Consider the following 68576-nt stretch of genomic DNA (forward strand, 5'->3'; position numbering starts at 1 on the left):
TTATTTTTTTGTTTAGCATTTAGTTTTAACGTTAACGAATATCCTTTCATATAAACTTATAGGGTCATTGCGCTAGTTTTCGTCCAGCTCTAGTTTACGTCCACTTGACGAAATTTGAATATATACACATTCCTGCACAAAGGGTATAGCCGGGTAAGCAAGGCCAAACTGCCCTTAGCAGAAAAAACAATTTCCTTTTACTGGATAATTAACCTATATATAAATAGTGCTTTCACCAAATATTAAGCCTCAAATGCTTCAGATTTAAAAAAAAAAATGCAAAAAAAGAAAAATCATTTTTATTTTTTTACAGCCAAAGTACTAATCCGATTTCTTTGTAATTTGGGTATGTTGTATATACAATTAAGGTCGCTTTCTGAAAAAAAATATATTGAATTATCTCTTAAAATAATAGTAAAAAATTGAGATGAAAATTATCAAAAAAAATAAAAAAAATACGTGCGAGATAGCGACAGTGATCAAATTTACATATTTTATGTAGAATTTAATAATGTTTAACATATATTTTTTTCAAAAATTAAAATCGGGATTAACAGTGTGAAAAACTCGAATTTGTAACATCCCATAATACTCTCTCTTCATACAAGCAAAGCTAAGTAGTCATAAACGAATGAAGTATATTGTGAACGCAGTTTTTACGAATTAGAATTTAGAATGTGACGTATTTTATTCATCAAAGGAACAGACATTTTTCAATCGTTAACGCTGTGTATAAAATTCGTGCCTATTTTCCTGTTCCCGCGCTTTTTAGGGTTCCGTACTCAAAGGGTAAAAACGGGACCATAGGGTAGTAATAGTACTAAGACTCCGCTGTCCGTCCGTCCGTCCGTCCGTCCGTCTGTCCGACCGTCCGTCCGTCCGTCTGTCACCAGGCTGTATTTCACGAACCGTGATAGCTAGACAGTTGAAATTTTCACAGATGATGTATTTCTTTTGCCGCTTTAACAACAAATACTAAAAACAGGATAAAATAAAGATTTAAGTGGGGCTCCCATACAACAAACGTGATTTTTGACCGAAGTTAAGCAACGTCGGGCGGGGTCAGTACTTGGATGGGTGACCGTTTTTTTGCTTGTTTTGCTCTATTTTTTGTTGATGGTGCGGAACCCTCCGTGCGCGAGTCCGACTCGCACTTGTTTTTTAAATCTCTGAATGCCGTTCGCCCTAGCCGCATACAGCCACGGAGTTTGAGGTCCGCGCTCAGCAAAATAAGTCGCGTTCTAAATTCAAATTGCGTTGGGAATATAACTTTCTAGTATAACGTACAAGTTATTTTGTATGAAGAGAAGGTATTATGGGACGTTACAAATTCGAGTTTTTAACACTGTTAATCCCGATTTTAATTTTTGAAAAAAATATATGTTAAACATTATTAAATTCTACATGAAATATGTAAATTTGATAACTGTCGCCATCTCGCATGTATTTTTTTTATTTTTCTGAAAATTTTCATCTCAATTTTTTACTATTATTTTAAGAGTTAATTCAATATTATTTTTTTCAGAAAGCGACCTTAATTGTATATACAACATACCCAAATTACAAAGAAATCGCATTAGTACTTTGGCTGTAATAAAATAAAAATGATTTTTCTTTTTTTGCATTTTTTTTTAAATCTGAAGCATTTGAGGTTTAATATTTGGTGAAAGCACTACTTATATATAGGTTAATAATCCAGTAAAAGGAAATTGTTTTTTTCGCTAAGGGCAGTTTGGCCATGCTTACCTGGCTATACCCTTTGGACTGATTTCAATCCTTATGTCTAAGGCGTCTAAGCAATATATCTGTCTACATATAACAATGATATTTCGCAAAAAGGAAGCGCTGGTGGCCTAGCGGTAAGAGCGTGCGACTTGCAATCCGGAGGTCGCGAGTTCGAACCCCGGCTCGAACCAATGAGTTTTTCGGAACTATTTACGAAATATCATTTGATATTTACCAATCGCTTTTCGGTGAAGGAAAACATCGTGAGGAAACCGGACTAATTCCAATTACGGCCCTAGTTTACCCTCTGGGTTGGAAGGTCAGATGGCAGTCGCTATCGTAAAAACTAGTGCCAACGCCAATTACTGGGATTAGTTTCCAAGCGGACCCCAGGCTCCCATGAGCCGTGGCAAAATGCCGGGACAACGCGAGGAAGATGAAGATTTCGCAAAAAGTAGTAAATTAAAAATGAAATATATATTTGATAATCCGTCAAGTCGTCGAAAACTAGTGCATGGACGGAAACTACTGCAATGACCCTATCCCCTAGATTTAAACGAAAAGTTCCACGCAGAAGTTGACCTAATATAGATCCAGTATCCAGCCAATGAAAATTGTATCTCGGCTGGATCGGAGGTTCGCGGTCGGCTCACAGCTTGTGCGAGAGATTAGACATTTTAGGATTATACAATTTAATAAAATGTATTTATAGAAATGTATTTTGAAGCTTGAAGTATTTGAAATACAAAATACTAAATACATGTGAGTGCAGTATTTGAAATACCAAATACAAAATACTTTTGAGGTAGTATTTGAAATACAAATACAAAATACTAATTTGTATTTCAAATACGTATTTCAAATACATGTAATTGAAATACTGCCCAACCCTGGATATAGAAAGTAAATTACGTTCTCGACGGCGTTTACGTCAGTGCCAAACTGATGGTAGCCGTACTGATGACCATTCTGGCCTAGTGGGTAATGACCCTGCCTATGAAACCGATGGTTCTGGGTTCAAATCCCGGTAATGTTTTATGTCGACTGCCAGTGTATTTCCGATCGGCTTGACTCCTTGGCGCTGCGTAGAGATGTGGTCTCGCTCTGCATTTTCTATCGCATGTATAACGGTGAGTTCTCCGAAGAATTGTTCGGATTAATCCCTGCCGCTTCTTTTTGCGATTGCCCTACGGGACAACATTACCATCTTCACCACTTAGATGATTGGCAGTCCTCAGCTGTGCGTTTCTCCAAAAACTTAATTCCTGCCTCGCACAGCTAAACTGTGGAATGAACTGTCGCCTGCGGTATTTCCGGACCGATACGACCTTCAAACCTTCAAGAAAAGAGCGTACTCCCATCTTAACTTCCTACTTACAACCCCTCTGATGTTGCGCTGTCCATGGGCAGCGGTAATCGCTTATCCGGTGATCCGTCTGCTCGTTTGCCTTCGTCTGCTGTTTGATTATAAAAAAGTAAGATATTCTAGTATTTTCCAACATCTGTGTAATGTGTAACAATAAGAGGAAACCACCCATTTGATAAGATAAACATTATTATGTTACTGACTTCTTGATCTAATAATAGAATGTTTGTCTTCGGAATCCAAAAACATATTTCTTTACAAAACGACGGTGGTAAATAAGCGCGCGGTCCGCCTGTAAAGCGGCCACCGCAGCCTATGGCCGCTTGTAACTCTAGTGGAGTTACATGCGCGTTGCCGAACCTTTAAACATAAGAGGATTAAGAGGATAGCGGACGACCGCTTCTCCATACAAAAACAATCCCCATTTTCCTCTCTGGATATTAGAATGGACGGAAGAGGGTCGACCCATTTAATAGATGGCGCTGACTATTGAAAGAGCGCGATTTTGAATTTAGACATCAGCCCCTCGTGGCTGAAAAGTTCGCGGCCTTAGATATTTTTTTTCACCTCAGCAGCTCGAACAAGGGTACTTTGCTACTTAAAAACAGTGAGCAAAATGCGATTTTGCTCACTGTTTTTAAGTAGCTAAGTACCCTTGTTTGAGCTGCTGAGGTGAAAACTTAATTGTTGGTATATCTTAAGAAAACATGAGTGAATAGGTAAGTGATGAAGAAGGAATACATTTTTCGGGTTCTCTAATATGTTCTCACTGCTGAGGTGAAAAGTTTTGTGAACTACACGAGATCAAAGTTATTTACATCTCGTGCGCTTTTGAGTCCCTTACTACGCTCAAGATTCGAAATTAGATCTACTATAGAATCTTTCGCTTGCACGGGACTCAAAATAAGCACTCGAAGAAATATCAAACTTTGATCTCTTGTTGTACAAATAACTATTGTAGGTACCTATTAAAGCAAATGTTAATTATTAATCGTTAATAGTCGTTAGTAATGGCGGCAATATTTAAACTGCCGAATAGGCGGAGAAAAAAGAGCATAGTTTTTTTTTAATTTCTAGCTTAGCTTAAGAGCCAACAGGAGTGGTCATTTCTCCATACAAACGTACTCGACTGTTTCCTCCGTGGGTTTTGAAGCTAGAGCAATGATTTTTTTTAACACAGATTAATATTGTCAATATCTGTGTCGGACCGTTTTGCTTTTTTTGATATTTTTGTTTTTTAAGTCGCTAGAGCCCTTCAAAAATGGCCAAAATGAACTAATTCACTATGCCGCAATGAGAGGCGTGGTATTTAATACTGATATCAATTAGCCAAAAAAGCAAAACGGTCCGACACAGATAATTTAATAATCTTTTAGATTTCCAAATTTGGTTACGAGTGGTTAAGTTTTGGAGGAGGAAACAGTCGAGTACGAAACCTCGATTTTTGAGATTTTTACGCAGGATTTTTCGCCTTGTCCTTATCGCACTAGTTTTAGGAGCCGCTTCCGTTAGCGAGACGGGTATATTTACCTAAAATATTTAAATCTCAGCTCCTGTTTCGTTTTAAGCCGCGAATATTTCAGCCTCCCCTCGTACAGTTTATAGCTGGTCAACCAAATCTTGTCAGTAAAAAAGGCGCGAAATTCAAATTTTCTATGGGACGATATCCCTTCGCGCCTACATTTTCAAATTTGCCGCCTTTTTCTACTGATAAGATCTGGTTGACCAAGTATATACTTGTTTTATTCGTCCATGGTAACAGGTAAACCCCAGTGTTTTTTCCTGCTATTTTCAGAATTAACCTTTGTCGTTATCTCTGCATGACATACTTAGGTAACTAAAAATACGAGTAACCTACCCTTCAATTGTGATGACATAGATCGGACGCAAAAACGGTCATTGAACTTGGAAATTTAAATTATAACGACCTTGTGTACGCAATATTGTATCACACACGTTGACTAATTATTTACTTTGATATCAATTGCCACCGCTGCGATACTTAATAGGTATATTATAAAATAAAGGTGTTTTCGTTTTTACGTGTTTTTATTAAAAAAATAAATAAATGTAAAGCTAACTTGTTACCACCTTAAGTTTGTAAAATGTCGGCGTTTCCGCTCCCCTCGATAGTTGGAGAAATACTTTGAACTTTACAATTTGCGCGGGAACAGGGTAAATTGAATGAGTTCGAATGTCACTTTGTGAAGTATCTAACTGTCGTACTGTCAAAGTAAGTAAGTAAAAGAACTGACAAACTTTATCGGATATGGGCTTGATAACTGGCTTGATATACGGCACAGGAGCGCTGCAATCCATATGGTCGTATGGCCGTAACCAAACTGACAATCGATAAACGATTGTAATTTTGCCTACGGCCTAAAATGGATGTGTCTATCAGATGAAGAACCAAGCACAGATGTGTCTGCCGAAGATCTGATCATGGACACCAATGCCAACGCCAAAATTATATCTAAAACTATTAATATTTTAATATACCTATTTCAAAATATGTCTTTTAGTTTGAACTATTGCCTGTGGTATTCCCGGATCGTTACGAGCGTCAAACCTTCAAAGAGCGTACTCCCATCTTAAATTCCGGTATCGCGCTTGCGACCCCTTTGGTATTGCAGGTCCATGGACAGTGGTGATTGCTTACCCTAAGACGATTTACTTGCCCGTTTGCCTCCTATATCATTAAAAAAGCGGCCAAGTGCGAGTCGGACTCGCCCATGAAGGGTTCCGTATTTAGGCGATTTATGACGTATAAAAAAAAACTACTTACTAGATCTCGTTCAAACCAATTTTCGGTGGAAGTTTACATGGTAATGTACATCATATATTTTTTTAGTTTTATCATTCTCTTATTTTAGAAGTTACAGGGGGGGGGGGGACACACATTTTACCACTTTGGAAGTGTCTCTCGCGCAAACTATTCAGTTTAGAAAAAAATGATATTAGGAACCTCAATATCATTTTTGAAGACCTATCCATAGATACCCCACACGTATGGGTTTGATAAAAAAAAATTTTTGAGAGTTTCAGTTCGAAGTATGGGGAACCCCAAAAATTTATTGTTTTTTTTCTATTTTTGTGTGAAAATCTTAATGCGGTTCACAGAATACATCTACTTACCAAGTTTCAACAGTATAGTTCTTATAGTTTTGGAGAAAAGTGGCTGTGACATACGGACGGACAGACAGACGGACAGACGGACAGACGGACAGACGGACAGACAGACAGACAGACATGACGAATCTATAAGGGTTCCGTTTTTTGCCATTTGGCTACGGAACCCTAAAAATGACGTTTTCATTCAATAAGTAACGCCAAATGCTAAACATAGCTCAATTCGACCAAGAACACTATTTGTCTGTTGATATACAGTTGATTGATTAAACCGTGTGATAGTTCTGTTTGCTGAGACAACACGTGTCTAACTACAGAATAATATAAATGAAACATCGACCTGATTGTGTTTATTTGTGAGTTGGATACCGGAGTGTTGTGTTCAGGATGAGCAAGAATTGTGAGGATTTAGAATGTGACTCGAGGCCTCGGGTAAGGACCTAAGGACTTATCTAAGGATCTCTACAAGGGGCCCACAGATTATTACCAGTTCGCCGGACGATCTCATCAGCCTGTCGGTTGTTTGGAACAGTTCCCTTTTGCGTTTAACTGACAGGCTGATGATATCGTTCGGCGAACTGGTAATCTGTGGGCCCCTTAAAACGACCGTTCTTGCGCTGACCTCATTGCCAAATCGTCAGTCCAACTTAAGTATTAGAGGCAAAACTGTTCTATCCTAGCTGCTATCGGTGCTTGTTTCGCTTGTGTATCGGGGTCGGCAAACTTATGAAGAAAAAAGCAAACCACAGTAGAAATTGTCAGTTTTAGGAATGTCGAAGTTTACAAAAGTCATTGAGTTATTAATACTATAAAAGCCATACCTACTAAACAACGAAATTGTGGCAATCACAACACAACCTGTACATATATACCACGCGACCAAAACGTCGTAAGCGTAAGTCGTCGTTATGTCCCCGTAGCGACGCCAGGCGAAGTCGTGCGACTTCGTGAAACTTCGCCTGACATAGGTATTTGGCGACATCGCACGATTTATGACACACACTGTCGACATCCAGCAATGTTGCCGAAGTCCAGCAACGTCACACCACTTCTCTCGACGTCGCAGGCGAGCTGGCGATACGTGTCGCAGGACGCAGGACATTTGTCCCTTAGTGTATCCCTGACTTTATTATCTTGTCCTGCTATCTCGTAAGTACTTATTGTTATGTGTGTAAACTTATGTAATAAGTGTATATTAATTGTGGTCTTAATCTAAAAATACCAGACTTGACCTTAGACACGTGTAGAAAATGAATAAAGGGTTTATTCATCTTTGTCATATACATAGTTCTACTGTAATCGGTTCAAAGTAACAAGGCTATTTTCTTATATGTATAATATTTATATGTTACCTAGCTACTTTCGGGATACGATAGGTGGGCCGATTTGGATTTTTATTTCATCTGTAGTCGTTTTTTTTCATCTCTACTGCGTCTCCTGTGTTAATGATGAACAAAGATCGGACATATCGTAAATTTCGTCGGTTTTGGCATGTATTATAGGTATGTACTCGTATACTGCCTCTATACCTAGGTACTATTATTTTAGAGTGATTATTTGAGATGTTTAATTTATACCTACTAACAAATAGTTTGAGGCGGAGTTTTCAGGAAGTGTACGATGATAATAAGATACATTAAGATTTTTGCCACAACCCAGTAAGGTAGTAAGATCGGCATCCTAAGAATTGGCACAAGCACTAGTTTTAATAAATGTGAGTGTCATCTGATTCAAGATCTGATCAAGATTATAATATAACTTGTTTCAGGTGAAGGACCGGTTTCCTCGAATAGTGATAATTATAGTAGTGGCTGAGTTTTGTGAAAGATTCTCTTATTCTGGTATGCGAGGTAAGCATCAAGTAGGTATACATACAGTGTGGGCCATTAATTAGAAAATTAATTACTCCTATACTTTAGAAAATTAATAGGAGTCTAATACATTTTTTTTTCTAAAATTTTATACTTTTTGGCGTTCAAGCTTGTCAAATCTAACAAACATTTGATAATGATTTGTCCCTGTCCCTCATTCTGACAGATCTGTTTGTTAGAAAGAGACTAACGGGGGTATTTTAGTTTTAATGATAGGTTATAGGTCGATTCAAATTAATCTAATCCTATCCAGATCGAATTCATCCTATAATTAAAATTAGAATACGCCTGAAATTTTTACAGAGATTTGTAACTTTGTAAGAGGTTGCTAACTTTTACGAATAAGGGGCTAAGTCTTGTTTCACTCCTGAAAAAAACAGAAGGATATTTGCCAGAGCGTGAAAATGTGAATGTATGCTACGTTGTGTACCTACTGTAAACTTGCTCAAGATTGCCAAAAAAAAAGTTATTTTCTAGTACCTAACCAGATATTGAATTGCAAAAAAAAACATAATTATATAAGCGTAGTTATAAGAAGCAGTGATAGCCTAAAGTTAATTGATTCATTTGTTTTACAAAAATTAACCATGTACATATAAGCTGGTCAAGCAAATCTTGTCAGTAAAAAAAGGCGCGAAATTCAAATTTTCTATCGATATCCCTTCGCGCCTACATTTTTCAAATTTACCGCCTTTTTCTACTGACAAGATCTGCTTGACCAGCTATACCTAAATTGTATTGTATTTATGGTACTTAATTCATACAAGTATAACTCTATAGCATACGCTAACACACTTTCGTAATATATGGCTTTAATTGCCGTAACACAATTGAATCAATTAACCTTTGACTAATTAGGTACTTACAGGTTCTTAAATATGTCCATTTTTTTGCAATTCACTCATACATCTACATTTCTAATTCATTATCATGAATGATATGAATCTAAACCTCTGTTTAGTAGAGTCACTGTTTTATCAAACCAATTTGTGGCCAATTTGGGAAAGTACGAGTAAACAACCTTTTGTATTAGAGTGACTACAAGACGGTGTTTTTTTCAGCATTCTTGACGTTATATTTACGAAGCAAATTAGGATATTCCGACGACGAAGCTACTGAACTGTACCATGTCTTCGCAACATTCGTATATTTGTTCCCTATTTTCGGAGGAATTATGGCCGACAATTACCTCGGGAAGTTCAGGTAAAAATTGCTCAAATTTTTTTATTTTTTTATTTTAGGGATGTCAAACAACTTATACAATGTAATGTTAACATTTCGTTGGTGGTTGTACATTTACCCAACGACGTTATATCCACGAACTATTGTATAATTATGATGTTAATGGTTGTGATAATTTTTTAACGTTGGGAAAATGCGTTTAGTCATATATAAATAATTCATGAAATGATTGTTTCAGGACGATCTTGTACATGATGTTCGTTTACGCTGCTGGGAATTTGCTGGTCGCCATCACCGCCATCCCGCTATTTGCTTTACCAGGAAGGTATGTTATAAAAAAACGGCCAAGTGCGAGTCGGACTCGCGCACGAAGGGTTCCGTAGCATTACGCAAAAAAGGCAAAAAAATCACGTTTGTTGTATTAAATAATTATTTTCAACTTAAATATTTATTTTATTTTGTTTTTAGTATTTATATATTGTTATGTTATTTCCAGGTTATGCACTCTTCTCGGTCTATTCCTCATAACAGTGGGCACGGGTGGCATAAAACCATGTGTCACCGCGTTCGGGGGCGACCAGTTCCGCTTGCCGCAGCAGGAAAAATACTTGGCTGTGTACTTTAGTGTGCTGTACCTTAATACTTGCGCGGGTACGTATTAAAATAGAAATATCTACTACATTCAAATGTTAATGTCGCTTTAATGTCATTTTGTCTCACGCTCGCAGCAAAATTGAGTTTTTGCAAATTTTTTTTGTGAATTACGAATGTAGTTTTCGAACGAACACGAGATCAAAGTTATTTACTCTCAAGATTCTAAATTAGATTCACGAGTGTAGCGCAAAGAGTAGTATAATATATAGGCCAATGTAGCGAGAGCTGAGGAAGACAGTGAAGAGATTATGGCATTACCTACTATGTAGTGAAGTCGGTTATTTTTTGTTAAGGTTATTTTAGTCCGAATTTTGATCTCTTGTACGTCTTAACTAAAAAAAATCAGTCCTAACTAAAACTCAGCTATTTAATAATTTAGAATAGTAAGAATATATTTAATTATTTGAACATTAGACAAACTGTGTGTCCATTAAAATAATCTTTGTTGCAGGTAGTCTAATAGCCAAGTCCGTGTCACCTATACTGCGGTCTGAAGTCCACTGCTTCGGCGATAAAGACTGCTATTCACTGGCGTTCGGCGCTCCCGGCATCGTCGTGCTGTGCTCCATAGGTGAGTGAATAATCTTTGTTGCTGGTAGTTAAACAGCCAACCAGAAAGGTAAACAACACGAGTCATTTACTTTCAATGTATTATGATGCTAGGTAAATAGTTAAATACTGTATCTTGCCATTTAACTCTAGACAGGCCTGACCTTACAATTTATCTTTTATCAAGGTGATCTCTATTTTCAACGAGATATTATTCTTATCTGACTATATTTAGCACAAATTGATACTTCCTGTCTAGAATATCTATTAACTTAGTTACTTTAAACGGAAACGTTGCAAACCACTGACAATCCAACCTCTAGACTGAGCTTAGGCCAATTCTTTCATGACCCCGATGCTGCCAAAAATACGGGGGTGCGGGGGGACGAAGTGAGCGAATCCCGTGTCGTGATTGGTCCGTTCAAAAACACGGACCAATCACGGCACGGGATTGACTCGAAGATGGAGTAACGCTACCGTATGTGTGGCAGAGGGGGTAGCGCGAGTATGCTATGTCTAGAGGTTGGATTGTCTGTGTTGCAAACTCCGCGAAGGCTTGAATGAATAGAAAATTAACAAAGAGAAGTAGATACTGTTGCTGCAACAGTATCTACTTTTCTACGGTACTCAAAGTAGGTAGATCTTTAAAGTTTTAGTCTCTCTACTCTTTAAATTACCTAATTATAATTATAACTATTATAATTATAACTATAAATGAAGATATTTTCGTTGTTGTTGTACACTAAAAAACTACGGTTTTGATACATCGTGAATTAATACAAAAGCAAATTGTACATATGTAGGTAGTGGTAGTGGCAGTAAGTAGTCTTTAGGGGTTTCAAAGGGATACTTTATTTATCAATTGTAATGTACAATAAAATTAGAATATTGCATTATTTCCAATTCTGATGTGATAGTAGCTAAATTTAATTAGGTGAAAATAATTTTCTTCTTCGATATTTAATTCCAAATGGCATTCTCTAACCATTAAAACAGATACATAATATACAATTGATGCGGATACAAAAGTGTATTGAATTAAACAGAGGGCCTACCGCGAACCACGTTCGACGTGTTGCATCACTGTCGCACTTGTAATTCCGTACGTAAGTGTGACAGGGAGGCAACACGTCGAACGTGGTTCGCGGTAGGCCTTCAGATACCGTAAAATGGGGTGAGTAGGGTCAAAACTGAAATTCAAACCTCGATAACATTTTATTTTTACATATGAAAACTGAATGTTCCGGACGTTTGTATTTTAATTTTATTTTTATTTTGAGTAGTTCCATTTCATAACTTTGACGATAAAGAGGAAAACCCCGTAGTGCCTCGTATTTGGGGTGAGAGGGGTTTTCATACAAATGTGATTTTGGAAGATTGTTGGATCGATGTTTTTTTATTATTCGTATTAGGTACTATATATAGCTCCATTTTAAATTGGAATACATTATTTTTGTAGCAGTAGCCTTAAAATCCCTTCTCACCCCCCTCTCAAACCTTCTCTCCCCATTCATAACCCACCTCTCCTCGCGAAACCTACTCACCCCGTTTTACGGTATTTGATTAGTTTTTAATTTTTTATTTCGACTTCTTTTCAGTGATTTTCGTGAGCGCCCGAAATCGATACCTGATTAAGAAGCCTCAGGGGAACGTGGTAGTGGACTTCGTCAAATGTGTCACTGTGAGTAATAATAATAATCATATTGTATAGGCCCGTGAAATCCAAAATGGAGATACTAATAAAAGTCATATCTTTTGCCGTATATTAGCTAAACGATATTCATTCACTGTTGGATAAAGTCCCAAGGGTCTCAAAGGACATGCCGTGTGGCCAGCCGTCATCCAACGGTTTTTTTGGTCATAACCATCGGAATATGGTCCATCTTGTTGGCAGCCTACTGCCTCCTTCATTGCGCGGTCGCTTCTCAAGCCCCTGTGGCAACTAGCGTTGTAATTTTAGTTTACTTACATTACAAAATATATAGAAATAAGACTTGGCCAAGGAGCGTCATCAATTACTACAATTTTGGTATAAAAATTGACTGTCTTTATTATCTACTTGTCTTTGTCGGAATAAAACATGCGGAATACCCACGAAATTCCATTGTTTTGTTTATGTTTCTAGAATTTTTTGAAAGGAGTTTTGGTTATTTTAGCTAGGGAAATAATAAACTAAATGGTTAAAAACATATTCTTAGGGGTTATTTTACTCACCAGAAATAATAGAATAAAATGAATTCTTGGTGTTGAGGTGGATATTAATCAGCATACGTTAATATTTTAGTCGAGTAGCGAGTATATTAGTTATACTGAACGTGTGTTCAGTATAACTAATATACTCGCTACTCGACTAAAATATTAACGTATGCTGATTAATATTTGGGTCTAAAATCACGTGGCATTTGATATCATTTTGTTACCATTTGGCTCCTTGGTAACATTATATTGCTGCGAGCTTATCTAGCAGCTGAGAGTAAAATAACATATACTCTGGCCAGCTAGCTTTGAGCCTTGTTAGTAGAAAATGGCGGCAAATTTGAAAAATGTAGGCGCGAGGGATCGATCACCCGTACAAATTTTTAATATCGCGCCTTTTTCTACTGACAAAGTTGGCTTGCCAGAGTATATCAATAGCAGATTTTTAATTTTCAAATGCCGATGTCGATGCCGAGTCAGTTAACAATGTGGGCGATGGTACAACCTGTTTTCGCATTCAGCAAGCGAACTGAACGCTAACTATATTGATCTTGTAGTTTGCGGTAAACAATCGTGTTTGCTCCCATTACTGCGCAAACTTGAACTTAATCTTGATGAAGTTAGGCTATGAGAAGGGTTAAATTGCGGTGAAACTTTAAATGGGTTGATATTTGAATAATTAGTACAGGGTTTACTAGCCACTAATTTATCTAATCTAATAGGGGGCCCATCCACAGAACATATTATAGAGGTTAGAATGGCTATCGCGCGCAGTTAGTATCGGAACCGGTGTCGCCGCTCGTTCCTCTCCACATTTACTAACACTCGCGCAACGGTAGTAAAAACTTGTGTGCGTGGTGAATGGATACGCCTCCTTTAGACAGATTTGATGTCTGGCTTCTTAATCTGAAGGTTATTGTGGCGCAAAAGGCATGTTTACTTCGTTTTTCGGTCAGCGTGGGCGAGTAGCATGCGAGCGTTTGCTCAAAACCGGCGGCGACACGTACCCCGCTCGCATCGCCATTCTAACTTGTTCTGTGGGCCCACCCATAAGAACCCAATATCATGGCGCAAAGTGATAATGCCAAGTTTTAGTTTTAGATTTAGCACCCCTTGCGTGTTCGTCGTGCCTGCTGTAGGGGGCAGCACTCGTAAAATATCAGTCAAAGAGGTTGATTCTGATTTAACAATTGCATATGGTTTGAACAGATTTTGATTGACGCGCTTTTCACGCACGATTTTCACTTCATTTCGCAGTGTGGGCTGTAAGCAACCTTTTTTATTTTGCTAGGTATTTTTATTAATATTGAAAGTTAAAAAGATTCTGGTGGTAATGTGGTAACTGGGAAATAAATATCCTAGTGATTAGGTAAGTACTTAAATACTCTCCACCAATTTAATTTCAGAGTTGTTTCCAGTGGTAACAGATGAGAAAAATATTATCTACGGTTACCAGTGGTACTCCTAAACTTTATTCGACTCCAGCTTATAAATATAATAATCAAACTTAAATAACTTAATTGAATTATGAACCCTTGAACCCTTAAGTTCTTGATGCTTTTTCAAGCCGTAACTCGTATTCGTAAAATAATTTATAGCGACATAAAACTTCGTCGTAAAAGCCGCCATGATGGATGTTCGACGCATTTCCCTGTGGGTGGGTAGAAATTTAATTTGGAATGTCGTTTTCATTAAAATTTACTTTTCATTTTACGGTAATAAAATATTAGGTAGGTACGTTTAGAATAGTTTACATACGACTTTTACTTTATATAATTGTGTACCTTATACAATATTTGTTATAATACCAACTATTGAAAAAGTCAGACTTCTTACATCTTATGTATTATTTATTATTTTATTTATTTTATAAGAAATACATAAGTAAGCATTTGACCACAATCTCACCTGATGGTAAGTGCCGATGCAGTCTAGGATGGAACATGCTTACCTAAAAGATTCACTCTCGATTTAAAAAGATCCAAATTATAGTGGACTGTAGATTTGCAGGAAGTGAATTCCATTCCTTAGCCGTTCGCATGATAAAGCTGGATGCGTTTAGTACGAATCAGTGGCAGAGCAACGACGTAAGTGTGAAACGCAAGTCCGCGTCTAGTCCCACGGTGCCAGAACGGAGATAGGGGGATTTGATTATGATACAATGAAGATACAATGCACGTAAGATACAAAATTATCACTTATGTTTATGCATACCTACCAGCTCTTGTTCACAGGAGTGTCCATTTATTCTAGTGTGACCCAAACTTGTATCTCAAATAATTATAACATTTATTTCTCCTTCCAGTTGGGTCTCAAAAACCTAATCCTGCGTCGGAAGAAGGACGCCAACTCCCATTGGCTGGACAGCACTCAGCACCAGTACGACCAGCGCTTCATCAGGGATATCAAGAAGACGCTCTCTATCCTGATGCTGTTCACTGTTATACCTGTGTTCTGGGCCTTGCTGGATCAGATGGTAAGTGTGCTTGTACAGTTGAATAACTCCCATTGGCTGGACAGCACCATCAGACCAGTGCCTCATCAGGGTGGATTCGTACACCGGGAGTCATATTCAACCACAGACAAGACATCCTCTAGACTGAGCATAGTAACGCTACCCCCTCTGCCACTTATACGGTAGTTTTACTCCATCTTCGAGTCAATCCCGTGCCGTGATTGGTCCGTGTCTTTGAACGGACCAATCACAGCACAGGATTCGCTCACCTCGTCCCCCCGCACCCCCGTATTTTTGGCAGCATCGGTTTTATGAAATAATTGCTCTAAACTCAGTCTAGAGAATTCCTAGTCTATGTATTCAACATGCTGAAGCGTTCTTATTTGTATACGAGATTGCTGCTCACATTCATAGAGGCTACCCTCCAAAAATGATGGTAGTGCTGTAGCCGATTTTCGACCTGTACTTTCCACTTATAAGGTTTATTTTCGCGTACAGGGCTCTCGCTGGACATTACAAGCGACGAAGGTCTCCGGAAATCTGGGCTTCGTCACGATCAAGCCTGACCAGCTGCAAGTGATCAACCCCATTTCCATTATCATACTGATACCGCTGCTACAGAAGGTAAGACTTTTTACTAGCCCAATTTAGTGTCCCACGTCCCACTGTTGGGCAAAGGCCTCCCCTCGTTTCCTCCAGTCGACCCTGTCATTAGTACTGTCCCACCAATTCGAGTAGGGCTAAGTCATCCCGCCATCTTCTTTTCGGTCTGCCTGCACCATGGCTTACACCATCTATGATGTTCCGTGGGTATCTCTCGGTAACGACGGTAACTATTTAGGCCCACCTATACATATGCTAGGATTAAAGGTCTACACACTAGTAGAGCGAGTAGAGCGTGTGCGGAGGCAGGGCCTGCCTTGCCTGTTGTAATGTATGGAATTATATGATATACCCGACCCGCCCCGGCTTCGCACGGGTTAATAAATTATGTATAAACCTTCCTCTTGAATCACTCTATCTGCAGTAAAAAAGAACCGCATCAAAATCCGTTGCGTAGTTTTAAAGATCTAAGCATACATAGGGACGGACAGCGGTAAACGACTTTGTTTTATACTATGTAGTGATGTATGTCACAACGCCTTCGGTCCTGTTTTTCATTCTTAATGGTTGTGCCCAGTGGGACGTATATAGGCTGAACTATTTATAATTTATTTATTAATATGAGTAAAATTCGTATTTATTCATTTTAATTTATTTATTTATTCAAATCATTAATCGTATTTCAGTACGTTTACCCATTTTTCGAGCGACGCAACATGCTAGTGAATCCTCTACATAAGCTGACGCTCGGCGGCGTGCTGGCCGGCATCGCGTTCATAGTGTCCGCCGTCATGGAGATATATCTAAAGGTACGTGCATGATTATAAACAGAAATAGATACCATACACCAAAGAAAATGTGACCAAATCCACCGGTGGCCCAGGCGGGACACAACAACCCTAACAAACAAAGGTACAAAGGTCAAGGTACGAGCCCAAACAGTGGGCCAATATACACGGTAATTGCTTACGTACAGTTTATTTACTACACAATAGACTAAAATTAATTGCCAACAATAAATAATTCGAATATAATAGCAACAGCATTCAACAGTTCGGTTTGTAATAATTTGACAGATTTTCTCACAATACATCTTTAAAAAATACCTAGGTACCTACGCGCGTTTTGCGCGGTGGTACGCAATGACTTTTCAGCCAGTGCATGCACCAATGAGATTGGTGTTGAGCACGTCACTTACGGCGCGATTCGGGAAATGATTTAGAGATTCACTAGATATGAAATAGTAAAGATATGTGACGTTCCACGGCAAAAGGTACCTTATGGCGGCTGGCGCTTACGCTATTATTAACGCCGCTCCAATATTCAGCCGGGGTAATGGTCCTACCTAACCTACTACTACTACCTAACCTAACCTTTTGCCGTGGAACGTCACATATTTTTACTATTTCATATCTAGTGAATCTCTAAATCATTTCCCGAATCGCGCCGATACAGTCTATTCTGGACACTTTTTAGTTTATCTGATTTTACTTTTTAAGATATTTTTAAATCTGCACGGTAAAAACGACCTCACACGATTTAGCGACTATGCAAGAAACTTAAACGTGCTCGATGTTTTATTAAGAAATATCCCGAGAAACAGAAATTTTCGTATTCAGATTTCAGCTTCAATTTGGCGCGTGATGTTGCTAAAACTTGAGAATTCCTCAGTTTTCTCACATTGCAATGGTAAAAGAACATTCGTAGACAATGCGAATGGTTTGAGTTCTGAAGTTCCTACACTGGCGGTTTTAAATCGAAACTTTTCTAAACTTGCAAATTCGCTTAAGAATTTCAAGTCTTCATGCAATTTTCTCGGTACCTACTGCGCAACTTCTATTCAGATAGGTGCAATTTTAAATTCCTACATTGCATTGCATTGCACATTGTAAACTCCTAACAGCTATTGCTAAATATGTTCAGGAATGTATAGTGTAGTTTGCAATCTGAAATTCCTGTAAAAACATCGTGCAATTAAAATATTTTCAGTTTCTGTTTCGACGGTTTATATTATTGCGTTTCGAAAACTTGTTATTTAAAGTATGTGGCACAAATTCCCCCCTTCGCCGTGGTTTAGTACTCTACGATTTATACTCTATGCGCCAGATTTTAAGCAGAAAATGTAAATTAACATCAATTACATGAAATAAAACAATTATAAAACAGATTAAATTGAATTTATCCGACATCCCGGCCTATCGCGGTAACCGAAGACAATGTTATCAATTAGGTACATGCTTCAATTATACTAGTCTAGATTGAATTGATCGAGCTATTTATGAAATTTCGTCGTAAATCAGAAGGAAAACCAGTAGCAAATTGATAAAATTAAATAATCATCCGCTTTAATTGAAAATCGAAACTAACCTAAATTATTTCCTTAACAGACGACCTACCCGCAACTGCCAACGCCCGGCCTGGCACAACTTCGGATATTTAACGGAAATCCACACTCCGTCAACATCACAAACTACAACATATCATACTCTATACCACCACATCACTACTACGTCAAAAAAGACTTCCAAATCCAAGAAACACAGAAAATAACACTGGATTTTAAAGGATTATCTATCAACGAAGATTTTCTACAAAGTAATAATTCTTTTGAGAGAGAATTTATTTTAAAAGAGAATAAAGCGAACTCATATTTCTTGGACGGGGATGAAGTGTATGGATTTTTCGATAATGTGGACAAGAGTAAATCAGGGCTGCCTGTAGTAAGGTGAGTCTATTAAATATTTATTTACATTAACCCATTCAACACTAATCATGACACGTTCTCGTTTTCGCTACGTACCGGGAAATCCATGTTATCGGCTACGACGTAGCGCTACGCCCGTAGCTTAGCGGTGAATGTGATAATGTTGAACTTCCTGAACAACTAAACTGTTTAATGAAATGCAGTATTTCCGGACCGATAGGACCTTCAAGAAAACAGCCGAATCCCAACTTAAAGGCTGGCAACGCACTTACAACCCCTCTGGTGTTGTCTGCGGTATGCATCAGGCGATCCGTCTACTCGTTTGCCTTCTATATCTTAAAAAAAAAACAATGCCCCACTTTAGGAGTTAGTAGGTCTAGGTCCAACTTTATGTAAACTGTCCTTTAATCTTAATGAAAACAGTCGAGTTAAGTATATAAGTAGATATCCCGACATAGTACAGTCAGCAGCAGAAGTTGGTACGCGGGCGAGGTGTTCAAAATTACCTTGACGCGCTCCATTCTCATATTTAACAATAAAGCGTCAAGATAATTTTGAACACCTCGCCCGCTTAGCAACTATTGCTGCTGACTGTACAACTTAACTATCGAATGATTTCACTATTGTATGTGAGACGATTACATTCTGAATGCCTAATCTTTAATCCTTACGCGGGTTTCTAAAATTATCCAATTGTGTAGATGAATCCCACCGGAAATAAGACCGCGGATTCTGTAATACTCGAATCTGTACGAAATCTACCGGAAGTGCCGCCATTGTGGGACCGGAAACGGGCGGGACGGCAGCGTTAATCTGCGATTGGCTGTGTATTGAATTTCCTTGTCGCCAATATTCGATGGTTTAAATATTTTGAGAGGACATTAGGATGCTAAATGGTAAACATATATGTACTTCTTAAATATATCTATCTTGAAATTACCTTTTTAGAATATTATAAATTTATAAATGCAAAAATTATGCATCTTCCTTACGCTTAAATCGCTGATCTGGTTTAGATAAAATTTAATATGCAGGTAGCCTGGGGAAGGGCAAAGGATATTTTTTTTTACCAATCAATATCATAATTTTTATCAGTTGATAGCAGTTAAAAATAGTGGTGTATTAACTATTAATCTATCAGTTAAACCAGTGGTTCCTAACCTGGGGGTAAAACTGGTATTTTACGGGGGTAACAAGCTAACCTAATATAACAATACAACAAGCGTACACGTTTTATTTTTTATTACCATTGGGAGGAGGGGTAAAATCAGGTTCCCTAGTTAGTCATAGGGGTAACCGGACTGAAAAGGTTAGGAACCACTGAGTTAAACAAATAAATTATTATGTCATGTAGTAAAGGGCTAAAAGCCTATTAATGGGTGCATTACATTTTTTATAATTACTTTTTATATATTATAGTTTGATGTATCGTTATTTCGAATAACGTAATGAATGGCATACTACCGTAATACCTAATTAACGGTACACATAATGTTATTATTGGTATTATGGTCATAAGGTATATTTACACTTCGTCTAATATACATTGCCATAATTATTACATACTGTAATGCATATTATTTGTTATAACAAGTGATATCGCATAATTATTTGTGTGGCATAATAGTTGCATGACATAAATGGGTCAGGTTAGGTTGTAACTGCGACTCCGCACAAACGAATAACTAAGTACCTAGCAAAAGGAGGGTTAGGTTACGTTAGAACTTTGACCCTCCGTAGAATGAAATATCTAGCAAAAAAGTGGTTTAGGTTAGGTTGGAACTGCGACTCCACACAAACGAATAACTACCTAGCAAAAGGAGGGTTAGGTTAGGTTAGAACTTTGACCCTCCGTAGAATGAAATACCTAGCAAAAAAGTGGTTTAGGTTAGGTCTGAACTGCGGCCCCCGCAGAATCGAAAACCATGAAAAAATTGGTTAGGTTAGGTTAGAACTGCGACCCGCCTAGAATAAAATATGCAGCAAAAGAAGTAATATGTAAATTTTTATGTTATTATTAAATGAAATATGACAAAAAAAATTATACAATATATGTATTTATACTTGATAAAATTGTATAAAGTATTACGTTATACAAAAATATAATATAACAAATGTAATTATAGTACATGTGTATATATTATTTAAAAATTATATTACAATAGGCATTATATCAATGACAGTTTAGATGAAATCACAATATAACAAAGGAAATGTATAATAAAAATGACATTATAACATATAATAATATATCAAATGGCGTTATAACAAATGTATGATAGTTTTTTTATAATTATATTAAGCATTACACACCCCCTATTAATACCTAGTTAATCTCAATTTGATCTATCAAAATCAAAATGCAGTCAAATATAGGTGAACCAGGATCTATTGAGGGTGCGCCATGTTACGGAAATTTGTTGGTACTAATTTCTAGCAATGGCAACAATTTTAATAATAGACAACATCTACCCTCTATGATAGTTGTCAATATTGACAATGTAAACATTGCTTTGTCTAGTTTCGTGTGAATTATTATTAGACTGCAATAATCATGCCGCAAGTTTTAGATTTTACAGAGAAAAAGTTGTAAATAGTGTATATAGTTATTTATTGGAATAAAAACGTGCGGGAGAGAAATTTCTTTCATTAAAAAACATAACGAAATTAGCATCTGAATTGACGGGTAAGTTTCAAACTTATGGACAAATGTCACTATAGTCAGGTCGTCACGATTTGGTTGATGTCTTGTAATAATGTTATTTGTAAAATTATCTATATAAATTCTTACTTAAACTCTTGCGTTATTTATTGACTTTACGCTATTCATTTTATCTAATTCGAGTCAGCCATTTAAGCGTAAAAATCGAAGAAATATCCAAACATCAAACTTCGCACTTATTAAAGTTGTCGGACCAAAACAAAAATCATCTGCCAATTTCCATTGTCCCCACTATACAAATTGTTGCTATATAAAATTCAAAACGAGCGCCCTCATGACAATACTCCCAAAGTTCTGGTTTACCTATACATAGCGAGCAGAGCGTCAGAGTTGCAAAGCAATTCAATAAAAATACTAAAAAGCTTTTACAAACACAAAGACAGTACCTACAATAAATCACAAACAATAGAGCAATAAAATAGAAACCTTCCAAAGCTTCCAATTATTATGAAAAATGCACTTTCTAGTCATCGGAACTGTATAAATCAGGAAAAATAAAGTTGTGCAAAATGTTGTATTAAATTTATAGCTAAAAGCAGATGCAATGCCGCCATAAAACGGTCCGTCTAGACTTGACTAAAATGTTTCATTAACCAATCAATAAAAAATCTTTCTGTACTTACCTGTTACTGATACGTCGTATGAGGAAATTAAAAGACTGGCATAATCACAGAACATATTAAAGAGGTTAGAATGGCTATCGCGCGCAGTTACATAGTGTAGTACTTGCTCACCCAGGGAGACAGGTATATGGCTCGTTACGTCACCAGTAGCTAGGATCGACACGTCCGCTCTCACCAACGGCTCTCACGTGACTGTCGCCCCACCACCCGTGAACCCGAGACTACGTCATCCCTACTATAGCTCAATAACACAAACACTACATCCCTTCCTTATTACAATTTTATTGAAAGAAATCCGTTAACATTTACATCAGTAATCACAAGTTCTTTATTAGTTTACGTTCGTATATATAATTTTAATTTTATTGTTTCCTTTTCTTCCCGTTCATTTTGATTGAGTTTTATATTTCCTTCAATTTATTTGATTTTCCATCTCTTGAATACTTTTCCATTTCTTTACTCTTTGTCACCTTCTATTAATGGTGTCCTCCACTCTTCTCTTCCTGTCCCTATACTCCTTCCCTTTCGCCTTATGTATTGTGTTCCTATCTCTTACCTCGGAATCATCTAATCCATGTTAATTGTATAATAATAATGATGTCACTTTATCCTTAATGTGTCTATTGAAAAATAGTTCGGCAGGTATTACACTTCAGAACTCTCGCGTTATGTACACATTTTTAATTACACAAACGGGTCTACCGCGATATAGTTTAATTTTTATTTTATTTTTATTTATTTTTTTTATTTTAAATTCTGACGTTCGAATTCAGCAGGTGTTTTTATTTATCTTGACTACATATACCTCGGCTTTTATTTTATTTCACTAAAGTTCGCCTAACCCTATTCTAGTACAGCTACTCAACATTGAATGACGCTCTAATCAATTCTTGAAAAAATATTAAAATCGCTGACATCCTGCGCGAGTCAAGGGCTAGAAAAACCGGTATGCCTAAATGAGCTCTCCAATTACACATAGGTTATGGTCACGTCACACTGATGTTTTCGAGCTCTCTCACGCGCATGCGAGTAGCCAACTGCTGGGAAATGTTTTACGAGATTATAACGTCCGAAAACAAAAGTCGTATGCGACTGTAAACTTTTTAGTATGATATGACTATTCGCCATTCGCCATATTAGCATTTGAGCAGCGGAAGTTCTCCGATATTTAGGATATCGAATATTCTAGATAACACATAACGAATAATGACAAACCGCGGTATACGGAAAACAAGATCCGTTCTAGAGAAGAGAATGATACGATATGTACTAGATACCAACTAGTTTAGATTTCAACTAGATATCTTTTGCAGCTCAATTCGGGCAACCAATGTCACTTTTACGTTAAATTATCGTTTTAAGATCGTTTCAAAATGGTTTGAGATCTAAAAATACATTACGAGACGTTTTAGACATTGTGACAATCGTTCAAGAGTATCTTAAAAATATCGTTATCGTATCTTGGTGATGTCTAAAATATATCTAGTAGATGTCTACTTCAAAATCAGAATCGGGCCCAAATACTATGAACTCTATGTAATAAGAAGTAAATTAGAATTTTACTAACGTACCATCAGCCACAAAAGTGCATGGCGCCTTTATCAATGAGTTAATTCATAATTTTTCCATGCGATTTCGCAGCTCACTGTACGTAGGTACCTAAGTTCGAAAAGAATTTCAACCAGACTGTTTTTTCCAGATTAAATTATAAAATCATATTTTCTGTAAATACCTTCCCGTGAACGATTTTTTATACAAATTTTATTTCCACAGCTGAATATTTACTGCTCAATACAGTAATTTTAATTTAACTAGTAGTTCGCCCCGAACTGAGAACTCGCGGTTCGCCAAAAATATCAATTGAATGCAGTCGTCAAAGGATCGAAAACCGCGTATGATTTATTGCAAGGTCTGTGGAGCCCTTAACTGATACTGTATCTGTGGTAAGCCGAAATATTTCCTGTCAAATACCTATATTATGTTTATTTTATTTTATTTTTATCTTGCTAATTATTTCAAAATGGTAAATTTAAAAACGATATTATACAAGTGTAAGCCGAGCACTTTCATTTGATACCAAACTCGACCATACTTTCTTGCAAATAAAATGACCAGAATAGCAAGACACCTCACAAACAGCTTTTTGGCCTTCTAAGCTCTTCTAGCTCAATAACCCCTTGATCGAGCCTGCTCATAATTTAATGACTAAAATATAATGCCCTCAACTACACGTTTACCCAATTTTATTTAAATTAGAACAAATTTACTTAAGTTATTGTGTATCAAACTATCTTCTGACAGTTCAGCTTAAAAACATCGAAATGCCGGGACGTGCCGCTAGCCAGCCGCGTGTTCAAAGTTGAATGTAAGAACTTCGCTTCGCTTCGCTCGCTCGTTCGATAAACAATATATTTTTTTTTTATACAAGCATACGAATCACCTGAACTCATTCGAGCGGCATGTAGTCTACAAAACAACTGTTAAAAAATTTAATGTACACTTTCGGTTTTAGTTTCATATCAGTAGAAATTACTCTCTTTTCACCCCTGCTTCTTTTAATTCTCCTATCTTCCTCTATACTGGTTTCCATATTTCGTTTTTGAGGTATACTCCTACACAACGCGCTAAAATGTCCCACTTTTTCACAAGAGTGACATTTTTTTTTTTTTTTTGCCGGACATTCCTGATTTGGTAAAGTATGAGCATTATAGCCACACCTTCCACATTTTTGCGTTCTTGGTTTATTCGAACTCGATTTGCTTAAACGATTCAAAATTGCATTAACGTCGGAATTGTTATTTGTCACATTTTTGTTTTGTCCATATCCTTCCAGCTGATACCCTACCGCTTTTAGTGTATTAGCTTCTGTAATTATTCTGTCAAAAGTGACACTATCTCCTAATGTCAATATTTTTTTCTTAGTCAACATACCATAAAACATATGTATGATTCACATTTTGTTACGTATGCTCATACTGCCTAAATTCGTACTCTTTCACATTGGTGTAAGTGCCTATATATATATATAGCATATTACGCACGTTTTACAATTAATGAAGGCCCGCCCTGCCTACATACATACTTACGCACGGTTTACAATTTCATGAAGGCCCGTACTGCCCAGAACACATTTACGCACGGTTTACAATTTCATGAAGGCCCGTACTGCCCAGAACACATTTACGCACGGTTTACAATTTCATGAAGGCCCGTACTGCCCAGAACATATTTACGCACGGTTTACAATTTCATGAAGGCCCGTACTGCCCAGAACACATTTACGCACGGTTTACAATTTCATGAAGGCCCGTACTGCCCAGAACACATTTACGCACGGTTTACAATTTCATGAAGGCCCGTACTGCCCAGAACACATTTACGCACGGTTTACAATTTCATGAAGGCCCGTACTGCCCAGAACACATTTACGCACGGTTTACAATTTCATGAAGGCCCGTACTGCCCAGAACACATTTACGCACGGTTTACAATTTCATGGAGGCCCGTACTGCCTAGGTACACATATTTACGCATGGTTTACAATTTCATGAAGGCCCATACTGCCCACACACATTTACGCACGGTTTGCAATTTCATGAAGGCCCGTACTGCCTACAACACATTTAGGTACGCATGGTTTACAATTTCATGAAGGGCCATACCGCCCACAACCATTTACGTATGGTTTACAATTTCATGAGGGCCCATACTGCCTACACCATCTAAGTACTGAATAATGTACCTGGGTCATTCTCTCATTTCGTGCAAATCGGTGAGATTCTCTCGATTTGTAATTTTTTTTTTAAATGGTAAACTTTTGAGTTTCGTCAATTTGTGGATTCATTTATTAACATTTTTCTGCTAAAGGCACCTTTGTAACGTTATTACTTTTCATTTAATAAGGCTACTGGTAATGAACTACGCGCTGGTAATGAATTCGGCCGAGATGGTAATTTTATCAGTGGACGGTAATGAAACAAACTTATGAAATCGAACATAAAAAAACTGTATTTCAAGAAAATTAACACCAATTAAAATCAACAATATTAAAAACATGTGTCTTAAGCACTGCGGAGATGATCTGACCGACTTGACATACACTTGGGGTTGACAATCTCAACTTATAATGTTCAAGTTAGATGGTACATTTACCATTTACTTATCATCATTATAAGTCGAGATTGTCAACCCCAAGTGTTTGTTAAGTCGGTTTGATCATCTGCGCACCATATCACATAAAACATAGTTTTCAAATTTTCAAAAATTAGCATAGACAAAATATATTTAAATCATTCGCGTTTTGTACCTATGTAAATTTTTTTTTATCGTTTTAACCCTATAGTGTGGGGTGTCGTTGGATAGGTCTTTAAAAATAAATAGGAGTTTGCAAACAACATTTTTTAAAGTGAACCATTTCGGAAATAATAATTTAGAAAGAACAAAAAACGGTTATTCCTTCTAACTTTTGAAAAATCGATCCAAAAAATATGAAAAAAATCATAAAAATAGTGCTTAATAAACTAATTCAAACAAAATTAAAGCAAACTTGATAAGTTAAGCCGTTTATGAGTTATCGCTAAAAGTCTTCCCTTTTTATTTTATTTAAAAGCCTGGCAACCCTTATTTGTGACCGGATTTTCGCAAGCAACCCTATAACCACATAATAGTGACCGGAAAAAGGTAGGCAACCTAGTTGATTTATATTGTACAAGTTGTATACTTTCCATTGGAACTTATTTCGTTTGTCAGACAAATCGGTAAAATTTGAAGAAAAAAATGTTTTTTTTCAAAAAATAATTAAAAATAGTCTTGACAATATTTCTTTAAGCAACCCTATTTATTTATGTTCAGGAACATATTTTCTTTCATAATATGTAAGTTTCATCCGTCAGACATATCGGTGAAGGTCGACCATCTTAGACTACAAAGGCTCCCCGGTTGGGCTCCCCTATTATCATATACAGTTTTAAATGTTTATAACAACGTAATATTTATAATAACTAAGCCTCTTTCCATTAAATGCACTGCCTCGAATATATTATCATTACCTTCTTAAGTCATTCATTACCTTCCCCAGTAAAATTGGAAGGAAAAGAAGTGAATGAAACCGATATGAATGAAGTTTTGGAAGTTTTTGTCGCCTACATCAGTTGGCATCAGACCTTAATTTTGCAGAATAAACCATCTGAAAGGCGACACTAAAACACTTCATTACGTATAATTATAATAATGTACACTTGCTACTTACTGTATAAATCACGCGATGGCGATGAAGACTAACGAGAACCACACTCCTTCCCGACCCGAGAGATCGTATATATTTTCGCTAACAGCGGCACACGGGCGTCCGCTACGAGATCACGCGGCCAACTGACTGACGAACAATGTGTTGCATCGGCGGTAGGCGCTATATACCCTCGCTATATAGCAAAATATAGCTAATCTATTTCTCGCGTCGGTAATGAAGAAATTACTTGAACCATACACTTATAAGGCTGTATAATTTTTATTATTTATTTCTAGCTTCTAATATTATACGATTTAAAACATAACTAAATAAGTCATTTATTAAACAAACAACGAATTTTCTATTTGTAGTATCTTAAGGTCAAAATGTAGGTCAAAGTTATATCTTCACGCGTTACATGTAGAGATGAATGAAAAAATTGGGTGTTAATTGTACATATAAAGAAAATACATACCTTTTTAGAATTGTTCATTGGAGAGACATATACTTTAGGCCCTATGTTACAACCTTGCATTAACAGATATTTGAAAACGCCACCACATTTTTGGTAAATTTCCGAAAACACCGATTTGCACGAAATGCGAGAACGACCCACCTACTATAAATACTGTTTTATTTTACGTAACGATTATCAATTATTATTTTTTTACTTTAGTGTATTTGCTTAAGGTAAGTTAGATTAACAAGTTACATAATATATGCATTCTAAAATAAAAGAAATAAGTGCCAATTGTTCGCTGTTCTTTTTATACCCTTATTCAATACTTAGATAAAGTTACCGCAATATCTACTTAAATTGTAACTTTTGTACGACAATATTACTCCAACCAGAATATTGTATCCATAATCTCAAAAGGAACAACAATATAGATTTATATCTCATTTTACAAACTACCAAAAGTGATTAGATATACTTAGGTACTTGTCAGCATAGTTACATATTTGCAGGTAGGTACAACAAACCACTTATTACGGTCAATTACGAATTAACTTTCACTATAGAAAAAATGTTAAATTATGCATGCACGCGTCTATTACCAGTATAATAAAGCTATTGATGACGTAGCCATCTACGTAGGTATTCAAAATTCTACTACACTGGAAACGCGACAGTGTCTGTACTCAATCCGTCTAACTCTAAATACGCTTGATAGATACGATTTAGATAAGTTTCTTTGTTTACTTCAACTACCTACATTTTTATTTTTACAACTTATTTTAGCGACTGATTATGCTTTAAATTCGTGTTATTTACTTACTTTTGGTCTCTGATCGTGTAGTTAATTAGACATCATATGATAGATAGACATCTACTTGACACAAATAAGTGTATTTATTGAAACACCCTCATTTCCTTTGTATTTTTTTTTTGTTATTACTCGAAATATATATTTCCACAAACCTTTTTTCTCGTCGCCATATGTAGTACTTGCTCACCCAGGGAGACAGGTATATGGCTCGTTACGTCACCAGTAGCTAGGATCGACACGTCCGCTCTCACCAACGGCTCTCACGTGACTGTCGCCCCACCACCCGTGAACCCGAGACTACGTCATCCCTACTATAGCTCAATAACACAAACACTACACATAGTATCGGAACCGGTATCGCCGCTCGTTCCTCTCCACATTTACTAACACTCGCGCAACGATAGTAAAAACTTGTGTGCGTGGTGAATGGATACACCTCTTTTAGAGAGATTTGATGTCTGGCTTCTTAATCTGAAGGTTATTGTGGGGCAAAAGGCATGTTTACTTCGTTTTTCGGTCAGCGCGGGCGAGTAGCATGCGAGTGTTTGCTCAAAACCGGCGGCGACACGTACCCTGCTCGCATCACCATTCTAACTTGTTCTGTGGGCACAATAAAGAAATGATTGGCGATTACTCCACCGACAAGAGGGCGATTATCGAATTTAAACTGTTGTGAGACATACTAACATTGAATAACGGTTTAGACTCACTTGATTTAAGTCACTCGCGCGACATGTTAGTGCTTGAGAAAGGAGACCTAGGCTCTCCGAAACATGTCGCGCGAGTGACTTAAAACAAGTAGTCTAAACCGTAAAATTATTCAAATGAGCAAAGCTCTTAAGTTATGATGATGATGATGACTTACCTGTTGCGATTGCTTGTAAAATCTACTTGAAAATCTGCATGACAATTTCATTTTGAAAATAATATTGCATATTTACATGAGTGCCCAATATTTCGGCACAATGAACATGACATCTTGAAATGCAATTTCAATAGTAAGTACATATTAAATTATGTACTTCTATATAATATAATGTTAATCAACGTTTAGTGCTATGTATCTCTTTTCGCATTTTCATACAGCAGCATTTAATTTCTCGCTAATTACTTTTGTCTACACATACTCGTATTTTCATTAACCCTCTGCGATGCGTTAAAAAACCGGAAATTACGTCTAACAAAAAGATAAACCGTTTTTCTACTCGTCGACTGCAATGCTTGAATTAAGACTTCGTATACCAAAGTGAAATCACATACTTTTTCACTATGGGACCCCAACTCAACTATAATATTTATTTCGATACAGTTTAGTCAACCATAATATTCATTTCGATACCGTTTAGTCAACTATATATTCATTTCGATACAGTTTAGTCAACTATAATGAAATTGACCAATCGAAGCCTCATGAGTTACGAGAAGGTGTCGTTGATCAACCGGCCGGGGGCGCGGGGCGCGGGGGCCGGATCGCGTACGAGTATGAAGGTATCGCGGCTGCTCGCGCATCTTAGCTGTATACTTTTGGTTTTTTTACCTACATATATGATTCTTCTACTAGTTTTAAGTATTTTTTTTGTTGACTCGTAGAAAAAGTATTGTATACAATAATAGTGATATAATCAAGCTTTTCAATCTCGTACCTTTACTTAGGCAACTCAGCAAGCTTCGTTGCCTAAACACGGTACTCGACCAATACTCGACTGAAAAGCTCTCCATTATATCACGATTGTATAAAATACTATTTGTTTTTTTTTCTTCCACGGCTCATGGGAGTCTAGGGTCCGCTTGGCAACTAATCCCAGAAATTGGCGTAGGCACTAGTTTTAACGAAAGCGACTGCCATCTGACCTTTCAACCCCTTAACTAGGCCTTATAGGGATTAGTCCGGTTTCCTCACGATGTTTTCCTTCACCGAAAAGCGACTGGTAAAATATCAAATGATATTTCGTACATTAAGTTTCGGAAAACTCATTGGTACGAGCCGGGGTTTGAACCCGAGACCTCCGGATAGCAAGTCGCTCGCTCTTACTGCTAGGCCACCAGCGCTTGCAGTGTACGTAACTGTAGGTATATAATTCGGCATCACGAGTATGTAGTCACATTATTTCGTTGTTTCCAGATTCTTAGTGTCGCACCGAGTTAACGCCTCCGACATAAAGTTCTACAACAAAAGAAGGAACGAGATAGAAACACATATAAGTGTGGGAGTGTCATCTCAGATAGAGGTGTTCGCTTCAACATATTCCATTTGGATGGATGATGAAGTGGTGATGAGACATATTGAGATGAAGGAGGGTGGCGTGTACACTGTGGTTCTTGATGAAGATGGTGATGAATATGTAAGTTGTTGTTGTTGTGAGTGTTGTTGTTGTTGTTGTGGTCTTTGTCACGGTTCACAGAGGGACCAGGGCATTCAAGATCAGACGATTCTCAGTACCGGTATTAAATTCCGATATTGGCCCACAATACCGGAACAAATAGTGAAACAAATTGATGACTACTTGTCTTATCCGATAACACTAAATTAGATATTGATGTTAAACCTATTTTCCAATCTTCTACGTACCTACCCTCTATATAACTTCACACAATACTGTTTGTTTTGAAGACTGGTAAATATAATTTAAATAGGTATGGCTCATAATTTCAAATTTCTTTTTCTTTCTGCGGTTATTATGTATGTTAACATTGTTTACTCATTAATGAACCTCCAGGTCTGTTTCTTAAGTATGTTAAGTACACTACATTGTACTAAAAATCCATTTGCATTATGTGATTGTTTGTGTTCTAAATAAAAAAAAAAAATTTGGAAATTCTTGGAAGTTTCCGTTTCCGTTCAGACTTCCACGCCACAAAAACTATATTGAGACTATATTTTCAGAAAGCAAACGTGATTGTGATCACGGAGCCAAATTCGATCTCCATGGCGTGGCTGTTGCCGCAGTTTCTCATCATGGCCCTGGCAGAGGTAAGAATCGTTTCAATTATTATTTCCTACGTATTGTGCATAAAATCCATTCATTAAAAAAGTCCTTCTAAGAAGAAGTACTTTATAAGGACAAATATTATAAGAACAAGGACATTCTTACACAAATTAACTAAGTACCACGGTAAGCTCAAGAAGGCTTGTGTTCGTTTGTAATTGTATTAAAAATATGCTAATCGTAAGTTACACATCAACTATCTAGCTTACATAAGCTTATAGGAGCCTCGTCTGCCAACAAACCACTCTGTGGTTTGCAAAAGAATATATGTAATTAGTTGTAAGCAAGATTAGGAAATAAAGTTTTATATATTTATATTTTTACCTAAAATTTGTCTTAGCGTCTTCCCACATATATCGAAAAAAACTTTGTCTGCGCGTATCTTAAATTTAATTTCTAAAAGATTATAAAAGGGTCGTATTTTACGTCACTTTTCCGCCCCATGAGTGCAAAGCCCTAGGGAAAGTAATCTAAAAGTAAAAAGATGTTCAAAATCCCCTGATTAATGTGTTTCCAAATGCCATAGGCGTCTCGAATAAGAAGCTTAATTGCTTCTGTCAAAAGAAAAATATAACTGAAGTAAAAACGTTTCGAGAAAATCACATTTTACTTGTCCGAAATAACTAGAAAAGTTATTATAAGTAATAAGTTATTATGTCACGTGTCACGATCACTGTCAGTCATTTGACTTTGATTAAATTCTTCTTCTTTTGCTTTTAAAAAATCGCTTCAAGTATCAAGTTTATAGATGGTTCAAGATGTTGTTCGGTAGTTGGTTTCAGTAAAGTGATTAGATAGCTGGAACTTGCAAAAAGCCATGATTATATAGAATGGTTAAATATAAACCCCTTTTAAGACTAGTTCTTCATTAGTTGCATATTTCCATGTATTACACTTCAAACAACATTAATTAATTTTATCGGAAATCCTTACTTAATTTCAATATTTTATAAAGAAAAATAAATCATTACCACACACAAATCGTACGGAGCGTGACACTGTATTAAGATTGACATTCCTTATCTATGTTTAGTCTCTACTAAAACGAAATGTCTTAATTTCGAGGTAAATCTCGCTAAACAACAAGCAGTAATTAGTTTTGGTTAAAACGCGGCCATTTAATTCGGGTTTTTGCTGGATTTTCTCTTTATGCTAAGTGGCCGAGAACATTTCAAGCCTTAATGTGCCTAATGAAAGCAGTATAGCAAAAATAATAGTTACAGTAGGTCCTTTGTTTAATTTTTTATAGGTTTTGTTAATGTATTACGAAAATCACTTGCCTACTTACATATACGAGTACATAGTTAAATAAATTGCTATAGTATAGTTATATAGTTATAGTTAAAAAACAGCTGGTTTTTCTGGCGGTGTAGACATGTTTATATAATATTTATATAATACGTAAATAATCAAAGAAATGATAAAACAGGCAAATATGCCTTTTGTATTATACCTATACACTGTATTAATGGACACCATTAAGAGAAACGACCGACCATTTTAAAAATTAAACCCTAAAGTGGACCTCTGAATAGACGCTTAATCGCGTCAGACCCTGAATTTTTATCCTTATTAAGATAAGGGTGAATCCCCGTTAACCTTTCTACCGCCATTTGTTATATCTATAAATATCACACACGTGCTGAAATTATTGCTCATCCCACCGATATAAATAAAAAAAGCCGCTGCCATACAATCGAAGTTTAAGCACTCATTTTACATTGTTACATTGTTTTTAAATTAGATGAAACTTGGCATGAATATTAAATATTTACGTAACATAATTATATTATATACAGGGTGATTTTGTTATCACTGACCAAACTCTGAGGGGTGCATATGTAGGTCATACTGAACAACTTTTACTATAGGGCCAACCCGGAAATCGCGAAAACAAAGCAGCTGTTCAGATAAGATAAGATAAAAGATAAAAGATAGTTTATTCAAGTAGGCATAATTACAATGCGCTTATGAACGTCAAATAAAGCTAGGTAGACCGGCCGGTTCTATAGAAAACATTGATTCTGATTCACTGAAATGTATGGGACTCTTTTTATGAAGTTTCAATATCATAGCTCATAATAAAACTTGAACCCCTTACAAACTTTCATCCCCTTTTTAACCCCCTTAGGGGTTGAATTTCTCAAAATCGCTTCTTATCTCTTGTACACTTTATAAATGTAACGGTGCAAATTTCAATTTTCTATCTTATGTAGTTTCGGCTCTGCGTTGATGAATCAGTTGGTCAGTCAGGACACTTGCATTTATATATATAGATAATATCCTATATAGATTAGGTTCGTGTGACTTAAATAAATTAATCATTAATGGTGTTTATTTGATAAAGGTCCTGTTTGCCGTGACGGGCAACGAGTTCGCCTTCAAAGAGTCCCCAGAGAGCATGAAATCCGTGATGGCAGCGGTTTGGATGCTGACCGAAGCTATAGGGAACGTCATTATCATCATCGTCACGAGGCTACTGGCCGATTACCATACGGTACAACCTAACAGTTAGCAACTGTATTATCAACAATATGAAAAATACATTTTTTATAAACGCAACGGTATAGCACTTAGATGATATAGCTAAACGGAGTAGCCATTAACAGGCTTTCCCCTGTCGAAAATAGGCGGCCAATGGTCATACACAATGTATGGACTGACGTTTATCTGACATTGCTATTTTTACGTTACCTACGTATCCATTTGACGTGCCCCTCCCCCGCAAAAATCGGCAGACAGTTTTGTACAGAAAAACACAGACAAGGCGTCTCCGTTTGGTTATGTCCTCCAAGGTAAAGCAGAATGACTTCGTTAGTGTACCTAATAAAAACATAAAAGGTTTATTTCTGTAATACCATAAAAAAAGTCGGTTCTGCGTTTTGCAGCGGCATCAACGCCGCCGCAGTAATGTCGCAACTGTAATACAGGTGCAGTTGACATCAGAATGTCACCTTTACCGCCATTTTCATATCATGGCTTTACAATCGTTTTTTTTGCAGGAAACCCAATTCTTTTTCTACACGGGCCTGATGTTCCTCGCTATCGTCATATTCCACTTCATGTCTCGGAACTACCAGTTCAAACATCAAGAATCCCAGCCTGATAAGATAAGAGATAAAAGGAGCAACAGCGACGCCATGTATCTAGAGGTTAAACAGACTGAGGACTTGCTAGACCATTAGTGTCCATTGCAGTGGGCGCAGCATGGTTCCATTTTTATCGCCTGTCAATATGCCCGTCACTTTCTCAGTTACATAGGTACTTGTTAGAACGTGACAGGCATGGTAACAAGCGATAAAAATGCGACCGTGCTACGGCCGCAGAGTTCAGAACCGTTTTTTTTTGCAAAAAATTCGAAATAACCATATACCTACTTACATACCTACTTAGGTCACTAAAAATTTTTTTGCACTAGGCAAATATGAAACAAAGAGGTGGCCTATCACATACTTTTTGAAACTATGTTTCCATACACAATGTTTGGCCGGAAAACATTTACTTTTTTGAAAGCAATCTTATTTTCTGAGGGACCAGTAACTTATTTTAGGTATGTGATTGTTTGGTCGAATAGTAATAATTATTGAACAACATCAGCCAATAATATTTATTTCTAATAGGACTCTAGTCGGTAATATAAAGATAAGTATGTATTGTATTTTTAGACTAAAGTAAAATAAAATAGGTAGGTACTTATATAAAATAAGTACAACATTTTTTTTAAAGTAACTCTTTTGTATGTAAAAGATGAATGAAAATAATAATATTTCAATAATTGGTGATCTCAGACTAAAAGTATGTACTTATATTATTCTATGGCCGCAATAAAATTAAAATAATATTTATATATATAAAGTTGAGTTGCTTAACTTCAAACTCGGGTAAATCCATCTGTCAGATTATGTGATTTTGGTAATAGGGTAGATATAGTCTGTCGAGCTGGATATGCCAGTAGCAATGTAAAGCAAACTAATGTATGGTATCCCTAAGAAACGAACAAAAAACAGTAATGTACAGCGAACAACGATGAAATGTACACAAAACAATTCCACAGATAAAATATAAATGACGCGATTTTCGAACAATTCAGACATAGTGCTTCTCAGTGCTAATGCTAATCCGCGATTTTTCAAATTTGCCGCCTTTTTCTATTGACAAGATTTGCTTGACCAAGCATATTTGCTGAGAGGGTCGGATGGATTTACCCGAGTAAATGTAAGTATTTATATGTATTCAATATTTTATGTTATTTATTTCGGCCTTTAGGGGACTTATCGCTTTATATTATTTTAAGTAGATATTATAAGTGGTTATAATAATTTGGTAATTTCGTTAATTTATTTAGAAATTTAGACAAATTAAAAATAATAGGTAAGGTAAACGTACGAGTGCTCGACATGCTAGTGCCCAATAGATGACACCCTGCTGTCACCTCTATTGACAATGACTTAAGTTTCAATATGACATGTACTGGGACCGCGTCGAGCATCAGTACGTTTACCTTACCTATAAAACACATAAAGGTTATTTGTAATTATTGTTTTTTATTAATAATACTCTTCCCATTTCTTCACCTACTCTCACCCTTTAGTATGAAATATAAGAAGTTTCAATTTCCTAGCTCAAAATAAAACTTGAACCCCATACAAACTGTCATCCCCTTTTTAACCCCCCGAGGGGTTGAATTTCTCAAAATTGCTTCTTAGCTCTTGTACACTTTATAAATGCAACCTAGTGTGCAAATTTCCACTTTCTAGCATTTGTGGTTTCGGCTCTGCGTTGATTAGTTAATCAGGACACGTGCATGCCGGTGCATGCATGGTCCCATAGTAAAAGTTGCTCAGTATGACCTGTACAACGAGTACCCACCCCACTTTCAGTGGCTGATGTAACACGTTGTATATAGATAGATATATATAATAAAAGATAAGATAATAAGATAATTTATTATCTGTTACGCTCATGCCTATCGTGCGTGGCGCGTTATCGTGAACGCACGAAGGTTGATATTGGGCTGTAGCGGCGCACGATCCTTGTCGGTCAAACGATTAGTTTTACCTTGAGAGATACTATTTACTTATCATTCTTCACTTTTAGGAATATTGGACACAACTAAAGACGTGTTAAGCTTAAAAAAAACTTGCGAAAAAATAAAGTTTTTTAAGTGCTGTATTGTACCTACTGTTTGTATTGAGCAATGGCTGACAAAGTGAAAATTCAAGAGCTGGATGAACCCACAGCAAAAATGCTATCGGGCCTACTTCCAAGTATTTTTTATTTATTCCACTCCGTAGCTAAGTTTGCTCATCTCTTGTTGTGTGACCTTTGCATTTAATATTCCATTTTATTAAAAAAATATTATTAATTACTGATTTTGGTTGATCTTGTCTCAATATATTATTAACACAAGAGGTGAACAATAATTTTACTCGAACTAATATTATTTTTCTTTAACGATTTCGATGAAATTTGCTATATGGGGGCTTTTTGGGGGCGAGAAAATGCGCATCTCTGAGAAAATACGCATTTTTGAGTTTTTATATGTTTTCCGAGCAAAGCTCTCCCAGATAACGAGTACGTCACGTCACGCTATCGAATGAAATTTACACAAGTGTTTACATAAATATTAGCGTGAACGCAACTTACCTTCTATGCATCTCGCTCGACATATTAGTGCGAGCGAGATGTATAGAAAGTAAATTACGTAGACGTTGGCGTATATGTCAGGGTTGATACTGTCAGTAACTCGTGGTACGGGTACAGGGGTTCAGTTCGACGATAGTGCGTGGTTCAACTTTCTTTAAAAATAATAAGGGTCAGTTGCACCAAACCGTCTGTCACTGTTAAATCGTTCGCTAAATTGTATTGTAAGGTCAATGTGGCTAATTCCGTCATAGGGTCTATTCCGTCTACTAGCGTTTTTCTCGAACAACGAACAAAATTGATAATTTCATCGACAAAGCAGCGATTGCTTTTAGTTCCAGCAATCAAAAGCAGATGGTTTTTCCTACGATTTAAAAGCAAAGAAATAATTAGCCACATTGACCTTAGCAACCCAATCCACGAATCAGTGAAGGCGCTAGTAGATATTAGGTATATATAATAGGTAGAGTCCGCGAGGTTTAGCAGGTCTCTTGAAGTTTCTGGCGACCGCCTACTTCTCTTGCCAAGTCAGTGCAGAGTACCTAAGCTTAGACCATAGAGAAAAAAATACTGCTGCTAAAAATAAGTGCTCACTCCATACATCAGTTTTAGTACCAAAAAGACTATTAGCATCTAGCATCGAGTAGCGGAACTATCAGTACTGCTACTTGATGTAGCACCGACCGGAAAGTCTTATGCTGTTGAGATAAGACTTTCCGGTCGGTGCTACATCTATTGTCAAGTAGCAGTACTGATAGTTCCGCTACCCGATGCTAGATGTAGACACTGAAATTAATAGTCTGATCTGATGTATGGAGTGAGCACTCTTGTCTTACTATATTTCTCTATGCTTAGACTCAGCTAACTTCAAACTCCTATAGAGAAATAATTGAAGACGAGGCTTGGAGACGAATTTGTTTGCAGATTGGTCCGATTTTAGCCGTTTCGGCGATGCTGGTTACTTGCTACCGACCACGCACAAGGATGACGCCTACAAATTCAAGACTATGCCGGTTAGGCCTGATGACATCTGGGTTACCACGTTTCCTCGCTCCGGTAAGAGCTAGCTTTTGTCGGAAACAAATTACTCACCGAAAGGATGACTCACACAGTCACACACATAAAAACTCGAGCATATTTCATGTATATCAGGCACAACATGGACACAAGAATTGGTCTGGCTGCTTAAAAACGACCTCGATTACGACAAGGCATCGAAAAGTAAGCTGGGGGAGAGATATATTTCTACCGGGTGAGTTTATAATTACAGAGTAGTTCATTTTTGTTTGGGAGTAGGTAATGTATATTAAAATATATTTACAGTTGCAATATGAATTAATGGAAGAGACGCAAATATATAATACTCTGTTACCTAATAATGTTATTAATGTTATTTCAAGGATGAGTCTAATTTTATATGATATAATTTATAAATTGCTACGCATAATTGCTAGCATTGGTACGTTTCTGCCCTCGAAAAACTGGGCTATGTATACATATACATATAAATAACAAGTATAAAATAGTCTTGTTGCACCACATGCTGTACCACAGATACCTACGATAGACAACGCGTAGCATAAGCCGTTAAAAGTACAATACTACTCTTAAGATTTTTTTTTAATATTACCACCTTGTTACAGACTTGGACTAATGCAGAATACAGATATGCGGGCAATACTCACTGCTTTGAGGCCCAATGTCATTGAAGCGTTGGAAAATGCGCCTTCTCCTCGGTTCATTAAGAACCATTTTCCCTTGTCTCTGCTGCCTGAGAATCTGGTGGACATTGCTAAGGTCGTGTATGTCGCCCGTGATCCTAGGGACGTGGCAGTCTCTCTTTATAATTTCATGAAATTGATGAAAAATGATGTAGGAAACTTTAAATTGTTTTGGAATCTTTTCATTCAAGATTTATGTAAGTATTGTATTGAACTCAACATTGATAAGTAAGTGTAAGTAGTAAGTAGAGCATCCAATGAACTCGACTCTTATTTTATTGCTTAATTTTGAGTAGGGATTGCAAACCGGACTGGTTTTGGATTCGGCCGGATCCGGCCGGATTGGTATTGCGGATGAATAATTCATCAAGTCACGTATTTTTTATGTTTTTTAGTGTTATATGCGAAGTTAAGGATATTTATTATATCTAATGACCGATATTAAACTATCGTGAGACATGTTTTAAACTGTTTAGAAACAACGGTATCACTCATCTAAACAATTTTTCTAATGGGTTAATAAAACAATTTTAAGTTTCAATTTACTTAACCACTGTCTTATTACAATAATTAGTCTCACAAATTAAAATCTTCTGCCCTAGTCCTGGGCCAGGATTCCTGCTTCGTAATATGCAGGGTCACTACCGACTAGGCCAGGTAGCCGTTACAATACATACTTATATATATTTACTTATATATATATATATATATATATATACTTATACTGGCCTACAGTCAGCAGGGAATAGTCAGTTTTCAACGTAAAGGGGCCCACTGATTATCAATCCGTCGGACGATAGCCTGTCAGTTGTTCGGAACTGTCAACTTTTTGTTCTAACTGTCATCAGGCTGATATCATCCGCGGACTGATAATCAGTGGGCCCCTTAATTATTGTGATGTTTTCAGGCAACTATACTCCATACTTCGCTCATATAAAGGAAGCGTGGGCATTACGCCACCACCCACATATGCTCTTCATCTTTTACGAGGAATTATCAAAGGTACATTTTACCCATTAAGATAAGATAAGATAAGATAAGATAATCATTTATTGCATAATTATAGGTGTTACAGAAGGGTGGATTACATAATATGTATTTTAGTGGACTCACTATAATTTGCCTGTCAGGCGTACAATATTTGTTTACTTAAAATCTATATTAACTATGTACAATGTTTGTAATTGCCATATTTTTTCATTTTTAGCCTAGTTTTACCTAAGAAGAAAAGATAAGGCAAGTGCTATCATGGCATTGCAGTGCATTTTAGCCCCACACTAGCGTCTCTCGAGAGTTCCGAGCGTCGGCGCCTAGTCAACTCTACGTCGGCGGCATTTTCCATAGCGCTGACTAGACGCCGACGCTCACACACACACACATACACACACAGCACAGCGTTCTTGCCCTGACTCGGGCTGACAAGATGCCGACGTTCGAAAGACGTTAGAGATGCGCGTCGTCGCTGCGTGGACGCTGCGGCGGTAGCACGGTCGCATTTTTATCGCTTGTGACCATGCCTGTCACGTTCTAACAAGTGTGTAAGTGCTAAAGTGACGGGCATAGTGACAGGCGATAAAAATGGAACCATTGCTGCGCCCGCTGGTGAGACGCTGGCTCTCGATGAATGCTGCTGACGTCGCACCAACGTTGCGTTGACGCAACGCTAAAGTTGCGTCGCCGTTGCGCGGGCGCTGGCTAGACGACGACGCTCGAAAGACTATTGTGTGGAGTGGCCCTTAGGTTTATTTCTTAAACTATTTGAATACTTATTAGTGTTACCTTGCAGGATTTGCCCTCATGTATTAAACGCGTGGCAACATTTCTCGGTGAAAAAGTAACAGACGAGCAAATTGTCAAGCTCTGTGAGCATCTGAACATAGACAACTTCCGCAAGAACGGGTCTGTGAATTGGGAATGGCTGACTCGAAGAGTTTGTGACCCTGGCGCTGAGAGCTTCATACGGAAAGGTACAATCCATGAGTATACGGCCCAATTCGAAGGATACTTATAACATGTCACAGTGATACGATACCGATCTGTCAGTGTCAAAAGTGACGTTCAAAAGCGAAGAAATGTCACTTTTGACACTGACAGATCGGCTGAGATCAGATGCATCTAACAATTTTGTGCTCGTGACATCCAGTTATCTGAATTTATAGAAGAAACAATTATAGGGTGACTGCTATATAGTTTTTCTACTCCAGCACTTAAATGTGTCAATTAAATGACTGACAGTGATATCTAAAGCAATGTCATTTGAATGCTTTGTCTATAGGCTCATAAGATGACTGCTAGCAGTCATCTTATGAGTATAATACAACTGCTTTATTTTTTTTAAAGATACAAGTTCCGATCATCTTGATTGAAAGAGGTATGTTTTCATTTACAATAATAACTCTTTTTTTTTTTAAATAATAACTTTTTTTTTTAAATAATAACTCAATTTTTTTGAAATAATAACTCTTTTTTTTTAATAATAATTTTTTTTTATAGAAAAAGTAATGTATGCAACAGCTCATAATTGGTTCTTAAAATTCTCGGGTCTTTTTTTACAAAACTCGACTACGACTCGTTTTGTAACTTCGACCCTTGAATTTTAAGAACCCTTATTATATCACTGTTGCATAAACTACTATTTTAGAAATAGGCCACTCTTAAAAATAAGTCTTCAATTGCCTTGTTTCTATCTGCAAACACACAACACACAAAACAAGCAAAAACATTTATCGGTACAGATACGAGTAATAGGTATTATCTTTAACTTATTTAGGGACCTTATCCAAATGATACCGAAATCTAACTCTAGAGTTCGTCTGTATCTCAAGATCCGCAATAGGTAGATAAGATAATATTTGAAATTGTACAGAACGTTTAAGTAATGTTATGGTTTCAGGCAAATGTGGTGGCTGGCGAGAGCACTTTGACGAAGAAATGACGGCGCAAGCGCAGCAGTGGATGCGAAAAAATCTTTCCGACTGCGATCTGCGATTTCCTGACGCCGATTTTTAGATAAATGAAATGAAATTGGTTTATTGCCACAAAAAAGTACAAAAATATAAACTAAATTAATTTAAGCCAACTAGTCTAATAATATTAAATATACCTTATAAGTTATAATTATTTCTAAATAATGTGGCAATTGGTTTTGGCGTCAGCATAATGCTGAAAATGCCCGCCCACATGGGTGACACTTCAGCGCTGTTTTTCAGCCAGAGCTAGAGTTCCTACGCACCTCCACCAATTAATCATATTAAAAGAAAGAGAGGAAAATATAGTGCTTTTAAACCAGGTAATTTAGTCATATAGGTATTTAATATCTGGGTGACATATAAAAACTCGAAAATGCGCGTTTTCCCAGAAATAAGACCTAGCTAGATCGATTTTTCGGCCCCGAAAACCCCCGTATAGCAAATTTCATCTAAATCGTTAGAGCCGTTTCCGAGATCCCCGAAATATATATATATATAAATAAATAAATAAATAAACAAGAATTGCTCGTTTAAAGGTATTAGATTCTATTTATCTTAGGTTCGCGCGCTTCAGCCTGTTTGTTAAAAATTAATATTTTGCAATGTTTTTGAAAAGTGAGCAAGCAGCTCTAAATCTATAATTGAGGTACCTACATTTGATATAATTGGTTACCGAAATCTATATTAATGTTGGAATTATAGTAAAATTCGAGTTTTGAAAAATATTACACCTTTTGTATTCGTTTCCTTAAGGGTGTGGCCTGTAATAAGAGCCAAAAATTTAACTGTGATCAACATTTGTTCAGCGACTTTAAAAATAACTTGTGTTTTGATTTTTAATACACTTTAAAGTTTATTCTAAGACGCAATGCATTGCGAATTTTGTTATGTTTAACGGCGCGATTCGGAAAATGAATATGAGATTCACTAGATATGAAATAGTAAAGATGTGTGACGTTCCGCGGCAAAAGGTACCATTTCCCCGGCTGAATATTGGAGCGGCGTTAATAATAGCGTAAGTCCCAGCCGCTATAAGGTACCTTTTGCCGTGGAACGTCACATATCTTTACTATTTCATATCTAGTGAATCACTAATTCATTTTCCGAATCACGCCGTAAGACGTGACCAGCAACGTCAATCATAATGATAGCGTACATTGAAAATAATATTTAATTTGTATGAAAAATAGGAAGTCATCATTTTTAAAAGTTATTGATGAAAAAAAGTGTCACCGTTTGAGGAGTACAATCTATGTTTTAATTAATTGCTCGTGTTACAGGCCAAACAAATCCCCGTAAAGTATTTTAAGAGTGATACCTATAAACTCGTGAAGATCAGCTGTCGCTTCGTTGGAGGGCACAGACAATCCAACCTCTAGACATAGCATAGTCGCGCTACCCCCTCTGCCACACATACGGTAGCGTTACTCCATCTTCGAGTCAATCCCGTGCCGTGATTGGTCCGTGTCTTTGAACGGACCAATCACGGCACGGGATTCGCTCACCTCGTCCCCCCGCACCCCCGTATTTTTGGCAGCATCGGTTTCATGAAAGAATTGGCCTAAGCTCAGTCTAGAGGTTGGATTGTCAGTGTTGGAGGGTGAAGGAACAGGCGGCCTAGCCAAGGTGACAATCGCTATCGCTTCGCCATCGAATCGCTTTGTGTCTCTCTATCACTCTTCCATATTAGTGCGACAGTGACAGTTGCGTTTCGATCGCTACGGAGCGTAAGCAATTGGCACGTTGGCTACGCGGCCAGTAGACCCAAACACATTGAAATAAAAATTACTAAATTACAGATAAGAAGCTATTTTGACTTTCCTGGCGCCGGTTTATACACGGGTCTAGATTTTGTTACAATGGATACCAACAATCACTCTTGCGTATTCGCGCGATAGACAGTCGATTGTGTGAAACCGCTTTGCAATGAAATGATTAATACATTCGCCGAGTCCCTTCATATCTTCCGATATGAGAGCAGACAAATTGCGAGGGAATTCCGGACGCCTGCCGACCACAAGCAGTCGACCACGCGTAGGTAAGGTAGGTACTTACCTACTGTTAATAGACTCTGCATCCGTTTCTATAAACAAGATCTTAGAGCCCAGAAATCTATAAATTATACACCTCCAATTGATATACAGTAAAGGCCTGCCACTCCGGCCTCCACCGATGAACAGCTGCTAGGGATCTGGATCTTAATAAAAAAGATATTAAAGCATATAATGTATTGATTATTTAATTAGAGAGGTTTGGTTGCTTTAGAAATTGTATATCTTCCTACTTTTTTCCGGGCCCAGATATCGATAATAGCCTGCTGTGTGACATGCTGTTTTATATACTAGCAAAAAGCAGAGCTTTGTAAGGGCTCGCGGAGTTACCTAAATGTACCGGACCGCGACTTTGATCCAATCCAAGGCTTGTTTCATGTTCGATCGAGTACGTACGTACGTACCTACGTAATAAGTCCGTTAAGAACGCAGCTATAAGTGAGAACAAGAAAGAAATATACTAACCGGACCCCGGTTGCTGTCCGGTACGCCTGTCTGTTACAGCTTTTACTTTGTCCATTAAAAATGTGTCCAGACGACAAAATCATCCACACGTAATTAATTAATTATACAATTTCATAAGCGCTTATTACGTCCTACACGGTCGCCCAGTACTTACTTTTTGTAAAGAAGCCAACTGGCTTTCCTACATAATGTTGTGTCAGCCAGCCAATGTCCTTGAATTTATTTTTGCGTCCACACCATCTCCACACCACACAATTGACCGAAAAACTATCCCGTCTGGACACCTACTGGCGGTAATCACGCTGCTCCGCACATAAACACACAAACACAGTTCCACTAGGTACAGCTAGGGTTCAGCATCAGCTCTATCTTGGGTACTGCTCTTCTAAGTGTTCATTAAGACATGTTAGATGACCAAAACAGCGTGTGCCTATGTTGCACCAAACCTGAGTTCCACTAGGTACAGCCAGGGTTCAGCATCAGCTCTATCTTGGGTACCGCTATCCCAAGTACTCATCATGACGAGTCGGATGTCCAAAACAGCGTGTGTCTATGTTGCATCAAACCTGAGTTCCACTAGGTACAGCCAAGGTTCAGCATTAGCTCTATCCTCTGTACTGCTCTTCCAAGTTCTCACGTGTCGATTGACTAAAACAGCGTGTGCCTGTGTTGCACCAAACCTGAGTTCCACTAGGTACAGCCAAGGTTCAGCATCAGCTCTATCTTGGGTACTACTTTCCTAAGAGTACTCATCAAAACGAGTTGCATGACCAAAACAGCGTGTGCCTATGTTGTATAAAACCCGAGCTCCACTAGGTACAGCCACAGATCATATAATACTAGTAGTACAGCCAAGGTTCAGCATCAGCTCTATCTTGGGTACTACTTTCCTAAGAGTACTCATCAAAACAAGTTGCATGACCAAAACGTGTGCCTATGTTGTATAAAACCCGACCTCCACTAGGTACTGTCAGGGTTCAGCATCAGCTATCTTGGGTACTGGTATACCCAGTGACCCCGCATGACGAGTCGGATATCCAAAACAGCGTGTGTCTATATATGTTGCACCAAACCCGAGCTCCACTAGGTACTGTCAGGTTTCAGCATCAGCTCTATCTTGGGTACCTACTACTCTCCTAAGTGCTCATCAAGATGAGTCGGATGTCTAAAACATAATGTGCCTTTGTTGCACCAAACCTGAGTTCCACTAGGAACTGCCAGGGTTCTGGGTCATTTTGTTGAACTGCACGCTGATGTTGCAATTGGCGTGCAGTCGGCGTGCAGTTTCCATACAAGTTGCAGTCGTGTATCGGCCCTAAGTCACTGAACTATAACTATGTTCAGTGACTTAGGGCCGATACATGACTTAACGACTAACTTTGTATTAATATGCTTATCTTTATTTATAATTTTAAGACAATTTTTGCCAGTTTTTAACCCCCTCCCTCCCCCATGTAAGAAATAATAAGAATAGGCTGACCCCCTCCCCCTCCGACCCCCTATATTAATCTAAATGAACAAATGAATTCACGTTTGGTTTGTTTTAGTGTTTATTTTTCAAAAATATATTTTTATGAATGTTTATTTGTACCTGTACAAAGGTACTTGAGTTCATTTACCCTAACTCTGCACCGTGTTAGAGTGTGGAAGTATTATTATTATTATTTTAAACGTTATAACTTCATAGAAATTAAAAAAATCGCATCTTTGTGATCTTACGTAAGAACTATAAAAACCCCCTCCCGCCCCCTTGTAAGAAAAAATAAGACATTGTTCGATCCCCCTCCACCCCAAAATCGTCTTACGTAATAAATGAATGGCGCCAAAACTGTTTCTCGAACTGAAAATACCTGATTTAAGTTTGCTCGGCGTCAGCATCAGCGTCACAAAACATACGAGTAAATTGACCTCCGCAGTGAATATACAGCAAGATTGATTGTTCTAGTAGGTATTCACAGAAACTTAATTGCTAAATTGGGAATCAAACCAAGCGAAGCGATTTTAACCCACTTTTGTATTTCATCGATGTTAATGGCGTAAGCGCCATCGACATTATTGAAATTGAAAACACCACATAGGTATCGTTGTCTGAGTACCCACAACACAAGCCTTCTTGAGCTTACTGGCTTAGTCAATTTGTATAAGAATGTTTAATATTTATTTATTTATTTACTACTAACGCCATCTGTTAGAGAAATAAATAATTAACATTAGCGCCAATGTTAATTCATTATTTTGCCAACAGTTGGCGCTAGTTGTAATACAAAGTGTTATTACTTTAATTTATTTTTTTACGCTTATAAAATGATATTTTTATGTTTGATAACACATCTAGACATCAATTTAAATTACTATGTTAAATCTCAAACCTAACAGTGCAGTAGTTTTTCCGTAAAGTGTACCACAAGAATGCATAGTTTGTCGAATAGTGATAGGGCTCGCTTCGCTCGCCCTAATTACTTATATCGTCAAATTTCTACAAAACATGTGACATTCCTATTCGAGATCATGATAGACAGAACATAAGAACTCTTAACTACGTTTATGGCCCTAATGAAAGTCCAGAGTTGGCTAACACCATACTGAGTCGGAACCATTTCGTGGCTAATATGTATCATGTAAGTAATGTAGGTAGGTAATGATATGCATTGTAATTTTATGTGTGTAGGTAAGTTTGTTTCTTGTTTTCTTTTTTTCTGTACAGTTTTGCCACGAATAAACTATTTTTTATTTCTATATAGCTCAAGTACAGGGTGGCCCAAAGATTTTTACTGCGCCATATTGTTCATTGAAGAATATTTTGAAGAAAATACGTTTTGCTTTCAGTTGAATGATTTTACTTTTACTTTTTAATAACATTTTGTGAAAAACGTGTAAGTAAGTTAGAAAAATATTCTTAATAAAAATAAAAGTGGGTAGGTTCACCGAAAACGTACTCGCTTGCGCTCGAAATCGCTCCGGCATCACAAAATCCACTTACCGAGTGATAGATGGCAGAGGTCATTAATCTCAATTTCTGACTCGGCTCAGTCGGGACTCATACCTGCTGGATGGAGTGTGAAATGTACTCGGAAGTGTATTTGAACCCTTAACCTTTTTACGTTGTAGGTACAACAAAAGGTTGTTGTAAACAACGCACACGTTTACAATGTTGGTACAGTCGCCTAATGGCGATATATCTAATGATATATCGGAGAGGCCATGGTGCTCAACAATATCTAGACACGCACTCTAACGCCTTAACAATAGAGGCGTGTTCAGATATTTTTCTAAGCACCTTGGCCTCTCCGATATATCTCATGACGCTTGTACAAGCTAGCAATTTTTTAGTTGAAAGACTTGAAAGCTTAACAGTTCGAGATGCTTCTTTACGCTTTGTTTCCGTCGAATGATGAGTATTCTATGCCCGGGACTCAAACAATCTCCATACCTAAATTCATTTAAATTCGTTCAGCGGTAAACTGATACGTCTGATACACCATGGTGGCTATGGTAACCTGATTAACCATAATGAGTTGAAATATTTTCGCATTAAAAAAGTTTTCAAACTTTAAGAAAAAGAGCTGGTGGCTGGTGGACCATATAACTAGGACCAATGAAAACTTAGAAATTCGTAATTAAGTACCAAAATGAGCGTCACTGGTACTTCAGGGCGGCAATCAGAACATTTTAAATATATTTATACAAAAAATCCTCGCATTTTGAAAATCTACTAGGTAATGCAGGTTTTTTTAATCGACCTCGCAAAACTTCAAAATATTCCTAAATGATATAATTTAATGCCCCATTTGGATGGACATCCTGTATTCCTGTATAGTAGCATGACAGCATCCAAAATAAACAACACAAGCTTTTTGGTTCACGCTAAATTGGACCAGAATTTCAATAACAGATAACGAACGCAAAAAGCGAATGGAAGCACTTTTTCTAAATCACCGTATTGTTAATATGGAATTTGAGCATGTTTTCAATGGAAAAAAAAATATTTTTTCACCACACCAACTGGTAAAGGCTCTCTTGATTGTTCAAAGACTGATGAAGTTGCATTTTATTCACATGTGAGGCAAAGTAATCAAATGCAAATTTGGAGTTGTTGCTGGTAGAATGGACTTTGAATGATGATTTTGAATGATAAATATTTAATAACATTCATTTGCATTTGATTTGGTTTGATTTTGTTACAGTTAATATTTTCTTCGGGTTCGGTTATGAACATTTTGTGTTTCACTCGGGGGCAAATTTTGTTTAACCCTCGCAACGCTCAAGATTCCATTTTTCGAACCACTCGCTACGCTCGTGGTTCAATTTTCTAATCTTTCGCTTGCTCGGGTATCAATATTAGCACGAGCGGTTAAACAACAACTTTGCCTCCTTGTTAAACAAATTACTAAAACTATTTCTTGCGTATACCTACACTACGAGTATGACAGATCATTTTTATATGGAGTAGCTGTCACGTATTTAATATATATATATAATGTTTTTGAAGTATGCACGTTAAGCTATTTAGAAATGTACATAATAAAAATACGGTAAAAACATATTTCTTAAAAAAAATGTTGTTGTTCCATATGATATTCGACACGAAACGTACAAAAGAGTAGTGTAAGCTTTATGAAAGGTCATAGGTATTAACCTTTTGGACGCCCATGACCGATATATCCGCACCGTAGGTTCAACGCCAAAGACCGATTAATCGGTCACATATCACAGAGCAACATAGGTCTACGTGCATATGCATAAAGTTCAATTTCAGTTTTGATACTTCGGTGACGTGGCGTCAGCGTGACAGCTTTTGTGTTTGACACGGCGTCGAAAAGGTTAACCTTTACTTTAATTTAATTACTATGAAGTTGGAGAACGCATTTCCAACTTTGCCTAAAGGTTATTATTACAAAGTTTACCCAAGACAAAAGATGTTCGTTGGAGAACAGCCTTGACTAAAATGCGAGTATTCCGTTTTGCCCGCTACCTCGTTTTGTCCCGCTCTCCCCTACGGAAGTGGGGGCTTAGAGCAGTCTATCATAAAACAAATTAAGTACCAGCCAAAGATTTATACGGCGTTTTTGTAGATTTGCGGAAAAAAATAAGAATAATGTGAAAGTTATTACGGAAATGAATTCCCGCGTACCTTAGGAAAATACAAGAGCGGAAAATTAATAAAAGATTGAACAAGAGCAGATCAAGCCATGTTTGTTTTCAGGGTTCCGTACCCAAAGGGTAAAAACGGGACCCTATTACTAAGACTCCACTGTCCGTCTGTCTGTCTGTCTACCACCAGGCTGTATCTCATAAACTGTGATAGCTAGACAGTTGAAATTTTCACAGATGATGCATTCCTCTTGCCGCTATAATAACAAATACTAAAAACAATAGATAATGGTACGGAACCTTTAGTGCGCGAGTGGACTGGAACTAATCTACGAATCTACTAAAACCAATCTACGAAAATCATAGGTATATTTTAGAAAAAGGGTACTTTTGTGGACAATGCAATAAAAGTTAATTCGCAATTCTGTAACATGTTTCTTATTTGAGTCTAAAGTACTGAAAATATGTGTCCCGCCTGTCGCACGCAGCATAAAAATCACTTTACATTCCCTTAACTTTGCGATGTCTACAGGAAAGACGCGAACAAGTTTTTAAGCATACTATAGCCTGGGTACGTACGGTGACAATCTAAATACAATTTTTCATTTTACGATTACTTATAAATTGTATGAAGTTCACAACTGTCACCGTATGACCGTACCCAAATTATGTGAAAAATATTTTAATATTTAATATAAAATCGCAGATTAAATATGCGCAGAAAGATAACTGTAAAAAAGGTTCCCAAGTATGATATGCGGAACCCTAACAACACGGAAGGAGAGTTCGCAAATTCTCCAATTTATCACTTCGGGACAGGAAAAGTATTTAAAATAATAATACTTTGATTTGAAGGCTTTCCAACAATTCGAGAGTGTTGAGTTAAAATTAGACAGTGGTTTTTATGCATTTAGGTAGCAAACTTTATGTTATGTGTTAAATTTGTGAAACATGTTTTTATCATCCTGGACTTAGTTATACAGCATATCCGCATACTTATATTAAATATTACGTTGCACTAACCAACTACATAGTATAAAACAAAGTCGCTTCCCGCTGTCTGTCCCTATGTATTCTTAGATCTTTAAAACTACGCAACGGATTTTGATGCGATTTTTTAAAATAGATAGAGTGATTCAAGAGGAAGGTTTATGTATAATTTTTTAACCCGTGCGAAGCCAGGGCGGGTTGCTAGTTAGGTATATTTGGCTTGACTGACAGATCGAAATGGAGGGTTTTACTGCAAGTCGTTTGTTGTTGGATCTTTGCTTTTAATTTTACTTTCTATTAATTGGCCAAGTACAACGGGGTCAAAGGAGCCTTTTGGCTAAGATGGGGCACTCTGACAACACCGATTGTCGAATGTGTGACGAAGATGAAGAGATATTAAGCAATTCATCTAATTTATGAATGTCACGCTCTCGCCAGACCGACAATGAAGGACTTTGGAGCAGGCTATCTGGAACCAAAGGAATTCAAAAGCGCTGCCCTTGAGCTCCATTATCCGATACACGGTCGAAAAAGCTCTTGAGTAGACACAAAGTAGCTCTTGACGATAGCAAAAATCTAACTAATTAGGTAGGTATAGCGGCACGAGAAAAATACTTTGACCTCTGTGTAATTTTCATCTGTCTGGCTTCATATTACGGAGCATGAAATACGGGCAGACAGCGCGTTAATTTCTATACCTACATATAAATAATCCCTACTATTCGTAATATTATAAATCAGAAAGTAATTCCTTATTACTATTCATAAGTGCTTGTTGCTAGGCCTACATGAATAAAGTAATAAATAAAGTAACTTATATATATTTTGAATTGAATTGTAACTCTGTCTGTCTGTTACTTCGTCATGATTAAAAAGCTAAACCGAGTTAGATGAATTTTATTTAGTATGGAGATAGTTTGTGGACCGGGAAACTCAATCACGGATCCCTTTGTTTCACATAGTTATTAAAAGCCATAATGTAATGATTGTCAGATTATCATTAGTCATAATTCTGAAACTTTTAACTTTTCAGGATTTTCGTAAGGTTATCCTATAGATAGGTTAGGTTAGTTTTCTTTTATGGCAATCCTGAAAAGTTACGCGTTTCTGAAAAAAAAAAATATTATGACTAACGAAAATGCGGAAAAACAGTACATTACACTGATTTAAACTTTCACGATTTTTACACATTATTAAATTATACAACGGGACTTAATCGCGTATCTAAGTTTTAAGATTTACCTCCGACGTTTCGAGGACGGCGTTGTCCCCGTGGTCTCGGAGAAGACTGGCTTAGGTTGACATCAGCATCGACTAACCGCGCGAGTTTTTCGAACTACCCGCACTTGGTCTTGTTTATCCGCTTGAACGTTTTGCGCACTAGGGATGTCACTCTGTCGACACACAATACTAACGATATTCGATTTATCGACTGTCGATATTCGTTTACGCTTACATTTACTAATGACTGGATTCCATGTGGATGAGATCTTGAAACCCTCGTCCCGATTGAAATTACTATGTTTTTTGATTTCAATGGCTTCCCGTACGTACTCCCACGGCAGACTTGTTCACCTGACGATTTTTGACAGCTGCAATATGTTCCTTAACTCTTTCTGCTATTGTGCGCTTTGTTTCTCCGATATAGGAACTACCACAACTGCAATCAATTTTGTAAACGCCAGGTGACTGATACAAAGCGCACAATAGCAGAAAGAGTTAAGGAACATATTGCAGCTGTCAAAAATCGTCAGGTGAACAAGTCTGCCGTGGCTGAGCATTTACTGGAGTCAGGACCAAACCACTGGATTGAGCTGCATAACCCTAAAATCCTGTCCACGGATCGTCATTTCTACAGCAGGAAAGTACGGGAAGCCATTGAAATCAAAAAACATAGTAATTTCAATCGGGACGAGGGTTTCAAGATCTCATCCACATGGAATCCAGTCATTAGTAAATGTAAGCGTAAACGAATATCGACAGTCGATAAATCGAATATCGTTAGTGTTGTGTGTCGACAGAGTGACATCCCTAGTGCGCAGAACGTTCAAGCGGATAAACAAGACCAAGTGCGGGTAGTTCGAAAAACTCGCGCGGTTAGTCGATGCTGATGTCAACCTAAGCCAGTCTTCTCCGAGACCACGGGGACAACGCCGTCCTCGAAACGTCGGAGGTAAATCTTAAAACTTAGATACGCGATTAAGTCCCGTTGTATAATTTAATAAAACAGTAAATTATGATTTAAACTTTATGGGAAACAATAGAGACACACTCAATCATCATCATCATCCTTCCATGCAGACGCAGTCGCGGGCATTTATCTGCTGCCAAAAAGAAATGACCGGGCAGAAGCTAGTATTTTATAAAATATTAAAGAAAGGCCAGATCTATCTTCAGCTAAAAAGAAATGACAAAAGGTATGTAGATGGGGTAAAACCTTGGAGGATATAACCAAACGGAGACGTAGACGCCTTGTCTTTAGTTTTCTGTACAAATCAGTTTGCCGATTTTTGCGGGGGAGGGGCACGTCAAATGTATACGTAACGTAAAAATAGCAATGTCAGATAAACGTCAGTCCATACATTGTGTATGACCATTGGCCGCCTATTTTCGACAGAGGGGAACGCCTGTTAATGGGTACTCCGTTTGGTTATATCCTCTAAGGGTAAAACCCACAAAGCGTTTGGATGTAAGTATTCTTATCCCCGTCAAAGCAACTTTCGCTTGCACACAAACTAAGCTCAGCCTCACTAACCTTGTATTGTCAATCGTTTCTTTGTTGAAGGCTCATAAGCTTTAAGTTAGACTTTGAGGGAGGTTTCTACTTCTAAAGGATTATGGATAAAGAACATTTCATTTGGGAAATTTCACAACTGACATTTAGGTACAAAAGAGATGTCTGGAATTGAATATTACACTAATATTGTTGAGGCAGGAAAATAGATATTCCTGGTCGAGTACCTACTTAATCAAGTTAGTAGTTGCCTTTCCAGCTATACTTGCCTGCTTTAAAAATTCCGTACTTTTATAAGTGTGACAAGGGCAAAGAATATAATACTCCCAGGAGGACAAGGGGTCGCCAAGGAGAGTCAAGGTGAACCAGCCTTCGCATAATTATACATAGGTTATTTTATGAAATAAAACAGAAGTAAGTACATGTTTGCTCACAGTTACATGCAACTAAATAACAAGATGTCATGAATTATAAAAAATAATATTGAATACGCGCTTGCAGTGTTTCATTGCCTAGCAACATTACATCAGTGCCCTGTTTATCAAAAGCTTGTAACTTGTAAAACAAGTGGAAGTCCCTTCCTAACAAAAGCTGTCAAAAAGGGAAGTGGAAGTCCACTCGTAATACTCGTATTACAAGTTATAAGCTTTTGATAAAAAGGGCACTGGCCGCTGGTTTGCTTCGACTCAGCCCTCAGGGAAACGGTCAAATTGGAAGTCTTCGCGAAATGAAGTCGGATTGTGAATGCTTTTTCCTTTGTTTTATTGCGGACAATAAGAAATGATAAAGTATACTTGCTTCAGTAAATGAAACGTTAATGTTGCATTTGTGCTGTTTTCAATGAGTTTTAAGCTTTATTAAGTATAGGTAAGTATGCGAATAAAAAGTCCCGTTAACCTTTTGGACGCCAATGACCGATATATACGCACCGCAGGTCCAACGCCAAAGACGACGTTTTTATAATTCCCAACACCAACACAGTAACTTTAATCACTAGCCCTCTGTATGTAGCACTGAACCACATAAATAATATTCTTCTCTTCGACCCCCAGACAGACATATTCTCACAGAAGGAACCGAGACTCCTAGCCACTGCAACTCGGTATTTGGAGTCAATCTCCACACCCACGACTATACCCTCATAATTTTGTATTAAATTTATTAGTCATGTATATTATTAGGGCGAGCGAAGCGAGCCCTATCACTATTCGACAAACTATGCATTCTTGTGGTACACTTTACGGAAAAACTACTGCACTGTTAGGTTTGAGATTTAACATAGTAATTTAAATTGATGTCTAGATGTGTTATCAAACATAAAAATATCATTTTATAAGCGTAAAAAAATAAATTAAAGTAATAACACTTTGTATTACAACTAGCGCCAACTGTTGGCAAAATAATGAATTAACATTGGCGCTAATGTTAATTATTTATTTCTCTAACAGATGGCGTTAGTAGTAAATAAATAAATAAATATTAAACATTCTTATACAAATTGACTAAGCCAGTAAGCTCAAGAAGGCTTGTGTTGTGGGTACTCAGACAACGATACCTATGTGGTGTTTTCAATTTCAATAATGTCGATGGCGCTTACGCCATTAACATCGATGAAATACAAAAGTGGGTTAAAATCGCTTCGCTTGGTTTGATTCCCAATTTAGCAATTAAGTTTCTGTGAATACCTACTAGAACAATCAATCTTGCTGTATATTCACTGCGGAGGTCAATTTACTCGTATGTTTTGTGACGCTGATGCTGACGCCGAGCAAACTTAAATCAGGTATTTTCAGTTCGAGAAACAGTTTTGGCGCCATTCATTTATTACGTAAGACGATTTTGGGGTGGAGGGGGATCGAACAATGTCTTATTTTTTCTTACAAGGGGGCGGGAGGGGGTTTTTATAGTTCTTACGTAAGATCACAAAGATGCGATTTTTTTAATTTCTATGAAGTTATAACGTTTAAAATAATAATAATAATAATACTTCCACACTCTAACACGGTGCAGAGTTAGGGTAAATGAACTCAAGTACCTTTGTACAGGTACAAATAAACATTCATAAAAATATATTTTTGAAAAATAAACACTAAAACAAACCAAACGTGAATTCATTTGTTCATTTAGATTAATATAGGGGGTCGGAGGGGGAGGGGGTCAGCCTATTCTTATTATTTCTTACATGGGGGAGGGAGGGGGTTAAAAACTGGCAAAAATTGTCTTAAAATTATAAATAAAGATAAGCATATTAATACAAAGTTAGTCGTTAAGTCATGTATCGGCCCTAAGTCACTGAACATAGTTATAGTTCAGTGACTTAGGGCCGATACACGACTGCAACTTGTATGGAAACTGCACGCCGACTGCACGCCAATTGCAACATCAGCGTGCAGTTCAACAAAATGACCCAGAACCCTGGCAGTTCCTAGTGGAACTCAGGTTTGGTGCAACAAAGGCACATTATGTTTTAGACATCCGACTCATCTTGATGAGCACTTAGGAGAGTAGTAGGTACCCAAGATAGAGCTGATGCTGAAACCTGACAGTACCTAGTGGAGCTCGGGTTTGGTGCAACATATATAGACACACGCTGTAAAAGCAGAGCTTTGTAAGGGCTCGCGGAGTTACCTAAATGTACCGGACCGCGACTTTGATCCAATCCAAGGCTTGTTTCATGTTCGATCGAGTACGTACGTACGTACCTACGTAATAAGTCCGTTAAGAACGCAGCTATAAGTGAGAACAAGAAAGAAATATACTAACCGGACCCCGGTTGCTGTCCGGTACGCCTGTCTGTTACAGCTTTTACTTTGTCCATTAAAAATGTGTCCAGACGACAAAATCATCCACACGTAATTAATTAATTATACAATTTCATAAGCGCTTATTACGTCCTACACGGTCGCCCAGTACTTACTTTTTGTAAAGAAGCCAACTGGCTTTCCTACATAATGTTGTGTCAGCCAGCCAATGTCCTTGAATTTATTTTTGCGTCCACACCATCTCCACACCACACAATTGACCGAAAAACTATCCCGTCTGGACACCTACTGGCGGTAATCACGCTGCTCCGCACATAAACACACAAACACAGTTCCACTAGGTACAGCTAGGGTTCAGCATCAGCTCTATCTTGGGTACTGCTCTTCTAAGTGTTCATTAAGACATGTTAGATGACCAAAACAGCGTGTGCCTATGTTGCACCAAACCTGAGTTCCACTAGGTACAGCCAGGGTTCAGCATCAGCTCTATCTTGGGTACCGCTATCCCAAGTACTCATCATGACGAGTCGGATGTCCAAAACAGCGTGTGTCTATGTTGCATCAAACCTGAGTTCCACTAGGTACAGCCAAGGTTCAGCATTAGCTCTATCCTCTGTACTGCTCTTCCAAGTTCTCACGTGTCGATTGACTAAAACAGCGTGTGCCTGTGTTGCACCAAACCTGAGTTCCACTAGGTACAGCCAAGGTTCAGCATCAGCTCTATCTTGGGTACTACTTTCCTAAGAGTACTCATCAAAACGAGTTGCATGACCAAAACAGCGTGTGCCTATGTTGTATAAAACCCGAGCTCCACTAGGTACAGCCACAGATCATATAATACTAGTAGTACAGCCAAGGTTCAGCATCAGCTCTATCTTGGGTACTACTTTCCTAAGAGTACTCATCAAAACAAGTTGCATGACCAAAACGTGTGCCTATGTTGTATAAAACCCGACCTCCACTAGGTACTGTCAGGGTTCAGCATCAGCTATCTTGGGTACTGGTATACCCAGTGACCCCGCATGACGAGTCGGATATCCAAAACAGCGTGTGTCTATATATGTTGCACCAAACCCGAGCTCCACTAGGTACTGTCAGGTTTCAGCATCAGCTCTATCTTGGGTACCTACTACTCTCCTAAGTGCTCATCAAGATGAGTCGGATGTCTAAAACATAATGTGCCTTTGTTGCACCAAACCTGAGTTCCACTAGGAACTGCCAGGGTTCTGGGTCATTTTGTTGAACTGCACGCTGATGTTGCAATTGGCGTGCAGTCGGCGTGCAGTTTCCATACAAGTTGCAGTCGTGTATCGGCCCTAAGTCACTGAACTATAACTATGTTCAGTGACTTAGGGCCGATACATGACTTAACGACTAACTTTGTATTAATATGCTTATCTTTATTTATAATTTTAAGACAATTTTTGCCAGTTTTTAACCCCCTCCCTCCCCCATGTAAGAAATAATAAGAATAGGCTGACCCCCTCCCCCTCCGACCCCCTATATTAATCTAAATGAACAAATGAATTCACGTTTGGTTTGTTTTAGTGTTTATTTTTCAAAAATATATTTTTATGAATGTTTATTTGTACCTGTACAAAGGTACTTGAGTTCATTTACCCTAACTCTGCACCGTGTTAGAGTGTGGAAGTATTATTATTATTATTTTAAACGTTATAACTTCATAGAAATTAAAAAAATCGCATCTTTGTGATCTTACGTAAGAACTATAAAAACCCCCTCCCGCCCCCTTGTAAGAAAAAATAAGACATTGTTCGATCCCCCTCCACCCCAAAATCGTCTTACGTAATAAATGAATGGCGCCAAAACTGTTTCTCGAACTGAAAATACCTGATTTAAGTTTGCTCGGCGTCAGCATCAGCGTCACAAAACATACGAGTAAATTGACCTCCGCAGTGAATATACAGCAAGATTGATTGTTCTAGTAGGTATTCACAGAAACTTAATTGCTAAATTGGGAATCAAACCAAGCGAAGCGATTTTAACCCACTTTTGTATTTCATCGATGTTAATGGCGTAAGCGCCATCGACATTATTGAAATTGAAAACACCACATAGGTATCGTTGTCTGAGTACCCACAACACAAGCCTTCTTGAGCTTACTGGCTTAGTCAATTTGTATAAGAATGTTTAATATTTATTTATTTATTTACTACTAACGCCATCTGTTAGAGAAATAAATAATTAACATTAGCGCCAATGTTAATTCATTATTTTGCCAACAGTTGGCGCTAGTTGTAATACAAAGTGTTATTACTTTAATTTATTTTTTTACGCTTATAAAATGATATTTTTATGTTTGATAACACATCTAGACATCAATTTAAATTACTATGTTAAATCTCAAACCTAACAGTGCAGTAGTTTTTCCGTAAAGTGTACCACAAGAATGCATAGTTTGTCGAATAGTGATAGGGCTCGCTTCGCTCGCCCTAATTATTTATTATGTATTATTATGTGACTATTCACATGGCAAATAATATTGAAAATTGAGGAACTGAGATAGAGCCTCATCACTGTTAAACAGCTGGTACTCATCCACAAATTATCCTTGATATTCTAATAAGGGCGATTTCCATGCTTAGTATGTAGATTTAGTACAAAATCTACATACTAAGTTGGCAGGCAAGAACTGATCCAGCCTGCCTTTTAACTTGCAAAGGGTGTTTGGCTGCATGCCACGATCAAAAGCAATGAGTTAAGTCCGTGTTACACGGTCCAACGTATAGCCCGGGTATTTAAGTCCGTGTCAAACTGTCGGAAAACCCGGTGTAGCAGCTTAATTGAACAAGAGAGTGGATTTTTGTCTTATGAGGAAAGTATGTGTAAATTGTCCCCTTTATTCATAAAACTTAGCAACTTCTTACACACCTCTGTATAATTTTGTCTCTTTCTTGTTTCCCTACATTTTCTTTATTAAATATTGATACTAGCGAACATGTGTGCAGAATCTTTGATACCTACGTAGAGAATTCTATGTAGATTACTAATGTAAAAGGACATTCTATGGGCTACCATTTACTTGTTATCGCTTGTCAGGATGTCGCCGTCGACGGATACGTTTGGGAGGACGAAATCATTCAAATCATTGGCGAAAAGTTCATGCAGTTTCCCAATAAAGTGTCATTCTATGGAACTTGCTAACCATGTAAACAAACCGCCATATTGAAACTGTCAAAAAATATGAATTTACTAGTGCCTTTTTTACATAGTTAGCAAGTTCCATAGAATGACACATTAGGTGATCTTATTAACTTCTACCGGTGTGACTAGCTGTGGCACTTGATCCTGCCAGGCGTTTAATGTAACATCTGTCGGACATTGTTGTCGTGTAGCAGCGCCTTAATGTAAAATGCAGAGATCGCTTCAACTTTATAATTTACGCCGCTATTTTAATATCAAAAACAATTTCCCGCCGGTTTATGAAAGTTTGCCGTAAATCTATTCACTTTTAGTTACGTATGCGCAAGTTGTATAGTGATCTTTTAATGTGTTTTCTTATACACAAGTTAGTAAGTAAAATATTATTTACTGTGCATCATAAAGTAACTAAGGAACTAGCTAAGTTTCCGGTAAGAATGTTGTTCTTCTTGAGTTTAAAGTTTAATAATAACTCCTTATCTAGTTCTTTACACATGAGCGAGATAGAAATGCGTGCTCCCGGGCACGGATATCAGGTTTTATTTTAATTTTAAATTTTTGTACGTTTAAAAATAAAAATAAAAAGTTCTTAATCGATACGTTCTGTTAAACATGATATTGCCGAATTTAAGAAGCAATTTTAATATATATATATTTATAACCTATTATATATATATATATGTTCGTTTGTATAGGGGTGTCAACTCGTAAAAAAGTTTTCGCGTGACTGAAAAGCCAATCGTAAAGTATTCGTCAAATTTGCTAAAAATTCAAGTCTAGTAGGGTTACTACCATTAGAATAACCATAAAACTGGTGTTGAATAATTCCAAGCATCTAGACACCGTTAGCAACTTGGACCCGTTCCAAAATCGGAAAGACATTGGTGCCAATAAGAATTATACGGGAACAAAAACCTTGCTAGCATCCTAGTTCTTATGTTAATGTTAGAAGGTTTAGTTTTCTTCGATTCAGCTGCTTTTTTAGGGTTCCGTAGCCAAATGGCAAAAAACGGAACCCTTATAGATTCGTCATGTCTGTCTGTCTGTCCGTCTGTCCGTCTGTCCGTCTGTCCGTCTGTCCGTCTGTCTGTCCGTCCGTATGTCACAGCCACTTTTCTCCGAAACTATAAGAACTATACTGTTGAAACTTGGTAAGTAGATGTATTCTGTGAACCGCATTAAGATTTTCACACAAAAATAGAAAAAAAACAATAAATTTTTGGGGTTCCCCATACTTCGAACTGAAACTCAAAAAATTTTTTTTCATCTAACCCATACGTGTGGGGTATCTATGGATAGGTCTTCAAAAATGATATTGAGGTTTCTAATATCATTTTTTTCTAAACTGAATAGTTTGCGCGAGAGACACTTCCAAAGTGGTAAAATGTGTGTCCCCCCCCCTGTAACTTCTAAAATAAGAGAATGATAAAACTAAAAAAAATATATGATGTACATTACCATGTAAACTTCCACCGAAAATTGGTTTGAACGAGATCTAGCAAGTAGTTTTTTTTAATACGTCATAAATCGCCTAAATACGGAACCCTTCATGGGCGAGCCCGACTCGCACTTGGCCGCTTTTATGGTTTTCGTTTTGATTATACACATATGGAGGAGTGCATGAATAAAATCTTCCGTTAAAATTTGACACTGAAACTGGTCGCAGTTAGGGCATGAATCCCGGAATCCCGAAATACCGGAATATTGGGCCAATTTTTACGATATTGCAATACGAGGAGCAATATCGAAACATCGGAATATCGGGATTAGAATAATTTAGTATCGTTATAAATGAAAATACGACTAAAAAAATGCGATTGTTACGAAAGTTCAAAGTCCCTTGATAAAAAGAGTGACGTTCGCCGCCGCATTCCCAAATACTACTTAAGGTGACATTCCATTTCCAACCGCAGCTGCACTACTGTTCATTTTACTATGGAAATTGACAGTAACAGCGACGCGTTTAGTAACAGTAGTGCAGCTGCGGTCAGAAATGGAATGTTACCCTTATTCTGTGGTATTGCTTCGGCGATATTGACATTCATTTTAATCAAAGAAATTGACAGTTGTGGCAGCAACGACGTATCAACAGTAATGCTAATGCAGCTGACATCGAAATTGTCGTAAAATGTCGTAAATTAATCCATCAAAGTTAAGTCTTCAAAGTAATATTGAATATTTTCGTAGGTAATTTAACGTTTAGGTTAAGGTGACAGTCCATTTCCAACCGCATAGTGTTGAGTCGCTCACTCGTGAGGCACCTCATTTGTACCACTCATTTTGTTAATTTGTCGCAGTACTTCGTACCGCAAAAATGTCTTACTTCACTCCTCTATTCATTTTACTTGATTCTAAAATTATCTTTCTCCTAAAAGTTCTATTCTTAACCTCCAGAATTGCACTCCAATTAAATGTTACTATTTATTTATTTATAAAGGAAGTGATGAATACATAAATATGTATATACATTAAATATTTTTGTCGCCGTTGGAATTAATGGAATAGTCGACGCTGAAAATATGCTAGTACCTCACCTCATTTGAAGTAAGACATTGTAACACCTCATTTTAGAAAATGAGGTACTCATACAAACTCATTTTAAATGGATGTCCTACCCATCACTACAACTGCAGCTGCACTACTGTCAATTTTACTATGGAAATTGACAGTAACAGCGGCGCGTTCAGTACCAGTAGTGCAGCTACGGTCAGAAATGGAATGTTACCCTTAGTAGGCGAAACCGAGGTGAGTTAAAACAGAGGTAGTTTGAAACAACGTCGATTTTGAGAATTCTATAAATTAACTGTTATCGAGCTTGAAAAACGATGTTTAGCCACGTCTCACCGTCTACTCCCTCAATTTACCTATACGTCCTTAGCCTCAAAATAATTATAAATACCTACCACAAATTTGACGTTTCAACATATCTCTGCTTTAACTCACCTCAGTCTCCCCTACTCTATGCAAGAGAGCGCAAAAATATTCTATCCGTTTCACATTTCATTTATAATTCAGACGGTTTCTCTCAACACATCCTTTATTTCATGCACAATTACCTTCTCAGCAATATACAGGAAGGTACTTCCCGATCCCTTTCTATATGTAAATTTTGGCCCCACGTGTTATTAAGAGAATAAACCCTAATATTTTTTTACGATCAGCTCAACAAAACTATCAATTTCCGACGTAAAACCATGCAGATATAATTTTCGTGGTATGTTTGGTGTAATAAACCTGTATTCGGAAAATATATCTGGTTACCCTTTATAACGCCCACTTAGGTAGACTCTGTTCGGAATGAAGAGTATTGGGCCCCATATATCCCACGACTCTTCTCTTTCCGCACAGACTACAGTATTACTGCAAAAATGACACCTTAATAACATCATGTTTTTGTATTTTTTTCTTTATTGAAGAATTTCTTGTTATGAAGCTTGAATCGTGTATTTTTTAATCTGGACTGTCAAAACTAACGCAATCTACGTTTCAAACCGCTGTAGTGTGCAACTTTATTATGGGAACATGACATATCTCTCAACGTTTTAGCGTTAATTAGCCCTTCCACGTGTTTTACCCTAAATTAGTTTTAGCTTTTAACCTAATTCAGCTTACGGCTGGCTATATTAGCGGTTAGCAACGACGTGATAACATATGGACTTACGAGTACCTAATAGTTAAATGATAGATATTTTTAAAAGAGAAAAATCTGACACAGATTCACCTTTTACTTAAAAGCAATGATTTTTTTATGCTATAGCAGAGGAATCGCCTGATGGTAAGCGATTACCGTCACTCATGGACAAAAGCAACACTAGATGGGATTATGCTCTTTTCTTGAAGGTTTGAAGGTCGTAACGATCCGGAAATACCACAGGAGACAGTTCAGTTCAGTTGTGCGAGGCAGGAAGTGTCTGGAGACACATTTTCCTCGCGTTATCCCGGCATTTTGCCACGACTAATTGGAGCCTGGGGTCCGCTTGACAACTAATCCCAAGAATTGACGTAGGCACTAGTTTCTACGAAAGCGACTGAACGAGGGGAAACTATAGGCCTTATTGGGATTAGGTAGTCCGGTTTCCTCACGATGTTTTTCCATCACCGAAAAGCAACTGGTAAATATCAAATGAAATTTCGTACATAAGTTCCGAAAAACTCATTGGTACGAGCCGGGGTTTGAATCCGCGACCTCCGGATTGAAAGTTGCACGCTCTTACCGCTAGGCCACCAGCGCTTCTGGAGACATATACATAGTACATAAAAAACACTTATAACTCAGGAACAAATATCTGTGATAAATACACAAATGTCCTTACCAGGATTTCAACCCGGGACCTCCAGCTTCGTAGGGGTCACTATCGACTAGGCTAGGGGTCCATATAATATAAGTCGATGAAGGCAGCTTATATTACAGGTTAGGACTCGTTCTGGCAATTACCCGCTCTCTGCGGTCGGATATGTCAGTGTAACCAAGTTACCTACTATTACTATAATAATATCTGGGCGACCTAGCAAAGCTCGGAGTAACATATAAAAACTCGAGAATGCGCGTTTTCCTAGAGATAAGACAAGCTACCAAGCTAGATCGATTTTTCGCCCCCGAAAACACCCATACCTATAGCAAATTTCATCGAAATCGTTAGAGACATTTTTGAGATCCCCGAAATATATATACATATTAATTAATAAATATACCTACAAGAATTGCTCGTTTAAAGGTATAAGATTAACGCTGAACTTGAGCCCGACTCGGAAACACAAATTGTTATGGGTTTGATCTACCATATTCTGATACTACCATGAAGCTCACGCTGATTGATTGGTGCATGTGAAATTGAAAGGCGTGCGTGAGGATCGTCAAGGATGACTGACGTTAGACCGGGCCGTGTCCGAGCCGGAGCTTCCGGAGCTTCGTTTTCTATGGAAAACATCACGTGATCAACTGTCATCTGTCATAGAAAAGTAAGAGACAGAAGCTCCGGCCCGGACACTGCCCGGTATTATGTGAGTCATCCTTTAACGCATTCACTGCCAGGGGGCGTGGCCTAGGAACAATCTTGTATGACGGTCGACACACATGTGCGTCGGGGGCAGTGAATGTGTTAAGGTCGTATCAAAACCTGATCAAATGCGTGACACGTTGTTTAATCTGTGTCAAAGTCCTTGGATAATGAGGAGGATTTCAACGTCTACACAGTCCCCAATGTGAAGGCCACTCCCAGCCACACTTACCCGCACTGACCTTAACACTGCGTCGAGCAAAATCAGCGAAAAAGGCAGTCACCGTTTAGTCGCTAGTGTTCACATCTCTTAATGAAAAAAAAATGTAATTATTATTCCAAAGAGTGTGTTTACAACGAATCGCCCTTGAAAATCTGAAATCTTTTACAATATAATAAATACACTCATGCAAAGTTGTATTAGAGGGTTTAAGTTTCAAACTTGGATAATTGCTTAAGTGTTCATTCACTGACCTATCTAAAATGAGATGAACGAATGACAGCGTATAGTAAAATTTGTATTAAAAAATCGAAGCTCAAGCTATAAAATCGAACGTGAACTTGATTTTTTTTAAAGATGTAGGATGTAACATTGTAACCACTTCGATTTCTATATTTAGTCATCATAATCAAACAGAGCGTGTCACATATTTTTGCGGCCTTCGAAGAGTATCGTAACATATTGTAGGTGACTGTAGATATTTAGGTACTTAAAGTGTCATTCTATGGAACTTGCTAACTATGTAAACGAACCGCCATATTGAAATTAAGTCTCTGAATGTCAATTTACTAGTGACTTTTGTTTACATAGTCAGCAAGTTCCATAGAATGACACTTTACTTATACATAAGATGTCAATGCTTATAAGGTGTGTCAAAAGTGAAGTTATTGGTTGAAGAAATGACACTTTTGATACTGCCAGATCGGTATCGTATCGCTGTGACACCTTATAAGCATTGTCCGAATACGGCCGTCAAGTGCCTCCTATCTCCTATAGGCACTTTTTACTCGTGGGTTTCACAACACCTGCAACGTACACGTGCGTAAACAGGGCTCCAATCAAATTTAAATTTAACAGGTAAAATTATTTTCGCTCTTGCTAAATAAAAGGGTGAAAATTTTCAGCGATCGTAATTGAGCTGAATTTTAATTAAATTAAATGTAGCTGTCAGAAAGGGCCACGTAAACGATTTAAACAGATTACCTAAATTAAGAGGAAAGGAGACGAAGTCACGTGTTCGCTTTTCCATAACAGGGTAGTTCCCGTTTTCCTCGCTGGGTATTAATATTATAGAAAATATTTTTACGCAATTTTAATCACGCATGTCCCTTAATTTTTTTTTTATTATTATAGGAGTACCTAAGGAGCTTTTACAAATCTGTATGGAACTTGTTTTTCGCTCCTATTTCTTATAATAATAAAGAAATCGATAAAAGTCGAACGACCCCGTCATAGTTATGGTTGCATAATATGCAACACAAGCAACAAAAGTGTTAAAGATGTTTCACATACTATCAGGAGATCCAAATGGAAGTGGAATGGAAGTGGGCAGGACACATACTTCGATGCAAGGAAGACAAATGGGCCAAAGAAGTGACTAATTGGTATCCTAGGGAACGAGGCAGAAAAAACTATAGACCTCTACGAAGATGGGAAGATGACTTCATAGCTATGGCTGGTACCACTTGGCGGAGGAAAACACATGATCGGGAACTGTGGAGGTACTTGGGGGAGGCCTATGCTGGAAAGCAAGACAATCTTGACTCCGATGTCTGACAGCGTAAATATAGAGTAATATATAGTTTTATTTTTGTTCAACTTAAAAGAGGAATAACATGTTCTATTATATTTTGTAAAACTAGTTGATAAAATTGTTAAATAAAGGCTTATTGAATTGAATTGAATTGAATATGCAACAAATTGTATTATTATTGAAAACATTTTCCATAAAGTCAATATCTAGGGAGTAAAGTGGGGACTACGTCATTATGGAGAAGAGCGCTGCCGGAGCACAACCCTTTGCGCCCACATTTTTCTAATTTTGCCGCCTATTCTACTGAAGGAAATGGTCAAACCTAGGCCAAACATGATCACGATTTCTGGACGACCCCTTAGAAACAACAGAAATCTTCCGAATTATTGAGCAAAAAAAGGTTTATGTCAAAACAGATTTCTCCTTTCAAAAACCTCTTCTATTTCCGCTTGCTAGATTTTATTATCCTTTCTTAATGTTCACCCCCAAATTGGCCTGAGAGATGTAGCAGTTGTAATACGTAACCCTCTAATCCCACTTCCCATTGCAATATATCACTAAAGACAGTGGGTTAAGGATTATTTCGGCATGGGATGATTTGTTCTGTAAACGTGACACGTGGCAGAATCAATCAGCAACGGGCTTCCGGGATCGTCAGGTCACTGCACTGTGGGTTTAATATAGGTTGATGGTTCCACGAAAAATACGCGAGTCACGATTTTATTGCGTGTTTTCCGGGGTACCGTATAGCAAAAGGAAAACACTGTACGTATAGTTTGTAGCTTAATAATAGAGCCCGACGGCTAATCCTATTGTCTATTGTTCAGTAAAACCGCACGTGCTACTTACCTGCAAAAAAGGGTCTTAATTATTCTATTTGGCACCTGAGCGCGGGCTAGTCCAACGCTCAACAAACCAGTGTAGGTGCGCTCTCCGATAACGCGCCTTTGTTGCGCATCTCGATGACACATTTTAGACTGGTTCTGTAGCGTTCGACTCGCCGGCACTCAGTACTTCGGTTACGGAGTTGAACGGACCACACACATTCTAACAAAATATTTATCCATTAGTTCATTTTGAATCGTATTGCAATTTCCATAGGAGTTGTAATTCCATTACCTGGGTAAAGTGAACGAACCATTTTTTATGCAGGTGGTTCTGGCACGTGGCACGAGCGGTTTTACTTAACAATTAGACAGTAGGACTAACTCCATCGGGCTCTATTAGAAAGCTACAAACTATACACCCAGTTTCAAAAGTGTATGGCTACTGTATATCGGCACACAAACCTCCTCAAGGTAATCTTGAAATAATATTAACTGTAGGTACTGTATATGTTATTATTAAATAAATTATAAAAAAATATATGAATTCCATCAATGTCAATCTCAATTTATTTGCATCAGACATAATTAGTCCATAAAAATGTTAGTAACAATAAACAACACTTATTTTCCATTCATAATGTGTCTATGTAATTTTGCAGCTAGGGAGCTGCAAAATTACATAGACACATTATGAATAATTTGCGAATTTTGTGTGATTTTTATTTGCCATACAGCAAATTGACCATTACCGACGGACAGACAGTCACACGAGTGATCCTATAATGGTACAGGGGTACCATTATAGGATCACTCGTGTGACTGTCTGTCCGTCGGTAATGGTCAATTTGCTGTATGGCAAATAAAAATCACACAAAATTTTTGAGTATTTTTGTTGTCTCTGTGTCCATGTATCCTATATTCAGCCCACTGTGTAACGGATTGGGATGATTACTGAAAGCCCGCATTTGGGGCACTAATGATGGTCGGGGTGGCATATGGAATCAGACAACAGACATTCTCGTATTGTGTAAAAAAACCGTGTGCATTGTACTAAAATTAAACTAAAACAAATAACTTTATAAGCTACATTATAATTCGAAGATAAGTAAGTATGTATATAAAAAGGGACTCCGAGGAAAACAAACTACGAGTACATCGTATCGTATCGTATTTAGGTATATAAACGTTACGTGAAATAATTTAAAGCTTTTAAATCGTGTTTTGGTCACGGAGTTTTCCCAGTGACTTAAGGTACGAGATTAGAAAAACTAATTACGGCACTAATGTAGCTACAATATTTTTTCTACGAGGCAACTAAAATAATAAAACAGACATGGTATACCGGTATATATATCGAAAATATAAGTCGTGCAGAAAAGTGCCTAAAGAAACACTTACAGAACTTATAGTACGAACGTATATTGAAAAGGTAGTGGTACCTTAATCCATTATACTTAATCCATTCTTTCTTACATTTTCATCTCAATAAACCTGAAAAGAATTTTCGTATTTTATTTTTGTAAAGCAATCAGCAGTCTATTGAGCGCATGCAATGAAGCGAACGAACGCAAAACCAGGGTTTATTCACAAACATCGATATTAAGGCTCTGTGAGCTGTAGACCTCGCGGACTGCCATGGCTCCACTATAAAAAAAACCGGCCAAGTGCGAGTCGGACTCGCGTACGGAGGGTTCCGCACCATCAACAAAAAATAGACCAAAAAACCGTGTTTGTTGTATGGGAGCCCCCCTTAAATATTTATTTTATTTTATTTTTAGTATTTGTTGTTATAGCGGCAACAGAGATACATAATTTGTGAAAATTTCAACTGTCTAGCTATCGCGGTTCATGAGATACAGCCTGGTGACAGACGGACGGACGGACAGCGAAGTCTTAGTAAAAGGGTCCCGTTTATTACCCTTTGGGTACGGAACCCTAAAAACTTCCGGAAATACGAAAGCATTTTTGCCCAAGCAGAAACGGAGACCTTCGCTTCACTTGGTCAATGAACTCCGATAACCCGAGTTAAAATAGAGACAGGGCACAACGAAATGTCATAGCAAGAAACGTAGGGCACAACGAAATGTGATCTCAAGAGAGGTAGGGCACAACGAAATGTGATCATAAGAGAGGTAGGGCACAACAA

General features: G+C 37.5%; 2 protein-coding genes across 2 annotated transcripts; both read left to right on the plus strand.

The window, feature by feature from the left end:
• The first annotated feature begins 6516 nt into the window (after positions 1-6516).
• LOC134652070 (peptide transporter family 1-like) lies at positions 6517-34452 on the plus strand. Its single transcript, XM_063507222.1, has 15 exons — positions 6517-6652; positions 7989-8070; positions 9153-9294; positions 9512-9598; positions 9770-9924; positions 10379-10498; positions 12075-12157; positions 14978-15148; positions 15626-15751; positions 16417-16539; positions 18118-18455; positions 30400-30619; positions 31162-31248; positions 33612-33761; positions 34267-34452. Exons 1-15 carry the CDS (start codon positions 6608-6610, stop codon positions 34447-34449), a joined length of 2112 nt encoding a protein of 703 aa, XP_063363292.1. The 5' UTR covers positions 6517-6607; the 3' UTR covers positions 34450-34452.
• Positions 34453-36449: 1997 nt separating this feature from the next.
• On the plus strand, positions 36450-41637 carry LOC134652351 (sulfotransferase 1A1-like). Its single transcript, XM_063507522.1, has 7 exons — positions 36450-36531; positions 37832-37963; positions 38060-38159; positions 38551-38825; positions 39536-39630; positions 40415-40595; positions 41522-41637. The coding sequence occupies exons 1-7, from the start codon at positions 36462-36464 to the stop codon at positions 41635-41637; spliced, it is 969 nt and encodes a 322-aa protein (XP_063363592.1). The 5' UTR covers positions 36450-36461.
• The last annotated feature ends 26939 nt before the right edge of the window (positions 41638-68576 follow it).

The sequence above is a fragment of the Cydia amplana genome, chromosome 11, assembly GCF_948474715.1.
Source record: "Cydia amplana chromosome 11, ilCydAmpl1.1, whole genome shotgun sequence".
Lineage (NCBI taxonomy): Eukaryota > Metazoa > Arthropoda > Insecta > Lepidoptera > Tortricidae > Cydia > Cydia amplana.

Bases quoted from the DNA above. Each gene is read 5' to 3' on its own strand.
- LOC134652070 (XM_063507222.1), top strand. From the start codon at position 6,608: ATGAGCAAGAATTGTGAGGATTTAGAATGTGACTCGAGGCCTCGG. The intron at 9,599-9,769 runs GTATGTTATAAA...TGTTATTTCCAG, and splicing joins CTATTTGCTTTACCAGGAAG to GTTATGCACTCTTCTCGGTC. The intron at 33,762-34,266 runs GTACAACCTAAC...TTTTTTTTGCAG, and splicing joins TACTGGCCGATTACCATACG to GAAACCCAATTCTTTTTCTA.
- LOC134652351 (XM_063507522.1), top strand. From the start codon at position 36,462: ATGGCTGACAAAGTGAAAATTCAAGAGCTGGATGAACCCACAGCAAAA. The intron at 38,160-38,550 runs GTGAGTTTATAA...ACCTTGTTACAG, and splicing joins GAGAGATATATTTCTACCGG to ACTTGGACTAATGCAGAATA. The intron at 38,826-39,535 runs GTAAGTATTGTA...TGATGTTTTCAG, and splicing joins TCTTTTCATTCAAGATTTAT to GCAACTATACTCCATACTTC.